The 72,089-nt window shown below is 35.2% G+C and overlaps 1 protein-coding gene across 1 annotated transcript; it reads left to right on the top strand.

Moving 5' to 3' along the window:
• Positions 1–52,641: 52,641 nt before the first annotated feature.
• LOC131077822 (clathrin heavy chain 1-like) lies at positions 52,642–70,699 on the top strand (the record flags this gene model as incomplete). Its single annotated transcript, XM_059212338.1, has 7 exons — positions 52,642–52,647; positions 52,752–52,811; positions 56,140–56,157; positions 69,593–69,685; positions 69,806–69,928; positions 70,043–70,153; positions 70,658–70,699. Coding segments are annotated over exons 1-7 (453 nt in total), but the record flags the coding sequence as incomplete, so codon positions are not given.
• Positions 70,700–72,089: the final 1,390 nt, after the last annotated feature.

The raw sequence follows: 72,089 nt of genomic DNA, 5'->3' as shown, positions 1-72,089 counted from the left end.
TAGGGTGCTCTTGCACCAAGAATGAAAGAGGGTAGATGAATTACATGCCACTTGGAAGAATTCAATATTTTGGTGGCTCAATTGGCATGTGTTAGTGTCAAGATGGATGGAGGAGAAATTCTAGATCTTGCTTTATTCTTTGCCTGATTTGTGGGATTCTCTTGTTATGGATACTGGTAATACTTCAATTGTTTTGAAGTTTGAAGATATGGTGGGTTCATTGCTTTGTGAAGAGATGCAAAAGAAGGTATCCATCAGTTCAAAGGAAACCCTAACTATTCATGGAAGACCTAAGGAAAAAGGAAAGAAGAAGGAGAATCATGATAAATTTAAGTCTAGAGGGAGATCCAAATCTCTTAGAAATTCCAAAGTCATTTGCTGGAATTGTGGTAAATCGAGACATTTTTGTAAGGATTGCAAAGAAGAAAAAAATAAGAAAAAGAAATTTGATTATGATTCTGAGTCCGAGAAGGAAGATGGTGATGTATTCATTGTAGCGTGGTTTTTCACACAGGTAATAATACATGATTAATTGAATTAAGTGCATCTTTTCATATTAATTCCAATAGAGATTGGTTTTTTGAATATGAAGAATTTAATGGAGGTAAGGCGTACTTGGGTGATTATTCTCATTTAGATATTGTTGGTCATGGTAAAGTTATAATTAGGTTTTCGATGGTAGAATAAAAAGGATTGGTGGTGTGATGCATATCCCTAAGCTAAACTAAAATTTATTATATGTGAGTGAACCAATAGATGTGGGTGTGCAGGTAGTCTTTTCTGATGCAGGATGTAAAATGGTTAGAGGTTTTATGGTGATTGATAGAGGTGCCAAATTTGGCACATTGTATAAGCTAGAAGCATACACTATTGAGTGTAATAATAATTTTCTAAAAAGTAAATGTATGGATACTTCATTGGAAGATGTGAGGGTTTCACCTTCAACAAAAGGTCATGGATTTTGGGTAACTAAGGGTGCTCTTTCTTCTAAAGAAAAGCTACCTATAGAGAAGACTATGTTATGACACCAAAGACTTGGCCAAATTGGAAAAAAGGGTGTAAGGACCTTGAAAAATAAAAACCTTGTTGAAGGTCTGAATGATTGTAATATTGACTTTGATTTCTATGAGTATTGCATATATAGAAAACAAAATTGAGTTTATCTTTACTTGAATTCTCATAAATCTTGTGGTGTGTTGGATCTTATTTATTTTGGTGTTTGGCCTTGTAGATGTTCCTTCCATTGGAAACTCCATATATTATGTTTCATTTATTGATGATTTTAGTAGGATATGGGTATATTTTCTAAAAAGTAAAAATGAACTTTTAATCGATTTAAATAATTTTTAAAGTAATTGTTGGGCTGTAGACTGGGAACAAAATAAAATGTTTAAGGACTAATAATGATGCTGAATGATTTTGATACATTTTGTATATACTGTGACATTAATAGACAAAAGACAATTATGTATTATCCACAATAGAATGGAGTTGCAAAAAGAATAAACAAGACATTGATAGAGAAGGCTAGGAGTATGTTGAGTGGTGCTTGTCTAAAATAAAAGTTTTGGGTTGAAGTTGTTGCCACTGCTTGCGACCTGGTTAATAGGTGTCCTATATCAACTTTTGGTTGCAAGGTATATGCACATTTGCCAAAGGAGAAGTAGATAGAGTTGGAGAACAAAGCTATGAAATGCATCTTCATTAGATATAGTTATGGTGTGAAAGGATACAAGCTTTTAGACCTTGTTGCACAAAAGGTAACACAAAGTAGAAGTATTATTTCTAGAGAAATGAAGCCTCCTTTTGTTAAATTACAGCCAGAGCAGACTAAATAGGAAGATGTGATTCAATTTCCTTCTATTCCTGAAAGAGTTGAATCGAGACCCCTAGATAGGCAAGAGGTTGAGGAGAGCTCATCTAGTTCTGAATTTTCAGAATAGGAGGAAGAACCTCCAACTCAACTTGTTCAAAAGTCTACAAGATATAGACAGCCACCTAAAAGGTATTCACTTGATGATTGGAGATGTATTTTTGCTTTGAATACTAATTTGGATGAACCTAGATCTATAGAAGAGGCATTAGGTATGAATAATGTAGAATCCCGAAGGATTGTTATTGAAGAAGAAATGTCAACTTTGAAAAAAAAGGATACATGGAATCTTGTACCAAAACATATTCTTGGGATGGAGATTAGAAGAGATTAAATTCAGTTTTACGGAGGTTCAACATGCAGAATTGTAGACCATTATATGTTCCTTTTATAGTTTGAACAAAATTATCTATTTTAGGTTGTCCTACATCTATATCAAAGATGGAAGACATGAGTAGAGTGCCTTATCATAAGGTTGTTGGAAGTTTGATGTATGCTATTGTCTACACTAGATGAGACATTGCCCAAGCATTGAGAGTTCTTTCTAGATATATGTCTAATCCTAATAGAATTCATTGAGATGCAGTTCAAAGAGTCTTCAGATATTTGAAGGGTACCTCAAATATTCTTTGTGTTATCATGGTAATTCGATACGAGACAAGATTTCCCTTGATATTCATTGTTATATGGATTTAGATTGGGTAGGTGATATTGATAGTAGAAGAACCACTAGTTCTTATGTGTTTACTTTATTTGGTGGTGCAATTAGTTGGATGAGTAAGCAGTAGGTTGGCATTTACATGAAGATTGCATTAATGATATGTTATGTTGTCATTGATGTCAATTGAATTGGTAATGGTATTTATGATATTGCTGATATTGTTGTTATTATTGATATTGGCTTGTAACCGGTAGGAAGCGCTTTGAGGAAGATGTTGTAAACCGGTATGTTAGTTTGTGAGTTGAATCGGTAAACCGGTGTATAAGGTTAAACCCTTTTCTATGCAATGTAACCGGTAAACCCTACCAGTTATTTTTTGTTAAACCCTAACCGATCAAGTTTGTTGGTTTAAGATCTAATGATGATCGGTAATGATGGCGACACATGTGATCATTGAATGAGGATAAGTTCAGATTGTTTTTGGCATGTTGTTTGTTTGTTTGATTGTTTAGAGAATGAGCAAAGTGGATTGCATCTAATGCATAGTGCGTGATGAGTTAGAAAGTCCGATGAAGCAGTAATCATAGAGTGGTTGGAATTTTCTTGAAGAATGTGAAAAGATTGTTATGATTTCTAACTGTCAAGATTGAACCTACTTGTTTGTAATCTCTATGAGAGAATTAGGTTTTTGTTGTGTTACCGACCTAATTGATTTGTATTTAAGGTCGATAAAGTTGTTTGTAAGAGTGTTGGCAAAGTGTTGGATGAAAACCAGTTGAGTGTGTGATTGCCTAACCAGAGAATGGATCTGCAGTTTGTGTAAAGGCGGATTGAAGCTTAAAAGGATCTGATCAAGCAAATGTAGTGTTATTCAGACAGATCAAGAAAACCTGTTATTTTCTAACAATTACAACATAATTGAAATCCCCTAACCAGGTAAGCTCTAACAAGATTGGTTACTTATTAAATCCTCTAACAAGGTGGTCCATTAGCTTGGATTCTCAAACCCTCTATTGAGGTTACTCCTAACAGGGTATTTTTCTTTTCATCAAGGCATTTTGTAAATCCCTTAACTGGGTGATTCCTATCAGAACTTATTGTTATGTTGAGATATGATTAAGCATTTTGATATTTACAAGATTGAAGTTGTTTACTGTTAAGTTTTTATAACAGTTAACCGGTTGATGTTGAGGATTGATCTTGATAAGTGAAAGTTTACTTTGTGAGTTTGAATTTGAGATTAGGAAGTTTGTGTTAGTTTTTTAGTATACTGATTCACCCCACCCCTCTCAGTATTCTACCGGATACTTATTCTTTCAGCATACCATCAGGTGATATTGATAGTAGAAGATCCACTAGTTCTTATGTGTTTACTTTATTTGGTGGTGCAATTAGTTGGATGAGTAAGTAGTAGGTTGCGGTTGCTTTGTCCACTATTGAAACAAAGTATATGGTAGCTACTCATAATTGTAAAGAAGCCATTTGGCTTAAGAGTTTGTATACAAATATTGGAATTAAACAAGGTGCAGTGACAGTCAAAGTATGATGTACCTAGCTAAGAACTTGATATTTCATATCTGAATATGCTTTTAGATTTGGTTGTGTGAGTTTTTTTGCATCAAATTTTTGGATGACACTTTGTGAGCCATCATCAGGATGATAGTAGAGAGCACAAGGACAAAATAGATAAAATTGCAGACCTGGGCACAATAAAAAGATGGGTGGGGAGAGAGAGAGGGTGTCAAGATAGGACAAGTGGCAGTTTAGGGTAGGGAGATAAAAATATAAAAAATTGAAAACTAAAAAAAGAAACCAACAAATTAAAAACACATCAATGAACAATACCATTAAAAAAAAGATATACCAAGGAACATAAAAACGAAACCAAAACAAAGAGAGCCCAAATAAATAGACCAAAATAATAATAATAATAATAAAATAATAAAATAAAATAAATAAATCAAATAACTAAAATATCAATAATACAAATTAAAAATAAGGTAAAGAAAGTAAGAGAAAAACCTAAATCAAGAGAATAATGCAAAGGCTACAAAAGAGACAAAAATGAAAAGGAATAAAAACTAATGAAAGAATAATTGTATGTTGTGTATTTATATACATGTATGTATTTATATTCTTTCATTAGTTTTTATCCTTTTCATTTTTGTCTCTTTTTTAGACTTTGCATTATTCTTTTGATTTAGGTTTTTCTCTTTACTTTCTTTACCTTATTTTTAATTTGTATTATTGATTTTTTAGTTATTTGATTTATTTATTTATTTTACTTTATTATTTTTAATTGAATTTTTATTTTTATATTATTTTTAGTCTATTTATTTGGGCTCTCTTTGTTTTGGTTTCATTTTTATGTTCCTTGGTATCTTTTTTTTTCATGGTATTGTTCATTGATGTGTTTTAAACTTTTTGGTTCCTTTTTTTTGTTTCCAAATTTTTATATTTTTATCTCCCTACCCTAAACTGTCACTTGTCCTATCCTGACAGCCTCTCTCTCTTTCTCCACTATCTTTTTATTGTGCCTGCAATTCTATCTATTCTCTCCTTGTGCTCTCTACCATCATCCAGATGATGGATCACAAAGTGTGATCCGAAACATTGATGCAAAAAAACTCACACAATGTATATTCAGATAGACTAGTGGATTGTGGAAATCTAATGACATTGATTGACATTTCATGTTCAGAACAAACACATAGATATTCAGTATCATTTTGTCAGAGATATAGTCAAAGATGGAAGGGCGAAGCTGGTTAAGTTAGAGACTTTGATGAATGTTGCAGATTCTTTAACTAAAGCTACGAGCACAAAGAAGTTTAGTTGTTGTTCAAAGTTTATGGGCCTTATGGCCCCGAATAGTTAATTTATGACATTTACATAAGGTTATTATTTATAGTAATTTTTGTTTGAGCACAACTTGGTTCAAAAATTTTCCCAAATCTTTGGATTGGTTAGATAAGCATGCTAATAAATTTTCATTGCAAGATCATTTCTAGATTTGAAGATATTAAAATTTTAGGCTTGTTCAAAAGTTGCTCTAGAAATTGGATCTCCTAAAATAAGAAATATAAAAATGAGTTGTTAAAAGGAGGTACATGTGTTGATGTGTGTTTTGACACATCATAAGGCATCTAGGATTGGAGATAAGATGGGTGCCACTTTATCGGGTGGTTTTAACCCATAGTTTTTTAATATTGTTTGAGGGTTTCATGCATTGTATCTCTTATATATGAGGTGCATAAGATAGAGGTTATGTGCAAGAGTCTTATAGCTATTACGTTACCTCTGAATTTGGTTGGTGATACTCCCTGTGAAGTTTTTCTTCCGAAAGAGTTTTCCCCATGTAAATCACTATGTTGTGGTATACATGTTATTTTATGTTTATTTTTATTAAGTTTATTTAACATTACCAATTCCTATGCTTAAAAATGATCTAAGAAGGATTTAAAACTTCACTCGGTACCATTTTAAGGTATTATGTACATTTTAAATCCTTGAATGCAAGGGACCACAAGTGCATTACAAAACCACTCAAATATCCTATTTACTATTTTTGCATTATAAACAAATGACTTTCAACTAAAAATAGAACTAGGTTCTGTAGTCACACAAATCTGTCCAGCTTAATTAAATAAATATTCGGTATTTATCTGATTAAAAATCCACTAGCTATCAGTTAATTAAATTAATATTTAATTAATTCATCTCCAAACATTCTCCTATTAATTAAATAAATTAATCAATTTATTTTAAATAATTCATTAAACCAAATTCCAATCAATTAAATAAATAAAATCTATTTATTTAATTAAATCCCCCTTTTCCTCTTTTAAATAAATTAAATAAAATATTTATTTAAATCATTATCCCCCCCCCACTTGCATTTTCCTACAAATGCAACTTGCACACATTTATTGAAATAAATGAATTTTTATTTTAATAAAATCTTATTTTTCCCTCACCCACCAAATCCACTTGCAAAATCTAATCCCCTTCTAGATTCTTCTAACCTCTTTCGAATTAGCCTAATCCATCCCTTAATTATTGTCACATTCCTAAGCAAAATGGAATCACTTCTCAAAGACTTCAAAAGTCTTTGAAAAGCATTTAATGCTTTGTGTGTTCAACAAATTAACCCCCAAAGTCTTCCAAGACCACTAATGGCTCTTACATGACCAATTATGGCTCTTACATAACCATTTATGGTTATTTCAAACTTGTCTCCCCAAACATTTATTGCTTTGACCATGTTTATCCCTTTTTACATTTGCACAAAAGTTTATCCATTGAATAAAAGCTTTATTCTTTGAATAAAGAGTTTATTCATTCAACTAACCTTGACTTTAACTCCCAAGGTCACATCAAGCATTTAATGCTTATTCCCTCTCCTCTCAACCTATCTCACATTGACACTTGTCATCCTGGGATTGGGTTGAAAGCCTTCACATGGAATGAAAATCATTCAATCTTGACCCTTGTTGAGATTACTCAATCTCAACCATCCATTGCTCCATTTTTTCTATAAATAGAGCCCATTTCTTCATAAACCATATCCTGAAAACTTGTATGCATTTAACCTATAGGCATTTTAGAGAGCATTTAGCATAGCAAACTAAAATCTTGTTATTTTGGTTAAAATAAATCATTTTAATATCATTTAGTATTTTAGTTTTTCATTTTACATTTGAAGCAAATACTAAAATCTCAATCCTCCATAAACATCCATAGTGCAAAAAACTGCTGAGAGCTACACTATTTTGAAACCTGGAGAGGAGAGGAACAAGGGAGAAAGAGCTAAGAGCATGCTAAGAGGCATTTGAAGATGTTTTATTATCTTTGTTTCATTTTTAAATATATTAGCATGATTTTAGTATCTCTTTTGATATGCCTATTTAGATTAGTTTTTGATTGACTAACACTAACGATTTCTTGTGTTGTTTGTCATTTGCTAACCTTGTCCATTTCGCAGTGCATCAGGTTCTATATTTTAACACTTGAAGATTAATTGAGATTTCTGGTAATGCACAATAAAATTGAAGAAAAATAGGTTAGAGAGTGATTTGGGATATATTACAAGGTACTCAATTATTTATCTAAGTTTTGACTAACATATCTTGCATAGTGTAATAGTCTCAAGTTATGTTTAGTTCTTAATATGTGATTAATCTTTGCTTTGTTAGTCAATTAGAATGTTAGATCATCCATAATTTTTCATCACCTCCATGGAAACATGTCCCAATAACATATGGGCAGATGCATTTTGCACAGGAAAAATGGAATGGAACAGCATTCAAATTTACCAAAAATTTACAATATTACCCAATACAACATATTGATATGGTGCAATCCATATGGCACAAAACTCTTACTGATCACTTTGGAAGAAAGGCCCAGCTATAGAAATTCAGGAAGAAACCAGGGATTTCCTTCCAAAAATTCATCGGAACTGTCAGTGATGTCTTCACACCACTCATTAGTCTGTTGAACTTCTAGTGGAATTCTTGGGGGCATGAAATTACCTATTTTCTCAGGTGATTGGAGGTTAATTATTCCCCTCAGACCTCCAACTGTGTCAGAATCTGTTACCTCAGATGGTGTAGGTATTTGGCACTCTACATTCTGTCCTCTGGCTCTCATATTTTGAAGCCACGCTGCTGCTGATGAAAGACACTCCCAGGCATTGCTGAAGGGATCTGCTGATGCTGCAAATGAGGCTACCAAATGTTCAGCAAGATGTTTTCCCTCTCTGTCACTTGGAATCCTGTAGTCATCGCTGAATCAGATCTAATGATTTCAATTCTTAAAATACATCTCTCAGTAGCTATTTTTTTCTAAAAGAGGTAAAACTTTGTTAAATACAAAAGAAAATTACAAAGCAAGAATGGTCAATGGCTCAACAAAGAACAATCAATTACACATTTCTATCCTCCACAACGAATTGTTATAACAAATGAGATGAATCCAAACGTAAATATCTCCTACCCGTAACATTTCATCCATTCATTTGTTCAGATGTCTATTTGACCAAACAATCCGGTACTCTATTTGCACTCCTTAGAAATGTTAAAAAAGAAAACAGATTCTAAAAATCTACTCAAAATTAAAATCTTTCGAATAACTTAGACTCAGCCGCTATTGCTATTGCTTTTTGAAAACAATTTTATTCCAGGTTTTTGAAACTTGTAAGTAAAACATGTTCAAGAAAGGCTGTCTCTAAAACGCAGACACAACTCTCTTATTTATTTCCAGATTTCCTTAATAAAATGAAGTATAAAAAGAAGAGTCCTCACATACCTTGGCATAAAGCTGCAACCAGGAATGCTTCTGTTACCTCCTATATATTGTGGTGGAAAGGGAGGTATATGCTCAAAGCCTGTCCCAATCCATTGATTAAAATCAAAGGTGAAATGTGGATGAACAGATTGAGGTTTTTGATGTGGAAATTTGAAGGCCTTGTGTGGAAACATACCCTTGGACATAGCCATATGTTCTTCTGTCATGACCTACAGAAGGGGTGTCCAACAGAAATAGAAATAGGCTGTCATTTTCCATTCATAAACCTATGAATTGAACAACTAAAGGTAATAAACACAATTTAAAGTTTCTCTTTGGATCTGAGATGCTTAAGCATCTTACCATAGAATGTCCCATTGCTAATGGTTTAAGAATTTCTACCCTGCTCACATTTAATGAGTCTAAGTAGGCTTTAACAACTGTATCACCAGCAGGACCCCTCTTCTTTTTGCATTTGTTGCACTGCATGAGTAAATTTTAAGGGTCAGGGTAATGCAAGTTATGGAAGATAAAGTGAAGATAAATGTATATCAGCCTTCAGGTCACAAACTACCTCTGTTCTTCGTGGATAATTCACATTATTACAATGGGAATCGTCACAAACCCAATTCCCATCTTCGAATGCACGAGGTTGTTTGCCTCTGGAAACACCATTTTTTTGATCAGCTGCTCCTTGCATCCTGTTAAGAAACGAGACTGAGAATTATGTTTGCATCAACATTCTTATACAAAACTGTAAATCCTCCAACTCATCCTAAGAATACAGAGATTTATAGTCCAATTTTTAGCAAGATGCAATACCATAAAATTAAATTATGCACACTTGAGTAATCCAAACCTTAAAGGATTCAAATTACTATGAATTTGAATGAACAGTTTTGAAGTCAGGACACATTTATGTAAGTTTAGAAATCTGAGCAAAAACTATATTTCCTTTAAATTTTTGGTTCCACGTTAAAAACATCACATAAATATATTCCAACAGAGCTACATAAGAGTCTGAACAATTACTGATATAGCAAAGAGACAGAAAACCACTTACAAGCCAAATATAAAACCTAAGAATGTGAATTATTAAATTCAGCTTTCACTTGTACTAAAATGAATCATCAAGAAACAAATTTCAAGAGCTTTCAAATCCTAAAAAGAGAGATGTTTTCCTCAAAAAAATTACATGAACATACAAGAAAGAAGAATGTTTATAATCCAAAGACAATGGATTGATTGTAAGAACCATAGTTGAACTACTCGCGATTCGGTTCGACTCACCAATTCCCGGAGAAAAAAACTCGGCGAAAACTTGGGAAAAACTCGGAAAAACTTGGCAAAAAACTCGGCAACGTAAAAACATGCTTAATTTTAATAAAAAATGCATTTTTTTTGCAAAATTTAATGAGAAGATGCATCCAATGAGTCAATAAATGATAACACAAAAGAAAGAAGCTGATTCTAAATATATTTAAATGCAAAGTGTCTACAAAATCGCATCACTGATTCTAAATATATTTAAATGCAAAGTGTCTACAAAATCGCATCCTTATGAGAAATGCTGATGGCTGGAAGCAAAATAGTAAATAGTTTTTGTAAAACCAAAAGTGAATACAACTTCCTCTTCCCAGCTCTAGCTAAAACTAGTTTCAAACTTTCATCATATTTGAAATTTCATCATTCATACTCATAGTTTCAAACTTTCAACTCTAAAATGTATAATACCAGGATTTCTTCAATGCTAATTATGTTGTTATATGGAGCCTAATCAGACTCGGAGGTTAAATTTTCCCTACTTCCATCAGCGCAGTTTCCCCCTATATTTTTGGACGGGGGTTTGGAGGTAGCACCCCCAAGTTGGGGTCAAGGGGCATCACCGAAGGATCCTGAAATTTGACTAAGTTTGGAAAATTGAAGAATCCTCCAAAAACTAGATTACTCTTGGAGGTCCGAAACCACTCTCAAACATCCTGACAGTATATATGGAATATAACTTAAAATATAAACTTATACTTAAATGTTATATTCCATATATGAATCTTGACGGAGAGACCAATTTTTTTCACATGTTTGGGCCTCTTTTTTTAGTCCAGCCGAGTTTTTAAAAGAAACTCGCCGAATTTTTGCAAGAAACTCGACGATTACTCGATGAGTTTTTTGTACTCGAGTGTGCCATCTATGGTAAGAACAAGAGAAATCTTAGATGGAGATCACAATGGTATAGTATCAATTAAAAAAGATGAATTTAACAGTTATTTGACTCTTGATGTGACTCTTAAGATTTGCATATAAATTATTTTTTTCTCTGAAAGTTGCCAAAAGGGTTATACAGGTAAGACAATTTGTCAGGTTACCCTCAAGCAAGACTTCAATTTGGTGTCCAAGACCCCTTATACAAGCTTTCCTCAAGGAAAGCATTTTTCCATTTGTCTTATATATTGAAAAACACCCCCATATTCAAACAAGGGATGCCTTTGCTATGTGAATACCTAAATTTAGGAGTTTGATAACAGATAGATTCAACTTTGTTTTCCAACAGAAATTGACCATAGTAACAATTTATTTTTTTGCCTAACTTCAAAATTCTGGAATAGCCGCCAACAGAATAATTAGCAAAACTGAATCAAAACTTATATATCTGTGAACTGTGTGCACCATACAAGGTGCTCCGATTGTCCTTTAGGGCACATGAAGAAACCAGAGGTCAGTTTGCCGAATTAGACTTCCCCTGTGGAAGCCTACATGATAGACTTTTATTTTTTCAATTTTACAACTGCCCAAAGCTTGTGCAAATTGCATATCATAGGTAAGGTACATGTTGCCACCATTATGGAAATAGTAATGAGTTCAAAGTTTTCCTTAATCATTCAAGTTTCCTTAATCATTCAACATATGTGATAAAACATCCTCTTTAAAAAAGCAGATCTTTATAACTTTCACTGTACCTACAGCCATGTATAACTGACCTGCTTGGATCTGAGATTACTTTACAGCATATGATACTACCCCAGGCACTTGACTGTGCTTAAACAAATTCATAGTAATAAAAGATACAAAAGAGAAAATTCATACTAATAAAAGATACAAAAGAGAAAATTCATACTAATTGAAAATATAAAAGATAAAAGCATGTGTTACCAGTAGTGGTTTGGATACTTGGCCATTTGGGATGATATTTCAGACACCAAGCAAGAATGAACAGGATACCAAAGGAGCAGCTGTAGGGTTTTCCTTATTGATCTATATTGTGTGTAACATACAATAATACTAAAATTGGGTGGAAGGAGGAGAGAAGGAGAAGAGAGGTGTGAGGGTCATTGAACATCAGAACACTCACACACCCTCTAACAGCAGCCATGGGAATGTGTTGATGCCTGTCTTATGTAAGATACCAATTCTCTGAACCGTTAGTGACAGTTAAAAACAATATCGTTATGCTTTGTAATTTGGCCAAGGTCTTGTTTTAAATTGAATATTTTACATAATTAGTTAAATCACGAATGCAATTCTTACAATCATTAACACATCAGGTAAACCGAACCAAAAGTCCGCAAGGCTATCCTAAATTGCACTCAGATGAAATGAACAACTTTTGGTGGCATGAAAAGAATCTTAGAATACTATGACTGACTTGTTGCCATTCGATGAATTAACTTCCCCAAACATCAAGTGGGTCAACACATCCTTCTTCAGAGTATCTCGTGCTTATCATAGGAAGTTCTCGTCAATCGAATTAGGTTCCAACCCAATAAAAACTAATCTTTGTATGGGTCAACACATCCTTCTTCAGAGTATCTCGTGCTTATCATAGGAAGTTCTCGTCAATCGAATTAGGTTCCAACCCAATAAAAACTAATCTTTGTATTTATTTTTCATATTTATTTATTCATAATTAAGGGGCTCTTATCACAACGTTTCAAATCGTTACATTTAATTTTGGTACTGTATTTAATTTTAATATTTAAATAATTGAATAATAACTAATCTAGATAAATGAATTGAGATTGATGTTTTTTTATTATTAAGTAAATGTGGGTTTTTGAAAGGATGAAAATTATTTTGCTTAAGCTATTAAAGTCATATTTATTCCCAAGATACAATAATAATGATCGACAACACAAAGGTAGTATACAAACAATAAAATAACAATAATCTATTTGTATCATAAAATTAAAAACAAGACCAATAACACAAAGTAGGCTACTATTAGCTACACAAAACACATGTAGCTAAGAAAGAAGATATAATCAACAACATGGCGACTTTAAGACAAATTACTCCAAGGAATGTTGAATTCTATCCACAGACCTATCTAGTGGACCTAATTAGGGATCACACCAAGCCAATGCAATCAAATTAGGAATGCCATAATTCATAGTCTCATTAGCATAGCCACCCTTAGAGCATTTAATGCAAGCAGGGCAAGTGCAAATTCCATCCATTGGTTGCTACATTTTTTTTTAATTTCACTTATTATTAGCTAAATTGACCAAGTGTTATCCATCTAGCTTTTGAGTACTAACCTAATAACTTTTTCATTCACCGTGGTCACAACAACTCTATCCCATCACTTATGTTTACACTATCACATTTCCTAGAAACCCCTTTTACTTTTTCATGATACCCCTACTCCCATTGTAATTTGGACTAGGGATAAGACTTTTCACATATGTCATTGGTGTGTGTATGTGCAAGTATGTGACGTCTATTAATTCTAATGCATTTATTATTGAATGTTATCTTTATTATTATCACCATGTTATTTGTTAAATTTTAGTAATAAATATACTTTTGACTAGCCTGAAGTAATTAATTGATTGGTGGACTTGTGTGAGAAAAATGGTTGATTATAGGTACCCTAGGTGTAAGGTCAGGTGGATTCTATGGTTTAGTGAAGAGGGGCAAATAAATTGTAATGTGGAATTCCAATGTCAATACTATGTTGGCAACTTACACCCAACCTAAGGTTCACATGATGATATTAAGTGTGTAGAGTATTGTCAAATGGTCCTTTACCTATAGTTTGAATGCCTAGGGGTTATCCAATTTGTGTTTGATCTTGTGATTAAATGCTTTAACCAATACATTAGTTTCCTACTCTACTAGTAAGATAAAGGCATGATGTTAACTCCTAATTGAATCCAAATAATTAAGCTAAAGCCCGTGATTAAGTCATTAGTAGATATGTTTATAGTCACAATACTGAAATATAAGCTAAATAAAAAATACAAACTAAAAAGAAGAGAAAACATGCAAATAAGCTTCAAGGAGGTGTGACCAAGGAGTCGACCTACAAGTGAAGCCATCAACGAGTTGCCTACTTTTTCCTATGGTTGGAGACAACCCAGAATTAAAATGGCATTGGACATGGGGAGGAAAGGAGGCCATGACACTATGAGGTATGGGGACCTCTTGAAGGAGGGACAAATTGAACTGTTGACCAAATGAAATGCTAGTAGAACAAAACCTTTGACCTCAATTAAAGTTGCTTTTGGAGGCTCATTTGGAAAAGAAAAACAAGGAATGAAAGAGGGACACAAAGGAATCTGGTGTTAGGACAAGATTTAGAGGAAAATTTTGAGAGAGGAAAGGCATGAGAGAAGAGGAAGGATAATTCACATTCTTGAGCATGCATAGAAAGCTAGAGGAACACCCTATCATGATTTTTTTTGTATTTTCCATGAATGCTTTTATTGTTTAAAGTTAAAAAAATATTCCTTGTTAGTAAATGCCTTCTTTTCATGATGCAAACCCTACAAAGTACCTAGTTGTTGGTTAAAGGAATATTAATCATCTAGTTACTTATCTCACCTTTTTAAACACATTTATTCACCTATGAAAGGATTAGGTCTACTAGCAACTCACAATCAACAAAAACAATATAAAATTTATAATTATTTCTACTTGTCAAATGAATAGTGCATAGTAGGTTCCCACTTTTGTACCCATTTCACTCCTTTCATCATAAAAAATTTCAACTTAGCAAGATAAAACAAACAAACAATTTTTGTTAGTGTAAATAGAGTCATTATCAAACTAGTTAGCTAATCACCTTTATAGTTAGTGACCTATTAACAGTTACCTTAATTTTACTTAGGCCTTTTCATGATTTTATCTTGCTTCATAGCTTTGAGACACGTGTCCTCATCACTTGAGACACCTATTGCATGTATACTTGCCACTTACTCACAAACTTGCCAAGCGAGCTTAGAAGTGTTGCACTTTTGGAGGGGTACTCAAAGTTTCAATTGTACCTTAGATTACCTCATCATTCTTGCCTATATATGCAAGGTTCTATGTACATGTTTTACACTCTTCATTTGTATATTGATAGACATACAATTGTGCTCATTGTTTCACTTGTGGAAGGTTATCAATTTACACTTTTAAATCAAAGCCATTAATGCACATTCCTCCTCGTATTGTGATTCCACACATAGCCCTATAATTGGAGCATAGTGGAGCCAAATGAGCACCACCAGTATGTCTGAAAGGTTTGGGAAACAAAGAAATACCTTTCATTTTATCAAATTTGGTAATTTTTTATTTTTCATTTTTTTTTATTTCCTACACATATATTGTATGGAAATGTTGAAAAAAGTAAGTTTTTAAAGAGGTTCAATTTACCCTTTTCCCATCTACCATTTTTGGTAGAGTTGGAAAAAGTTAAATTTTTAAATAGGGTCACTTTACCCTTTACCCATCTACCATATTTGGTAGACAATTGTTGTTGCAAAGATTTTGGCCTCATATCTGTCTCTTTTTGCAATAATGTGTTGTCTATTCAACCTCTTTGTAGGAATTTGTGGTGTTGGTGCATATTTCATAGATTTATTTTGTCTTTTTTGGTTCATGGCATTTGATTGGCCTATTGGGTGTCCCATAGCTTCTTCTAGCAAAACCCTTTCCAATAGGGCAAGGTTTTTAGTTTAAAGTCAATACTCTTGCATTCTTTTGTTTGACCTAGAGAAATTTGGTTTTTCATTGTTGTGTTCACTTGCCATTACACCATTTTGTTGGAAAAGTTGTGTTTTGCTACAAATTTTGGCTTATTTACCTATTTTGCAAGGTTTGAAACATTACTTTGTTTGATTGTGGCATTCACTTGTCTCTAAGTAGCAATGAGAGGATAGGCATATTCATTATGTATTTGGTGTTTGGCCTTGAGCAACATTCTTACTAGTGCTATACATTCCAAATTGTATCCCAAGCATTCTTTCAATCACACCCCCCATCTAGTTTAGACAAGTGCAACCACAAAGTCATTGTTTGTAGGGATCTTTTTCATTATGCAACAAAGAAGATATTTACCAATGTCCAACATCTAATTTTTTTATTTGTTTGGAACCAATATAACATTCAAAGTCATTCTAGTATGCTCTTTGGCATGGAACACAATAGAGTTGTTGCTTATTGTTTTTGACAAAGGAGAGAAGGCTTGGCCAAATTGTGAATTTGTTGTTCCTAGTCATCTCCCAATCATCCAGGCTTCACCCTCCACATAGATTAATCTTCCCTCTCCACAAGCCATTGCATCCACTAGTGCCTCAATGCTAGGACAAAACATCCACAATAAGTGACCAAAATTCAATGGGTTAAAACATTGACCACATCTCCCATAGAGCTAGTCTCCACATCCATACATCCTTGCCAAGTAGTTTTCACAACAGTTAAGCCAAAGGATCCTCCTTTTTGGAGAGTATTTTGGACGCCTCTAAGTGCCAAGGTTTACAAAGGTTTCTTAATGGTCAACATTGGATACTCACTATCCAACCATAGGTTACTCCTACTACCTTCCATAGGGCCCTTTGGGTCTTTACTAAGGCTTTAAACTTGTCACAATTAGCCTTAACTATCTATTAAATGTTTTTCATGAGCATTCCAAGTAATTATATATTTTTTAACTTTATTATAATTTAGCATATTCTATTAATAATTCTATGCTCCAACTAAAAGTGTTTACAAAGGGAGGACTTTTTCTTTTTTTTGCATAATTTGCAAATGGGGAGTCAAATTTTTTTAAGTGTGAATAGTTGTTGGGAAAGCTCTTTTTGTGAAAATTCCAATAATTAGTTGGAAGACTAGCTCTAATCTATCCAAAAGAATTTCTTTTTTTTTAGTGTAGATGTATTGAAATGTGCCATTTTCTATGGAAAATTAATTGTGTAATAATTTTTTTATTAGTAGCTCAAGATTGAGCATCATTTTTTGCAAAAGTAAATGTTTTCGCATTTCCCATGCATTGGATCTTATTGTATTGTAATTCACACTAAGTTATAAAGTGCTAAAATTTTGGGGTCAATATTCAGATTTAGTGTGTTATCATTAAAACGTGCTTGTGTTATGGCTTAGGTCGAGCCTAGGCTTAGTCACTACAAGGTCATAATGTGAAAGTATGTTATAATGTGATCACATTTTGAAGAAGAAAAAATTCCCTCTCTACTTATATCTCATGCTCACTTTTTTTATTACATAAAATATAACATTTGAACAATACTTTAAGTTATATTTCATGTATATATTGGTAGGATGTTTGATAGTGGTTTCAATTCTCTAGGAGTTATAATACAGATTCTATGTTTTAGAAGATCTTATCAATTTTTAGATAGGAAAATTTCAGTAATCAACAAGCTCCTACCATAATTCTCTCACTCTCTCTATCCCACTATATTTGTCTCTCTATCTCATTCTCTCCCCCAAGATCTAGATTGTATACTTTTTATGTAATGCCCACCAAAATACCCTAGAGAAATCAACCAACTAACATGCAAATAGAAATAATTTAATTTTTTTTTAAACATATACTATCGCAACATAATCAACTAACTACTCATATGCATTTAACATCCATCAACATGATAACAATCAATAATCATGAACATAATCACCAAACATGTTATGCAAACAGAATTAAAAGCAATACATCAATATCTTTCCCTAGGGTATCTCAACGTCATTACCTAATCTAAGCATATAGCATATCCTTACCATGAGCATTCCATCATAAGCATGATAACATATTACCTCCATAATCCAATGCATTCTATCTTCTAACATTGATTCTTTCCATGCATATACATATGATCCATTTCTATGCTTAAGTATGAAGACATCTATCTATTATGCATATTCCAACTTCCCCATTAGATTCATTTTAAAGCACCAATACCAAATGTTCCTAATCCCAACCACTTATTCATTTCTAACATCATAGTATATTACCAATACTAATTACCACATTATTAATTCATTCCTTTAACCATAATAGACATACATGCAACACTAAATGCATATCCATAGAACCAATTCCATTATTTCCATTACGAATCAATCACAAGATATAATAGGATACATCATTATGTTCCCTATTATCATCTACCATTTTACATGAATGCATTATCCATTACATCAAGGAGCATAGCTCTCAATTAAAAATATATATACATGCCATATGAATCATATACATCCATCTGCTTGATATAACCATCCACAAGATGAAGAGATAAGAGATCCACAACCACGTATGAGCATCCAACGAAGAACATTCCAAAGGAAGAAGGCATCAAACCACTTGACCATGTGGAACTAATTAGGAACTACCCCCCGTGCTAGGAGATGACAAAATATCCCACTCACACACTTGATCTAGGCTGACACCTAACATCCAAAGAGGTAAACAACTCCAAAATCACAAACATAAAACCATGGGACTACTAGAGGCAACTCAATGTCAAGGCATAAGGAACTAGGACCTACATGTAGGGAAGAGTTTCATCACATGCTATCACCAATATGGATATCCTAGGACTCAACCCGACATCCGTGATACACATGCGAAACTATCTCAACCTTTGAGGAAATCAAGGGAGTTTGGTTTTTTCGGTTACCAGATCTACCACCTCACTCCGGTCTCCAAGCCATGAGATGGTGCACCACAACACATTTCTTATCTTGCTTAGATGAGTTACTACTACCCAATGCGCCTAAGATTAATTATTGTTATCACTTGATAATTAAAATAAACCTCCAATGAGCTATCCAAACGGTCTAGACCCTGACTCCAAACAACAAGGAATCCTAGCAGTCTATTCCTTGTGACCTTGAAAAAATCATGGAAGCCCACTCTCCCTAATCATGCTCCTAGGCCTTAGGGTGAAACATGCATCAAAATAGCACCATAGCAACATCATGAAGGCTTAAAAATGACATAAAACAATCACATCTCTCAAAACATACAAAACATAATAGGATACATATGGCCATATACAAGGAAAGAACCTTCACCAAAGCAAAGCAAACAATGAACCAAAGCATAAACATGAGATTCAAGGATAATACAAATAAAATCCAATCCTCAAAAATGAGGCATAGACATCCCATTGGAGCAATTATAAACATTCCTCAATAGCAAGGCATTCTCCTTACCGCTGGAGCAAAACCACAAATATGCAATCCCCTCAATGGTAAGGTACAAAACATCTTATCAGAGCACAAAAACAACATGCAAGGACCAAGATGACATCATAATCACCTCTGAGGAACTCAATGCAATCACAAAATGCCTCTAGTAAAACCCCAAAATCAGGCAAATCAAACATAGTGACCAAAATGGTAAATCTCTGCACCCTGGAGCAGTTCAACGCTCTCAAAACTTAGATTAGCATTCACAGGAGCCATATTAACATTCCTGGTTATTATTTTAGCGTTTTGGGTCTTAGGAATGGAATTTTGGGTCAATTCCCCAACGTTTTGGGTTTTATAGCCAAAAATGAAGGGAAAAGGTGCCAAATAGGTGGCAAACTTGCCTAGAAATGCATGGGAACTCACATGCGACCAAGGGACACTCCCAAAAGGTGTAGGAGGATGAAAATAAGGCTAAAAAAACATTAAATTTAAATCACCAAGTCAAACAACAAGATTAACCACAGACTGCTCGGAATTTCTCCCTACTCACCTTGCAAACCAGGGAGATGAAATAGAGCACAATGAAGCATAAGAAAACAATTAAGAAGCACCCTAAAGGCCAATAAGACCACAATGAAGGGGAATCTCAAATCATTAATAGAGAATACAAACATACAAACACTCCTGACAACTCACTATATTCGGACTTTACAATAGAACTCACACACATATTTAAATTGCATTAATCATTTCCCAAACCCAAGAATGAATCTTAACAATTAAAATTATTGCCCACAAACAATCTTTCAATCAAGCATAATGTAGACACAGAGAACAAATCCTTCCAGAAATTAAAAAATTGCAAAAGGACAGACCCTCCAACTTGGATCTAGAGGTGATGGAAAAGATGATCAAAGAAGAGAAAGTAGTCCAATCCACTCTGGCAATCCAATTCCAAGCTCAATCAATCAGAAATCCAAAATCCTCAATCAAAAATTTGCAGAGATGCCAACTCTCTACAACGCACAGAGAAGTCACTAAATAAAAATTAAAGCCAAAACTATGGAAAACTACTGGCCAGTCAGAAAATTCCCAAAAATATTATCTCATACCTACCTCGCATAGTTTGATGCATATAATATAAAAATAATATTTAATTAACTAACCAATAAAATCACCCAATCGTAAAATATGGTAGGTATCACAAATAATTATTTAATCAACCCAAGAGGGTAAAAAAGCAAATACTAATATAAACAACCAATCATAAATTAAATCATGGGCACAATTAATATGAGGCCCAATAAATAAAATAACCAAAGGCTATTTAAATAAATACTCCAAATTAATATTGAATCCTTAATGGATAATAATTTCAAAAAGCCCAAATAATAAATAATAAATATCTAATGATATAAAATCACTTATCAAATATAAACCAATATTGCTCTTTCAATAATATTAAATATTAATACCAACTATTTATTTATTTTATTATTATAAACCATGTAAACTCATCAATTTAATTTAACATTATTAAACTATATAAATCAATTAATTAATTAATAATTAAATCAATCAATAATTGTTAGAGTAAAGGTATTAGTTTACTGTTGGCATTCTACACTCTTATGAGAATGAAGGTGTTGTGATTGATGGCAACCTTCTTGCACTCATCTGGTAAAGCCACTGGCAGGCACCGACACCGGCATGGACATCTACATACACCGACAGACACTTCACCAGTAGCAGCAACAATGCATACTGGCACCCACAGAGAAACCGACAGAGGCACATGTACATATTAGATAGTGAAACCAATAATCACTGAGAAACCCAAACCATTGCTAGTTGAAATGCAAACTTAGATTGATCCACCGGAGGATAAAACAAGCAAAATGGTTACTAATGTTGGAAGCACTAAGGTAATCAAGATAGTTGGTCAGACATCTGGTACTTCATTAAGTGAATTCAGGCCTACTACTGTGACAGAAGTACTCCTGGACTCTATCAAGAAGATAACTGATTGTAATGCATTCGCTTACAAAGCAATTGATGACACAATACCAATACTTAAGTTGATTGCACCAAAATGTAATATAGATCATGTAAAGGATTCTTTAGGTCAATTGGACACATTGTCCAAATTCATTACCGACAATGTAATAACAATTGATAAGGTAAATGAGGACACATTCAAAGAGAAAATTGAGAAGGAAAAGGAAAAATACTTTGAGGATACAATAAAAAAGTGCACAGAACACATAAATACACTTTTACTGGCTCTTAATACTACAATTTTGGAATATAAGAAGTTGTACAGAGAAACATGCAAGCCACATCTGTTGACAAAGGACATAGAAAAGGAAATAATCAGAGTACAAAAGGAGATAGATGACATAGCTGATAACATAATTGGTTCATCCAAACCTATATCAATTATTGAACAAGAAATAACAGGTTTTGAGTAAAAGTTGGAAAATTTTGAGAAAGAGAAGGCAAGGATTAAGGCTAATGCCAAAGAGCTTAAATATAAACTTGGTCCTAAATTGGACAACCTTATCTCTCTGAGGAATGAGATCTCTAAGGCATTACTTCAAGGAGAAATATCACCGGAAGAGCATATGCATCATCTCACTTGCACGATCCAACTGACTCAGGCAACCTTGAACAACAGCAACAGATTCATGCAAAGTTTAAATTTGGTTTTGGCAGACATATTTCAGATTGTAACCAACCAGTTACAAACTTTGAGGTGAAATTTTTGCACTCGTTTGACAATTTTGACAACCTTTGTCATTGATGTCAAAGGGGGAGTAGTGGACAGAGAAAAATGTTTAATCAAAGGAGATCATCTGCTCAAGGGGAGCACATATTTTTGGTAACTTTTTGGACTTCACTTTTTGGAAATAGCTTTTGGATTTTTCTCATGAGTGTTGCCATCAATGCCAAAGGGGGAGATTGTTGGCATTCTACACTCTTATGAGAATGATGGTGTTGACATTGATGGCAACCTTTTGGCAACCATCTGGCAACCTTTTGGCACTCATCTGGTAAAGCCACCGGCACCGGCATAGACATCTACATACACCGACAGACACTTCACTGACAATGACAACAATGCATATCGACACCCCAGCTGACAGGGAATTAACTTTTTTTTATTGTGTTTAATTGTAATTATCTTTTGTAAAGCTAACAAGGCATATTGTAAAAGACTCATATATATGTATGAGATCTTATAGGTCATTTGTGTAAGAGAAGAGTAAAAAAATATGTATAAGGTGATATAAGTGACAATGAAGGTTTTGGTTATTGTATGAGCTTAAACCGGTACTGAACCTTGCATACTTGATGCTACTTTGAAGCAGTACATTGTATTGGATTTCATAATCCACTTTTGTAGTCAGTGTGACTCTTATTGAGCAATGAGCTCTAGGCAGTTGGCCTTCCTACATGTGCAGGCCCCTCATTGTAAGTAATATTTATTCATTGGCCAGTGAGTGAATATTGTGGGTCACAAATCCCACCGAGGTTTTTCCCACACCGGGTTTCCTCGTTAAACATCTTGTGTTATGGTGTGTTTTCTATGTTGTCTTTATTGTTCTTGTTTACTGCATTAATTCTTATTTACCGGTACACTGTTTTGGAATGCAAAGTTCTTAATAAGATTAAATATTCCGTTAACCGGTTAGATACCAATTCACCCCCCCCCCCCCCCCCCCCCCCGCCTCTTAGTATCTTTGGGACTATCATTAGTCCTAACATTTACTTGATTAATTAAATCATATTGATTTAATAATTAAGTCACCTGTTCTCTATTTTAGTTAAGCTAAATTTAGGAAGCTAAACTTAGGAATATTATTAATGATTAATTGCTTTTAGGGTTTTCTGTTTTAGGTTTGATCTCCTTTTATAAGGATTGATCCCTTTTGTAATTCATTAATCTGATTATCATTTATTGCAATTATTTTGCTCTAGGTTTTCAAAGTAATCTTTGTGTTTTGTGAATTTTCCATTGTTGTGACAAGTTATTTGCATACAACTTTTTCATGGTATCAGATCCATTGTTGGTTTTTTTGTCTCCATTCTTCTCTTGTGATAGGTTTTCTTTCATACAAGTGATCTTGGGTTGTGAGAAGTTGGATTTCTACTTGTCATACCTCTCCCTTGTCATCATTATGGGGGGGGGGGTTCTACTATTGGTGCTAATGCTTCCTTGGTTTCGTATTGGAGTGAGCTATGTATTCAGTATTTGTTCCTATGTATTAGGTGGATGCAACGACCAGTTACCCATGCATTTCGGTGAGATGGAATACTTACCATATGGACACTCTTGCATTCCTATTTATGGAGGCGACCTTTCATTTTTTCGTTTGATAAGTTCTTCAGACTGGTGCCATCTATATCTTCGGATTCCAGATGTTTTGCCTATGTTTGCCATCTGATTTGGATTCGAGTAGTGTCATTGAGGGCACTCATGCAGATTCATGTCTTCTTTATCCTAATCATCTTTTGTTTCAGAGGAGGTTTTTATTTCGGCATCATAGCAGTCATTCGATGACAATGTTTGCAGCTTCTTCATGCTTGTCTTTTGTTCCTATCTTTTGGAATATTCTTGTTTGGAGGCTTCTTAGTCCTTCACTTGAGCTTTCATCTCTTCTTGGAGAGGATTTTTATTCCCACAGGGTTTTATCCTTTTTCTCCACTTTACAAATATTTCATTGTACTTGGGTACCTCATCAAGCCTTGCTGTCGAGACCCATTTTGGCTTTCATGCATCTAGTCCTTAGTTGTTTTTTAGCTTCTCTCTAACTTCATCTTAAGGGGGGTGTTAGAGTAAAGGTATTAGTTTACTTAATTAATTAAATCATATTGATTTAATAATTAAGTCACCTTTTCTCTATTTCACTTAAGTTAAATTTAGGAAGCTAAACTTAGGAATATTAATAATTAATTATTAATTGCTTTTAGGGTTTTCCCTTTTTAGGTTTGATCTCCTTTTATAAGGATTGATCCCTTTTGTAATTCATTATCTGATTATTATTATTGCATTCTTTTGACATTTTGAGCTTTCATTATAAGAACTAATGATTTTGTAAACACGTTGAGATAAAGTGCCTTTGTATTGCACATGTATTACATAATCTTGCACACCAGTTTTGTGCCTTATTGTACTCGCACTATGATATAAAGGGCCATGGGGGTTTGATGTTTTCCTTTGTTTGCCTTCATACCTTTCTCATGCGTGTGTGCCTTGGTTTGCACACTCTTTGTATTTGCTTGTACTTTCATGTTTGCACGGTCAGATGTTCTTGGTTCTTCTTCATGCACTACATTATGGCTTTCAGATTCAGTGTACTTGTCATACCTCTCCCTTGTCATCATTATGGGGGGGTTTCTACTGTTGGTGCTAATGCTTCCTTGGTTTCACATTGGAGTGAGCTATAATACCTCTCCCTTGTCATCATATTGGACATAATATTGTATTGCTAATGCTAATGCTTCCTTGGTTTCATATTGGAGTGAGCTATAATACCTCTCCCTTGTCATCATATTGGACATAATATTGTATTGCTAATGCTAATGCTTCCTTGGTTTTGTATTGGACATAATATTGTATTGCAGTCGTGGACTGCAGTCGGCGATATTCCCACCCCCACCCTTGTCCGCCACTTATTTCCGGACCAATCGTCGGGTTTTCTTTTTTGGCGGCTGCCTGCCCTTCGCTTCTCCAGCTCCACCAAACTTTTACAACCCTCGTGATTTTCAGGCCCCTGTACAAGTTTTTTCGGGCTGCCAACCCTCGTGCTCAGTCGTCGCCAACTGATCTTTCTGGTTAGGGGTATTTTTCCAGGTAGCAAATTTTTTTCCGATGACTTCTTTTTTTCTTCCAGCAGGGGGGATTTTTTTAGGCATCAGATTTTTTTTCGGCGATGTTTCTGATGGACGGTTTTTTTTCAGCAGAAGGGGAAAATTCTTAGAATAGTCTATTGATGTCAACATGATGTCATGTTGACATTAGTAGTACAAACATCAATGAATGACCCCCTTTGAAGCCTCTTTGTGCCCTAAAAGAGGTGTTTTTTTCATTTGGCCATAACTTGGGCATACGATATCTTTTTTTGGCAAACGAGATATCGTCAGAAAGCTGGTTTTGTCTACTTCCCAGATTTGTAGGTTTCATCACTTGGTTTTATTGCTGGTACATTATACAACCATTTGAAGTCAGTGGTACTCTTTTCAATCTCAAGCTCATAACTTTTTGCCAGTTTCTCCATTTTTTGCGATTCTAGCAGCGTTGGGACGGTGTTTCAGAACTCTTTGTAGCCATCGATGCACTTTTTCCATATTTTACTCTAGGTACATTTTATTCAGTTTTTTGTGTTTTCACACTCTGGTGAATTACTTGGACATATGAGCTCATGGAAACTTTTGGTTTGTTTGGGATGACTCTTTTTTGGTTGTTCTTTATATATTTTCAATCTTATGTCTTTTTTTGACATTTTGAGCTTTCATTGTAAGCACTTATGATTTTGTAAGTTCACACTAAGATAAAGTGCCTCTATATTGCACATGTATTATGGGATATTGCACTTCAGTTTTGTGTCTTATTGTACTTGCACTATGATATAAAGTGCTATGGGGGATTGATGTTTGCCTTTATTTGCCTTCATATCTTTCTCATGCGTGTGTGCCTTGGTTTGCACACCCTTTTTATTTGCTTGTACTTTCATGTCTGCACAGTCAGATGTTCTTAGTTGTTCTTCATGCACTACATTATGGCTTTCAGATTCATTGCACTTGTCATACCTCTCCCTTTTCAACACTATGGGGGGGTTTCTACTGTTGGTGCTAATGCTTCCTTGGTTTTGCATTGGAGTGAGCTATGTATTAAGTATTTGTTCCTATGTACTAAGCGGATGCAGTAGTTGGTTACCCATGCATTTTGGTGAGATGGAATACTTACCATATGGAGACTCTTGCATTCCTATTTTCAGAGGCGACCTTCCATTTTTTCATTTGATCAGTTCTTTAGACTATTGGTACTTGTGCCTTTTGTATCTTCGGATTTCAGATATTTTGCCTGTGTTTGCCATTTGATTCAGATTTGAGTAGTTTCATTGAGGGCACTCATGCATATTCATGTCTTCTTGATCATGATCATCTTTTGTTTCAGAGGAGGTTCTTATTTAAGCATCATAACATTCATTCGATGACAGTGTTTGCAACTTCTTCATGCTTAAGTGATTATTCATGCTCGTCTTTTGTTCCTATATTTTGGAATATTCTTGTCTAGATGATTCTTAGTCCTTCACTTGAGCTTTCATCCCTTCTTGGAGAGGAGTTTTGTTCCCATAGGGTTTTACCCTTTTTCTCCATTTTACAGAGATTTCATTGTACTTGGGTACCTCATCAGGCCTTGTTGGCGGGACCCATTTTTTGGCTTTCATGCATCTAGTCCTTATTTGTTTTTTAGCTTCTCACTATCTTCATCTTAAGGGGGGGTGTTAGAGTAAAAGTATTAGTTTTCTTGATTAATTAAATCATATTGATTTAATAATTAAGTCACCTTTTCTCTATTTTAGTTAAGCTAAATTTAGGAAGCTAAACTTAGGAATATTAATAATTAATTTATTATTAATTATTAATTGCTTTTAGGGTTTTCCTTTTTAGGTTTGGTCTCCTTTTATAAGGATTAATCCCTTTTGTAATTCATTAATCTAATTATCATTTATTTAAATTCTTTTGCTCTAGGTTTTCAAAGCAATCTTTGTGTTTTGTGAATCTTCCATTGTTGTGACAGGTTATTTGCATACATGGATTCACTGGGTTTCATGAGGTTGTATTCTACAACTTTTTTAATAATCATAACACCCAACGCAATATAATAAAGGATAACTCAAGAGATCACTCAATGCTAAACAACACCTCTCACCAAGACACTAAACTAACAAGGGTAATCAGCTTAAACCTAGATTATAGAATGGGTTATCATGTCATCTTCGATCAACTTGCCATTGAGTGAAGACACACTCAAACCTGTGAAGCCGGGTGGAGTTGATGTCTGGTACCTGCAACCCTGTCACCACCACCACAAGTACAACAACATATTCAATAAAATAGGCAGACAAGTGAAGGGGAATCACAACATCATATTGTGCTCACGAATGAGTGGTATGATATCTTCTCTATCACAACTATGAGAGAAGACACTCACAATCAACATACACTATAAGAATCATTATCGTATCTTGAAATAGGGTTAGTACATCATAAAGTACTATCATATCACTATAATAAAAGTATGAACCACACATAAAATGAGTACATAGAGATCATCAAATAAGAATCTACCATCATAATAGTCCACACAATAACCCACAATATCATCATCCACATGAAATCGTAATGCCAAGTGCATATAAAATATGTCTATCATCCATAATCAAATCATGAGTAAAACCATAAAAACCTCTCTAAAACACCACAAGATAGTCTACACTACATCAAAATAGTCTATCAATGCACAAAAAAGAAAGGTAAATCGGGGAGGGGCACTACATTTTAGACAGTCAAATTTCAGTGATCTCTCTCTGTTTGTCTCATGAAATCTCATGACCTATCTCTCTCCCTATCACTCTCCTCTCCCCTCTCTCTAGCTCTCTTTATTTCACTCTTTTCTCTCTCACCCAAGCTATAGACCTATCTGTCTCACATTAATCACTCTCTACTCTCTATCTACCCTCTCCCTCTCTCTACCTACCTCACACACACTATCTCCTCTATATCTCTCCTCTCTCTCCCTACCTACCTCTCTATCTCTACTTATCTCTATCTCCCACCTCCCTCTCTATATACCTCCTCCTCACACCCTCCTACCTCTATTTTTCTACATACCTCTCCCTCTCTCCCTCATTCCCTCTCACCCTTCCCTTTCTACATATTTTATTTCCCATCTCTCTCTCTCTCTCTCTCTCTCTCTCTCTCTCTCTCTCTCTCTCTCTCTCTCTCTCTCTCTCTCTCTCTCTCTCTCTCTCTCTCTCTCTCTCTCTCTCTCTCTCTCTCTCTCTCTCTCTCTCTCTCTCTCTCTCTCTCTCTCTCTCTCCAAGTTCTGTTTATTCATTTGCTACAAAAGAATAACATTGAAAATTGGATGAGCCACTTCATTCCCAACCTTTGGGAGGGACTTCAACAATTTGTCAAATGCTTATCGATTTTTCTTTTTTGGCTAGGTCACCCATAAACATGTAAAGCAATAAATGGTAGTTAGAAAAGGAAGCAACTTTGGTAATCTTGTCAATGGATTTGTTTAATTTCTCCCGTTGTTGGTTAGTTTAGATTAGCTACTTTTTTTTCTTCAAAAAGTGCTATTGCGCACCCTACATTCTCCTTAAGGGAATGTATGTTCAAGTTTTCTATTCCTCCAAGTGCAACTTGCACATGTTTGTTGCATCCCCTCTTTTTTTTAAGGTAGGCCTTTTTTTGCGGCTTCCCCTTTCATGAATCTATGATCAATGGACAACTAAGGCTACTGGATTTCAATGTTTAGAAGGAAAACATATCATAGGGGCTGCCAAAATGTTGGGATTTTTTATTAGTGTGGAATACATTTTACTTATTATTTAATAAGTAATAGTCCCTATGTATTTCTACACATGAATTTAAGCCATTTTAGGTAGGTTGTGTGACAATTTGGTGAGTTGGTCAAACTCATCCAAGAAACATGTTGCCACTTCTTTGCCAATTGATGCATGTTACTTGTCACCACTTATTGAGTCTTGGGATCAACTCTAATTCAAGCCTATCACTCTACCTATGTCTACACACATTATTCATTATCAATTGAATCCATAATTGATACTAGCAAAACACTTAGTAGATCCTAGTTCTAACATGGTATTAGAGCCAAACTAAGATTGTTTGTTGGTTTGATCTGAGGCATTTGATGTATAAAGACATTAAAATTTTTCTACAGAGATTATAGCCTATTTGGTCTATTTGTGTAGAATATTTTATTTACAATAAATTGCAGACAACATTTGGCCTCTCAACCTCTTTGCAAAAAAGTCTGGCCATTTGGCCTCTTTTGTTGCAATAAATTTGGCCAATTTTGGCCTCTTGGCCGAGTTTATTAGCCATTTTGGCATATTCTGGTGTTTGTTTCATTGTTGTCTATGGCACACATCTCAGTTTGGTGAAAATAGATTCTTTTGGAACAAGTTCTCTGCTCATGTTTTGAATCTTGGTGGTGGTTTTCTTGCCACAAAGAAAGGCTCTCTTACCAAACTACAGTGTCATATTTTGAAGTTTTTTAGCTCCCACAAACCTAGTCACTTTTGTTGTATTGCATTCATTATTTGTAAATTTATTTTATGAGAAGAATGTTATAAGAGTAGGAAGGCACATATATGTACGTCTTTCCTCTATCAGACATATTGCAAAATTGAGCCATGATAGAAGTTACTATATTCATTTGAATTTACCTTCCAAGCAGCTTAGTGCATAGTCTCAACACTAGACTATTCTTAGTAGTATGGTTTGTGATAAGTAAATTTATTATTTATACCGTACTATACACAACTTGTGTGTAGGCAGGGCGACAACAAAATCTTTAATGTGCGTATTATTCTTTTATAAACAAATATCGAAAAAGTTTATCAGAAGTATAAAATTTCAAAGGTTGTGATTAAAAAGGTCAAAGATGCATCATAGTTTTTTGATAACACAAACATCAAATCAAAGAACAAAGAATATCATTGTTGTTGTTGTACCTCTCTAATGTTCTTCCAAAGGAAGTAACAAAGGAAGCAACATCAACTTTTTTTTAGTCCTTTTTTTGGCTAAATTTAGCCCTCCACCAAATTTAACAGTTTATCACTATAACTAGCAAAGGCAACAAGGAATCTAAAGGGAATCTTTGAAGGAATATTCTAGCAAGAATATATTTTGGCAAAGACATTTTTTCTCATGAAAGGGAATATTTTGAGAATATTTTGTTGACATCAACAATTGACTTTTGACCCGGTTTTCCCTCTTTGCCCTAAAAAGTTCTAGTTGGTTTTTTGCATGTAACTTTGTCATCTTGAGTCAAAATTGGCCAAACCATATATCATCAAAAATCTAGTTCCGATGCCAATCTTCTTGTGGTGGTGATTTTATTAGACCTTGCACTAATTTTTTGTACCGAGCCTCCAAAGTCAGCCTTCAGTTTTGTGCTTCCAAGGCCATTTCTTGCACATCCAGACTTTAAAAACCAAATATTGTCAAAAATCTCTTAGAGTCCTCTATTTAGATCTCAGGTTCTTTTCTAAAGATTTTTCATCAAGTACTCAGAGATCTCAATCTTGTTCCTTTTTGGGTTCTTTCTTAGAAAACGTGCAAATCAATTTTTTTTGGTTATTCTACTGATTTTTTTGGCATTAAGACGATATATAATGTGACATATGTACTTTTTTATAATTATCATAGATCCAATTCATATTGCTCGTCTTACTCTATTTAACTAACCCAGTTGGAAAAAACAAATGGAGATTCACTTGAAGCACTAAGGGTTATACAAAGTGACCATGGGTACAAAAGTTGAGCTTGAAACCATTGTTGAGAAGAGAAAGTTGTACAATAGATGTGATGAGGTTTTTGGGACATTATGCATGTCTATGTCTCTAGATCTTCACTTTCATGTTGAGTCTTTCACCACACCCAATCAAATCTATACTATATTAGAGTCCTTGCTTGGGAAGCAAGATGCATTCATGGGATTTCGATTGGAAAATGAGATTGTCGACTTGAATTTAAATGATTTTGACAAAATCCATGACTTCTTCACCAAACTTACGTCTCTCAAATTGTAGTTGAAGCAATGCAAAACTAAGAAGGATGACTCTCAGTTGATTCTCTCTATCCTTGCCAAGCTTGGTCCAGATTATTCAATTTCTGTTTCTATATTTTATGCCACCAAAGATGCTCTTAGTATTCATTACACCTTGCCTTCATTTGATGAGTTTTCTTCTCAACTCACTCGAGAGAATACCATGTTGGTTTAGATGGGTAGGTTGAAGTCTTCCAAATCCCAAGCTCTTGTTGCTTCTCAGGGCACCAAAGATTAGAAGGTTTCACAAAACAAAGGCAAGTAACAAAAACACAAGGATTTCAAGTCACATGAGCAACCCAAGGACACAATCACATGATACTTTAGATTCTTCTTCCTCTTCTAAGAGGTCATCATCAAAGAAGGATAAGTCAAAGTGTGCATATTTCACTAAGCCAGGACATAATGGGCATCAATATTATGCAAAGAATATTGATGAGCTAATGCATCTTCTATAGAAGCACAATATTCAACCGTATTCATCTAGTAAATCTTGTTATACCACTTTAAGATCTAGACATTAAAGGTTTTATTCATCAGCATGTGGTGAAAACAAGATGAAGGGCCATGCTCTCTTTGCATCCACACATCAATCCTCTAAGTGGCTTTGTGATTCAGAAGCCTCACATCATATGGCATCATTAGAGGGTATGCTCTCTTCTTGATGTAGTCAAGGTAGGGAGATCCAATTAAGGACATCCCTGCCTTGCAGCCTAAACACAAACACCATGCAAGATATCCCAGTAACTGGTAACACAACACAGATAAAGAAGAAAGAGAAACTGGTAACACCAAAGAATACACAACTGATAAAAAGTATGAACAATTCTTATAATAGTTTGAAGAATTACATATGCCACATGCTGGACTGCAACCTAGGATTACAAAACACTCTTACAACTTATATCTATGATCCACAGATCATCCTCTCAACAAATCATGAACCGGTAACAACTTCCACCATTTTGCACTTATTCGAACCTTAGCCCTACCGGCTTTAGTCCTATCGGACCAGAATCCAACTGGTATCTACATCTTCACTCGATCTCTAACCTCTATCCTCTATCTTCTATTTTCTATCTTGAAATAAATCACTAAACTTTCCCTTTATACCATCCGCAAATAATATTAACTCGATCAAGTCATCCTAAGACCATTTGATTCATAATGAAATGTGTAAACAATAACATGTCAGCTCAAATCACTAAGAACATCACAAAAGGCATAAAACATCACGTGGTTCTCCAAGAACATCAGATAAGGCACAAGAAACATAACTCAATGATCTGCAAGTCATGGGAATCAACCACAACCCAATTCAACTTTTCTCAACACTCTGCAAGACTAACTGGTAAAAACACATCAACACCAAGCCAATACCGGAATCGATATCTCAAACATGATAAAGACAACAAACTCAAGGTGATAAATCAAAACCCACAACACTAAACTCTCAAACATGAAGAAATGCCATGATCTCCAAGTAATTTCATAGTTAACTGCTCTAACCGGTTTGAATTGCTCCGGTGCTCCCGCATCACACTCTTAGGGTTAATTGAAAAGTGAGTCCCATCACTTGGTCTAGTTCGATGATCGGTCAGTAGGTACTTGCAAGTGCCTCAAAGATTTGGTGATCTGACTACGACTTTCGGTCCACGACAATCTACCGGTCCACCTGCAGCCTGCCTCAATCAGTGATCAGTTCAAGTCTCCACTTACTAACTACCTCAAGCTCAAGCTCTAGGATCAACGGTCTACCTGCAAGCCTTTCTCTGCCTCACGTTCGGTGATCTAAACAAGTCCAACCAATCAGTGCATAACCAGGTCTTCCTCCAACAATAGGTTCACAAACTAGCTCTGATACCATTTGATGCAGTCAAGGTAGGCAGATCCAATGAAGGGCATCCCCTCCTTGCAGCCTAAACACAAACACCATGCAAGATATATCGGTAACTGATAACACAACATAGATAAAGTAGAAAGAACAAGTTCTAACACCATATAATACACAACCGGTAAACAATATGAACAATTTTATTATAACAGTTTGAAGAATTACATATGCCACATGCTGGACCGCAATCCAAGATTACAAAACACTCTTACAACTTAGATCTATGATCCACAGATCATCAACTGGTAACAACTTCCATTGTTCTGCACTGATCCAGACCTCAACCCTACCAACTTCAATCCTACCATACTAGAATCCAACCAATATCTACATCTTCATTTTATATCTAACCTTTGTCCTCTATCTTTTGTATTCTATCCTAAAATGAATCACTAAAATTTCCCTTTATACCGACCGCAAATAATAATAACTCGATCAAGTCGGCCTAATACCAACCGATTCATAATGAAACGTGTAAACAATAACATGTTAGCTCAAATCACTAAGAACATCATAAAAGGCATAAAACATCCCCTGGTTCTTCGGGAACACAGAACAAGGCACAAGAAACATAACTCAACAATCCGCAAGTCATGGGAATCAACCGCAACCCAATTTAACTTTGCTCAACACTCTGCAAGACTAACTGGTAAGAACAAATCAACACCGGGCCAATACCAAAATCGATATCTCACCGGAATTAAATCCAAATGCCATGAACCTCGAACATGATAAAGACAAGGAACTCAAGGTGATAAATCAAAATCCACAATGCTAAACTCTCAAACATGAAGAAATGCCACAATATCCAAGTAATTTCACAGTTAAGTTCTCTAACCGGTTTGAACTACTCCGGTGCTCCTGCATCACTTCTTTTGAGCATCATGCATTTCCATAGATTTTTGATAGGTAATAACACTTACATGAATGTTACTAGGAGTGGTTATATTGAGGTTAATGGTGGCACATTCAATAATGTTCCTTGTGTCCCTACATTATCTTCCAATCTCCTTTCCATTTATAAAATTACTCATAGAAACTTCTACATGATATTAGAGCTTCTGTGTCAACTTCCTATTTGCATGATTAAGGGATCCAACCCAGGATGAATTTTTCGTGCACTTTGGGATCAAATGGAGGTTATCATCATGTCCACAATGTCAAAAATCCTAAGATCAATGATCATTTTATCAAAATACGAGCATTTGAAAAATCAAGTCAATTTGGTTGGGGGCACAAAAATCAAGGCAAAATCCAAGGGTAGCTAACATATCTACCGTTAGGCATGTAGTTTCATTAATTGGTCCAACCTCTCATGCATCGAGAGTGGATCAAAAATATGAGGAGAGATTTGGTCACTTGAAACTATGTGTGCTCCAATCATCCACAATGGTTCATGAGACTTGTTTTGATCCTCCACCTCTTGCTTATTCAGAGATCAATTCAGTTCAATAGGTTGGTTATTCCCTTCCAGATTCAATAGAGTGGGATGAGTACTTGCTAGATATTATAATATTATTTAATACATCACACACTCTAGACATTGGGGACATGATTGAGGATATTCTATTACTCCTTGATGGTAGTTTGAGAATTTTCGTCATCCCATCTTTAGTGCCTTTAGAGGTTGTTCATTAGGTATCTTAATGATTGTTTGTATTTGCTTTAATTGATCTGGCATATCATGATTTAGATAGATGGACAATTGAGAAATATTCAATGGTACACATCATGATACATCTACTTCCATATCCTTTCATGGAGTTTCCTATCCCATGGCGACTTGATTTGTTTCTTCCTAAAGGGAGGAACATGGTTTGCCGCTCTCGAATCTTCATCAACATTCATCCTCCAACCTTCTTCTTTGATATTGAAGCTTCTCTCCTATGGGGGGGATACATTGTCTCTACATTTCTCTATTATGGGGGGAATCTTTATTGTACTTATGTGATAGATTCAGTACTTGGGGAGATATCTTGAGTCCTTCATACTTGTCACACATACTTTATTTTTCATTTCTTTTTCTCTTTTTTTCTCCCACTGAATTTTTCCCCTTTTCCCCATTTGTGAGAGTTGCATTACATTGGTTTGCACATGAGTTCCTAACCATGCCTAGTTGTTGGAACTCATTCATGCATGCATTTTGCATTCACCATTAGCTCTTTATCTTATCCCCAAGTTAATATTTAGGGGGGGTGTTGGAGTAATTAGGGCATTTATCTAATTATTTATTAATTATGTCCATTACTTGTTACTTAGTCTAAACTTACACCTGCTTTTTTCATCTAGAGTTTGTTCAATTTAGCTCCTAATTTGCATTACTTCAATTCTCCTAATTTAGCATGTTAGGTTTTTTCATCTAGGGTTTCATTCATATTTTTATAAGGATTCATTCATTCATTTTAACTATATCTCCAATCATTCTTTATACAATAATACATATTTCTCTGGTTCTTATAAAGCATACAATCTTTGCTTGATCTCTATTGTGTGATAGGTGTTTTGCTTGTAGATGAATCTTGGCTCCTGTGGTCAATCATCATTTTCTATAATCTCCACACGGGCATCTTTGTAGGAGGCCTTATCCTTCTCTTTCTCTCTTTTAGAGCGGAGTTTTGTTCCCATATGGCTTTATCCCTTTTGTCTATTCATGAGAGATCTTTATTTATACATGGGTACCTAGCATGGCTAGTAGCTAGGACTCATCATCATTGCTTTCATTCTTGCCTAAATGGCACTTAAGGGGGTGTTAGTGTAAAATATATTTGACTTGTTATTTAATAAGTAATTATCCTTATGTATTTCTATAGATGGCTTTAAGCCACCCTAGGTAGGTTATGTGGAAATTTAGAGATTGGAAGACAATGCAGGGACACAAGGAACATTATTGAATGTGCCACCAATATCATGTAGAAGTTTCTATGAGTGTCGGGATCACTCTACCTATTCAGGATTATAGCCAATCACTTTTCTATTGAGCTTCTGTGTCACATTCAATAATTCAACCCAATCACTTTATAAATGTGACACAGAAGCTCTAATATCAGGATTGAGCTTCTGTGTCACATTCAATAATTCAACCCAATCACTTTTCTATTGAGTGTCAGGATTGACTTCTAATTCAACCCAATCACTCTACCTATTTGTACTCACATTATTCTTTGTCAACTAACTCCAAACTTGATACTAGAAAAATGCTTAGTAGATCCCAGTTGTAACATTTTTATGCCCCTATGGTTCATCATTAAGAATCGGTCTAAGAATACTTCAAATGAATTGGTAAGGTGGAAACTTCCTTATTAGAGTGTGTGGTATTTTGGTTTACATATCCATAAATTTTCGGTTCAACCTCCTCAAGACAAGGTCCCATGTGATTTGCCAAAGTTGTAGAAAAAATCTACATTTTTGTGGGTTTATGTTGAAGGCATTGATAGAAACTGTGAAAATATTACTACAAAATGGGAGATTCACTTTTCATGTAGGCATTTTTTTTTATATCGGGTGGCTTTTATGTTATTTTCAGCCAACTAAAGTTCTTTTTCAAAGTGGTACACATGTCATTTTGGTGTGTATTCTCTTCCCTAAGGATGCTTGGCCTTCCTTCAAGTAATGCCTGTGAGCCATGTGGTGGCTTCATGTGCCATTAGAAAAGGTAAAAAGAAAAAGGGCTTTTGAACGTAATTCATTCAGCAACATACCACTTGTCACAAGGGTGCGAGTTCTGGGAGACTTTCATGCATTACAAAATTTAAAGTTGTGCCATTGGTCAAAGTAGCCAAAGAGACCTAGAATTTAGGCAATCTAGATTCATCCAAAGGTGATGGAACGAGTAGATATAAGAAAAATAAAAAATTAATTTCTTTTTTAATATTTTCCATGTTTTAGTAATTTGCATTTTTGGAGGCCTTTGAAAGATAAATTGGGGTCAAAATTGTTGTTAGTCCCTTAAATAGAGTAGCCTAAGGCATTGGATTTAAGGAACTAAAATTAGAGCCCTCAAAGATCTTTTTGATGATGTATGTGATTTCAAATTTTGAGTACTGATAAAAAACTTACGACCCCACCAAGTTGGGATAATGAGGCCACCACAATGTCCATGTGACATCATGGTGCTTGTTTTGAGATAGGATGTTTTATTTCAGTTTCCAAGTTGGGCCATTGGTTGCATTGGGTGGGACTAGAAAGCAAAATTTATATGAGAAAAGAAAAGGGGGCCAGACTTGTATCATTGCAACGCTCCTCCTGAGCAAAAGAGAAACCAAAGCTTTTTGAGGCTATGCCATAATTTTAAGTTGCAACCATTGTCTTTGTGTTGATGCCGCATCCTACAAGTGTGAACAACATTCAAATAAATAGTTACAATAACCTCATAATGGATGAGCACACTGAGGGTGTCAACGATATTTTGGTTACTAGTTATCAATGTTGTACTGAGTGGAGTAGAGGCTGTATATTTTGTTATCCTTCTTTTGTAAGGGTGGTTCATAATTTACAGTTCTAGAGTTAGTAGTTTTTAGGATAGAATACAATAGAAGAATTTAAATTCTAGCAAGCCTTAGTGGGTGCTTCTTGTAGAAGGATTTGAATATTTTTCTATGTCCCAATATGACCAAGTTGTATTTTGTTCTCTTTCCAACATGAAGAGTCTGTGGTATTTTATAGTGCTCAATCATTTGGAGTTATTAGTTCCTTCCTGCGGGAACTATAGCGAAGGCTTCAGCGGTAAACAATGATTAATCTTTCCCCTTTCACCTAATCAACATGCCAGAAAACTTTGCATAGTTTTATTTTCAATTATGTGCTATCAAGAAGTTGCTCATTTTTTAGTGGAAATTTTTGTACAGTGTATTTTGGCAATCTCTTATTCATATTGCACAAAGTTGGCAAAGGCATTCAAAGTTATTCACAGGTTCCCATAAGAGAGAACACACAATTAACAAAGACATGCAAACCTTGGAGCTTTCGTTTCTAAAAATTGTAGCGCAAATTGTCAGGAGGAAGATGTGTGACCTGCATGCAATATAGAACACATGCATTGTCTATGTTTCAACATTTTTCATTATAGTTATTACATCCCTCAAAATTCCTTTGAGATGCACCATTTTTAGTGGGGCAACGACACCTCTGAGACAGAGTAAGAAACTGAGAATATGGTTTGCATTGTTTTCAATAAATAGAGTGTTTGTTGGAATAAAATTATCAATGTGGTTAATTATTTTGGTGTCGGCATCCACTTCTTATGGCAGAGAAGAAGATGAATGGAAGGCAACCTCTACAACTTTGTACAAATATTTTGATGCCCTCGGCACCATGGGTAAAAAACATGAACACCCTTTTTTTGGTATTTAGTGCATTTTTTGTCTGGTTTGCGCATTTAGGGTTTAACTCATGCCATATTAAGGGTTTTTTCTGGTTTTCAAGATGTTTGAGTTTCAGTAGCCCTGCTGAGATTTCTTGTTTCATTTTTTCTTTTAGAAGCTTTGTGCGAATGATAGGATTCCATGTCTTCGCTAGTTTGAATTTTTATTTTAGACGTTTTGGGTTCATGGCAGGGTTCCATGTCCTTGTTATTAAATAGAATGTGTCAATGAAGAATTTTGTTTCTCTGCTGAATGATTTTCGATGAATATTTTTTGTGTTATGAGAATCACACTTTCTTTGATCAGGCTATGGATGCTAGTAACTCCAATGTGTGCATCTCTTACTCCTCTCATCCTATACTTTTTAATCAAACTATGCAAAATTTTCTAGTGGACATCTAATCCAAGACTCTCAAAATTGGAGGTTTTGCTAGTGATGAAATTAACTATATTTGTAAGTTTTATGTGATTTTTCAGAAAAATGTTTGAAAGTTTAACTATTATAAGACCAGTTATTACTTTTTCAGAGTGATTTGCAGTTCACACACTTTACTTAATTTGAGTTAATAGCTCATCAATCTTCAAAGTAGTTCATAGTTCACATTCTAGTTCTACCCTACAACCACAACTCACATTTAAGCTAGGCGATTGAAATTTCAGGCAAATTAAGTAAGCTACAGTCTCATTAAAATACAAACCTTGTTTGTAATAGTATAGTATACCACAACATGATTGTGGTGTTTTGAAAGGAATGATATAGTCAATCATGCTTGAAGAACACAATCAATTATAGTCCAAATTCAAGAGAGTAATTAAATTAAATACATATTAAAGTGTTAGTCTTTGTATCTACAGGGGTCATGAGAGGGCATGAATAACATATTGCATAACTTAAATTTTAAGTTGAAAAGCACTTTCTTGAGTAGGAAGTCTTGATGCTTGGTCGCATTCTAGGAGGAATTGCTACATCTCTTCTATTTTCAACTTTCGGGTCATGGCTTGTTGCTGAACATTTCAAGGTCATATCTAATTGTATTTGATTAGAAATTCAGGACAATCTAGCTCTTTTCTAACAATGCATAACAAAGCATGGTTAGTTAGGTGATTTCATAACTATTAGATCTGCAAGAATCAACTAGGGTTGTGTTATTATTTTCTTATTACTGAAGCTTTTTTCTTTTTTGCAGAGGGGTTTTGATCAATAATGGTTGTCATTGAGATTCTTAAAGGCAATATTCTTGGGCAATGGTCTAGTAGCCATTATGTATGGGCTCCTTTCTAACACCCTTGCATACACTCTAGGCTTTGGTCCAATTTCTCTATTTGATGTTGTTGCATGCTTCCTAGTTATAGGTATGGCTATTATCTTTTGTACTTGATCATAAAACTATGGAGATCCCTTAGAAAGCAAGGATTTACTCACATAGTTCAAGGGTGATGCTTTGGCCATTGCTTCAAGTAAGTTGTTAGGCATATGTTAATATGTAAATATCATACTTTTATGAAATCTCTGTAGAATAAACTAAAACATGTAAACCTTTTTCTCTAACGAGTTTTAATGGTTTGCAGGATTAGATGACACAAGATTGCACTTCTAGGAGCTATCACTAATACATTTGGCCTCAAATTATGATGAAGGTTTCTTACGGACAAGGCATTTTGTGATCAAATTTGATTTTTTTTTTTAAATGGCTGATAGCGTCGAAATGCTGACGACAATGTCAACAACATTTTCTGATGAAGCCCATCTAGTCAGAATTTCGACGACCATAAACATTATTTAAAAAAAAAAAAGGGCGAGTTCATTTGAAAACCACACGCGACAGATTGAACTCTCAACTTCCTCTGCCTCTGCCAATTCCTTTGTTTCTTGTGGCTCTTCCTCTGCAAATTGGGTTGTCTAGTAGGTGATATCGAAGTATTGATTCTGTAGTTTGGAGGGTTTTGAACTATTGGAGATGGTGAAATTCCTATAGATTTTTGCATGCCTGTAAATTCATGTGGACTTGCAAGTTGTGTGTTTGAATTATGTCAAGTTGGTTGCAGACAAGTTCATTTCAGAGTGAGTGTCTCATAAATTTGAGCTTGTCATCCTATCTGTATGTTCTCATTTATCTGTTTTTCTTTACTTTCCTAATGTTGCAGTTCCTAGTTATTTAAAAGTCTTCCAATTATCGATTATGTTAGATAAAGGCTAAAAGTATTGTATAAAAATTAAAAAATAAGTAAACCCTATTTACTACATCAGAATCAATCTGCTTGCTTGCTTGTAAATGAATGTTTTCCATCTGCTTGCTTGTAAATGAATGTTTATAAAGTAGTGATTGTATGAATTATAAATATGATTCCTTAATGAAACTTGTTTTGGAAATACTTGATTCAAATATATAAAATCAATAAAAGACCAGTGTCTTGATTGTTTACTAGTTTCATATCATTTCAAATGAAAAATCCTACGTTTAACCTTAGAGACAGTTTTAATAACTTGTTAATGTAATAAGACTATCATCTCAAAGGCTTCCATATGAATTGCAATTAAAATGTGACATCTAGTTAGTCTTACTAAATTTAACTTTACTTTGAAAGACCAATAAGACAATTCAAACTTTGCCAACCAATCCTTCAAACTAATATTCAAACTAAAAATTAATCTTAATTACAACAACATAAGATTGCACAATGAAATAACCTATGTAAATAGATTTATCCAAGGAAATGATAAATCCATTGAAAAGATAGATACCATCGTGAATGAGTAACACTTGAATCTTTATATTGAAAATAAAATACTTAAACCAGTTGATTTTAGTGCATATCCTCCATCAACTTGGTACTTCCAGACAACGAGTTCATAAGAAAATGCATAGATATTGTCTTGATAAAAAATACTATAAACTTGTGATATCTCTCTCTCCTAAAAGATCCTCCACATATAGATGAGGATTCGGTTTGAAAAATGAAAGGGCATACCCTTTCATTAAAGTAAAATTAACAAAAAACTAACTACCTAAAAACTTCCCTAACAAACTAAAACTATGAAATACAAAGTCACATCTTTAAACATCTTTTGATATCTATGACTGGTCTCCAAGCATCTGATCGCACTTTTGAATGTTCTTCAAATATCCCTCTGATTTGTAGGTATCTACATCATAGATAATATCTCTAACTATAATCTCCAAAGTGATGAAGTTTTCCATCTGCTCGTTTGTCTCTGTCATGTCAAGTACATTAGACCAAGCAATGTTAAGGGAAGCATTGGGAAGACTTTGGCACTCCACAATCCATTTATCCTTATCCTTAATCTGTCCATTTTGATCTTCAATTTTTGGAAAACCATGTTGTACTATTTCCTTACATTCATTAAATTCATTTTGCAATTTTGTGTCAAAGTCTTCATGCTTTTTCAATTGCTTTTCTATTCCTTTAATGACTTCAACATCTGTATTGGCCATTGTCTTATCATTCAATAGAGTTCCCAGTCTGTTATAAATCCGGTTGTAAGATATTGCATTATCCATATTCTTTTGATAAACAACCGAGAAATCTTTAAGGAAACTTTCCAATTTTTAAAATCTCTTAGTCAATAAAATAGAGGCCATGTCAGCCCTCACACTCTGTATTTTCCTTTTCAACTTTTTTATTTTCCAGTTGCACTTCCTCACATTTCATTTTCCACTGAGACCCATCATGGATTTGTGGCACGGGTTGTCCTCCTCTTTTTAGCAATTCTTCATATAATCCCTTGTATTGATCTCTTTCTTTGATCACTTTGACCAATTGTGCTTTATTAAATTTTGAAATATCAATACCCATATCAATAGTAACAATGGGATCTACTTCACCAACTTTCAATTTCATCATGTGACCAAAGGCTTTATCCACATCAATGATTTTTGGCCTCTTATTTGGAGGGTAAAGAGCCCATAAAAGAGCCTCTTCATTCTGGTCAAATCTAGAGCCGACATACACATCATTTACCCCCTGAATATCCAATTTAAAATCCTTATTCTTAGAATGTAACATGCTATCAAAAATAAATGATGCACTCATGTCCCATCCTGGAAAGATGATGATTCCTGCTTCACTAAGAAGTTGTCTTCCCCTTTGAGGGGTTATAGTGGTCAATTTAAAACCAATTTCTTCTTTTCATTTCCCCAACAATTCTGATTCTTTTTTGGGGGTTACATTTGGGATAGAGTCTCTTAGTTTTTTCCCTTTGAAATTATATAAAAAAGATTTAAATTATTTTGACTTAATAAAACCATCATCAGACACAAAGGCAAAATACTCATCGTATCTTGCATCACTATAGATGTTTAGCCTGGCAACGATTTTCTCTTGCAAGTCTGGCTCTTCTGTCATGTCTGGTGCTTGATGCCTAGATACCACCTCAACTTCTTCAGACTCACCTTCACTCTCATCTTCTTCAGTTTCTATTTCTTGCACTCTCTTTTTCTTTTCTTCCAATTTCTTGTTTAATTCATCAATGGTCGTATGGGCTTCTTCCTCTTCCATGTTTCTAAACATGTCCTCTTCTTCCAAGTAAACATGAATATAATCTCCCAGGTTTTTACTTTTCTTGCAATTGTGAATATATCCCTCAGGGTCATAATTGACCCTAGCAACATATTTGAACAAATTGTATTCTTCAATCAATTTCCTATCAATGGCTTCATAAGCCTTTGTTGATACAATGGTAAAATACCCAATACTAAGAGTCCTAGGCATGAAAGTCTGTTTATGCATACCTCCAAAATGTTTGGCATTCAAAACACTTAACTGTCTCACAATCTCCAAATGAGAAATTCTGTCTGGTACAAGTTTTGACAACAGATATGGGGTTCCTTTGAAACCATAAATCCCGAAGCAAATAAAATCCTTGCAAACAAAACAATCACCCTAGTTGTGATTGACAATGTACCTCTTTCATAAAAAACAATGGGTCTAAGAAATTTTTTAACTTAAGTGGAAATAGATCCTTCACATAGGACACCATACATCTGGTATAATGGCTTTACTATTAGCTCTTCAAACTTGATGTAGTTTGATTTCACATATCATGAATCCCAAACTGATGTTCACATCTGTACTAGTTGTTCTTTACCTACTCTATCCATTGTGTTCAATTTTAAATTCATTGGCCACATACCCCTAAATATTCCATAAAATAAAATAAAATGCATTAACAACGAGTAAAACTTGAAAGTGGTCTCCCTATTATCTCTGAGGTTCAAGAAACCTTCATGTAATTTTTCTACAACATAAGTAGCATAATCAAAGGGTCTTGGCTCATACATGTGTACATTTTCTGCTAGAACTAGCGGCCCAATATTAGCTACATTAGGGACCTCTATACCTCCAACCTGTCTGCATGACATATAGGTGTACTATAAGTAGTGTCTAAAAATGTCCATGTTGAATGGGGGACCATCCTCTTCAGTTAGAATGCCCTTCTGAACCCCATGGAAAGTTAAGTTCCACCCTTTATAAGTAGTATCCATTGTAACAAATTCCTGCTCTAGTTCTTCAAATGACAAGGGTACATCAGGGTTAGGGTCTAAGCTAAAAACTTCAACTATGGTGCCACGAATAAATATGATAAACACTTCTCCAGTTGGAAACTAAATGCATCTCTTCACATAATTGTAATTTTTGACCAAGACTTCCATCAATATGATATTTACAAAAACATTTGGAACAACTAGTTTACCTAAGTTGGTTATCCACAGGTTACAAATTGGCACTTCTCTGTCCTTTCTCAGAAAATGAAACAAGAAGAGTTCATAACCTCTCACCTTTTCCCACACATCTCCAACCCCTTTAATCCCGTCCTCAAGCTGGTCTTTTCTAGGCAAATGATGTTTCGACCTCCTTGATTTCGGGCCTGGGGACTGCAATTGATCAATGATATCTTGATTCAGTTTCCATGTAGGAGGGACTTGCATTGTTTTGGATTTTTTATACGTGGACTCAGAGCCCTTAGCGCTCCTCTTTCTTCTTGATGAACTTGAAACCTCCATGATGTGTGACGAATTGTGAGAAATAATTCTCACCTTAGGTGTTTTTTACTAAGACACAACCTGCATTTGGTTCTTAATTTGCCTCGTGTGAGCCATCAATCTACTCAATTGCACACATTAAATACAGGTTGCTTTGGTTTCAGTTTTGAATTGTATTTTTAATGACTCATCGGTATATGCTTTCTTGACAAATTACTCCCTTGGTGCCTTCGACAATATTTCATTCCTTAAGTCACTTTGTTTTTTATCGGTGTGTGTCTTCCCGAGCCCTCCATCAGGTATCAGCATAACCTTGAACAACCTCTGCCGATAGTTACTTTTTCCGTGATGAATCTCTAGCTCTATTGTTTCCATCGGGCATCGGGATAGCTTGAAATGTTACACCCCGATCTCTTTAAGTTGTACCAATGACTAAGGCTTCTCTTCCTATCGGTGTAAGTCTTACCGATAGCCTTATCGACTATTGGAAAGAGAACAATTCGCATGTTCTGATAGCGAAAGTCACACCAATGATACTTTAGTAATAACTCGATCGGTGTATATCCTCTTGATGTGTCTATCAAGTGTTGGGATAACTCCTATCCCCTCTTAGCAATAGTTAATCACTTCTCGATGACCTTTGGATTTGCTAGGTTGCTTTCTTCGGGGTAGACTACATTGATGGTTTGATTTGCAAACTTGTGGAGTTCTAATGGACTTCTTCCATTTCTCTTCCACTTCTAGACATCCATACTCTTTTGTTTCTTAAATAAAATGGAGAACTAAATGGTACTTAGATTAAGAAGGTACATACTCATCATGAGTAATGAAAAATAAACAATCTTGTCAAGCCTGAAATCAATGTCTAAGGCTAACTAAGCCATTTTGTCAAAAGTTGTCAAATAGTCCTATTCAGGTCTTGATTGTTCAAATAATGTAAATGTACCCATGGAAGGGTAATAAAGGTTAATATGTTGTTTTGAGTCCATTCTAAGGTGTTCAAAGTATCTAAGTAATGTTTAGTGGTCATTCATGTCAAAAGGCAAAAGTTGTAATGCAACAATGCATAAAATGTTGTCAAATTGTACATTTCAGTCTTAGGGGAAGTTGGAACAATTATAGAACCATGAGAGGCTATAAAATCCATCATTTGTTCAGATTAAGTGTGTGTGACAGAGTTGGAGGAAAGTCTTGTAAGGCTAGATCAAATAAAGCCTCTGACTGTCACTTAATTCTACAGGGTTGTGACAGTTACAAAGTTGTATATCAGTTTGAAAGTAAAACTTCCATGTAATTGTTTGTTGGATAAATAGGAAGGAATTGTGTTTCTATAATGTATGTATTGGAAAATGTTTTTGATGAAGATTCAATGAGAAAATTGATATTTTGTTCAATACTTTTAACTGATGTTTTTTACAGTCATGATTATTTGTTGCTTTAGATGTTTTTCTTAATAAGATTTGGATTGAATCCGGCCCTAATAACCTATTTGAGGTTGTAGAATGAAGAGTTATCCTTAATTCAAGATATGTTTGAAGGTCATCCATGGATTATAAAGAAATTTTTAATGGTTTTTGTCAAAATTATCATAAAACCCTTGTTGACAGGGTTGCAACAAACGAATTGATTATAACTCTTAATGTAACTGCTCAAGTTTCTTCATATTTTGGATTCTAATACTCAATTCAATTCTCTTTCATATGAAGTTGGTTTCATGTTGACTTATTCATAAATTCATCATTCCTAAGTTGATTCTATTAGATGACACAATAAAAAGGTTTCTCTTTTTTTAAAACTCAAATATTTTTCATCAACTTGTCAAAATCAAGCTTCTTTTTAAGCCAAGAAAACTATCTAAATAAAATAGTCTTCATAATTAAAGAGGGTCTAAGTTTAAGTACCATTTCAACTTCTATATAACTAGTTCTAAGAAGACTTTCGTACTTGTGATATCCTTTTGCATAGTTTGTGAAGGTTACACACCGAAGTTTCGATAGCTCGACTTTATTGCGTGTGAAGAAAGACCGTGTGAGAAAATATCAAAAAAGAACAAAATAAGGAGACAATTGCTAGATTTTGGTCTAACTTGAAAAGAAAAGGTGATGGAAAATGTTATTGTCCCTGCAAAATTTGTAAGCGCTTAAAGACTAGAAGACTTCTAATCAAAACAACTAAGAAACATTGTAGGCAACATGGTCACATTGAAGGGGGACATGAATATCATCCATTGGTAAGTTGTTCTTTATATAGGTTCAACAATTTATATACATAAGAAATCACTTCATGATGAGATCATGATCATGGTTTACTTATGTTGATCATCTTTATATAGGTCGAGCTCCTCAGAGCACATGATATGGACCAACACAACTTGGAGAATATGTTTTTCAAAGTGGAGGAACATGGAGGTGTGAATATCAAAGCTGAAGATAATGATCCCATGGAAGATGACGATCATGCGCCATAAAACACAATTGAAGATGATGGTATAAATACATTGATCCATGACACATTTAGTACTGGTGCAACCGATCATGATGATCAAGATGACTTTGATGTTGTTCATGATTTACCTATACTTGAGAAGGCATACGAGCCCCTTTATGAAGACTCCCAACCAACTCTTCTCTCTCTTGTATTGTTGTTGGTGAACTTTGAGGTTATGAATGCTTTATCAAACATAACAATCTCACGTATGTTAAGGTATGTCGTATATGTCATTATAGTTAATAAAGGGTGAATCATGTACCATTAATATTCTTTATATTAACAAACTGATATTTTGTAGATTGATAGGTGAGTTTTTGTTACCACCTTCAAATATTCTACCTCGCTCACACCGAGAATTATCTTCCATTCTGAAAGATATTGGAATGGAGTATCGAGCAATAGATGCTTGTCCCAATGATCATATTATATATCATAAACAACATGAATTTGCAATAGAATTCCCTAAATGTTATAGCAGTAGATATCGAACAAATCAAATAACAAAAAAGATGTCTTGCAAGGTTCTTTGTTATACTCCCATTATTCCATGTATGCAATGATTATTTAGGTGCACTAGCTTGGCACAATTTATGGATTACCATGCACACAATAGATGTCAAGATGACATTATTTGAATGCCTATAGATTATTCAACATTTATGGACATAGAGGGAAAGTGGCCACACTTTAAAGAAGAACCTCGTAATCTCAAGCTTTCATTGGCAGCGGATGATGCCAATCCATTTGGAGAGATGAGATATGTTTACTCGATGTGGCTAGTTTTTGTTATCAACAATAATATTCCTCCATGGATGTCAATAAAGAGGGAGCACATAATGTTGGTGATGATTGTTCTAGGTATTTTATCATTTAATAGTCATCTACATTTTATTATAAATATTGCAGTAAAATGGTTATAATAATTATGTAATGTTTTTGTTCATTCAACTAGGTAAGTACCAATTTAAAGATATGAATGTGTATATTGAGCCTCTTATCGACAAGTTATTGGAGTTATGGAATGGTGTCACTATGTATGACGTCCCTAGACCAATAGGACAAAGACAATTTCAATTCCATGCAATGCTTGTATGGACAATACATGATACCCCAGGGCTAACACATTTTTGTGGTATGTTATAGTGTTCAAGTTGCACATTATAATTATAATTATAAAAATTAACATATTTAATCCAATTATACATTATCTTGTAGGTCTTCAAACAAAGGGAAAATTTGCATGTCCATTTTGTGGTCCAAAGATGAAATCCCGTCATTCAAAAAGTTTAGGAAAGTAGGTGTTTGATGAGTATAGGCACTTCCTCCACATAAATCATAAGTATAGAAATACTGAAAAACATCTTTTCAATGGGAATGAAGAGACTACATCAAAGCCACGAAGAATGACACCTTGCCTATGGAAGTTGGCATATAATAGAATTAATCGTCAAGGTAATATCATTCCATCTAATGGTTTATGTTTGGAATTTGTATTTTTCTATTGTGTTTTGTTTACTGATGATGTAATTGATGATCACGAAGGTCGTCAAGGCATTAATGACCACCTTCCAAAGAGACTAAAAAGTTATCTGAGACAATTTAGTAGGTTACCCTACTATGAGCAGCTACAAATTGTTCGTTTGTTTGATACTATGCATATTGGAAATAATATAATAGAGACATTATGGAAAATATTGGAGCGAAGGTGTGACAAAGAAAAAATTTTCAAAATTTGTAGTGACATTCAGGAATCTAATCATGCAATGAAAAATGTCATTCAATCAAATAGAAATGGAGACAAAATTAATATAAGTGCCCTTCCTTGGTTATTAACGGACCAACAAAGCAATGCTATAAAAGAAGTCATATGAAAAATCCGATTTCCCATAGGATTTGCTGCGAACATAAACAATCTCATATCAAAGAAAAGTGAATTTGGGTCAGGGAAACACATAATTGGCATACCTTCATTAACGTAATTCATGTTCTCGTGTATTTACTAAATATTTGTATACTACGTATGCAATTTTCATTGTATTATGTTAGAAAACAATGAAAAGATCATTTGATAATTGTTGCAGTACGTTCTACCTCTATCTCTCCCATACAACTTTGACAATAATGTCAAGCAAGTCATATATGATCTTGGAAAATACATGAGGTAAGTAGTGATCTTTGTTCAATTTGTTGTATAGATAATATATTTGTGATTTGTTTTATTTATTGTGTAATATATTGTATATTATTTTTTAAAGTCTCGTTTATATATTTTTGCGTCTTGAATCTCTTCTAGGTGGTTGTCATCTAAAGAAATCCATAAAGAAGATATAAAATATTGGAAGAGAAAAATTCCTCATTTAATGCGTGAAATGCAAAAACTAAAAGTGTCTACCTTCAACTTTTTTCAATGCACAAGAACACTATCTCATACACCAAGTTGAGGAGATTGAATTGTGTGGACCTGTACACACTAGGTCAATGTGGATGGTTGAGAGACACTTGAAATTTTTGAGGGCTTTGGTTTGACAAAGAACACATCCTGGGGGGTCTATCATGGAGGGATATATGGTATACCGGACTATGGTGTACATTGTTGAATATATTCCTAAGTTTGCAACAGAGATCCACGTAGATCGCATTTGGGATCCCAACCCCATTAACAAATTCAAAGGAGAGTACAAGTAGATTGATGAAAGTGAGCGGTAATTATAAGATGTTATTGTAGGTAATTAATTCTTAATCTTCTAAATAAATCGGTTCTAAGTTGTCTATTAATTATTTGTACAGTTGGTCAGGAGTGGGATGCGCTACATTTGTATGGTGCAAACAATCTTGATTGGATGATGGTGTGGATTGAATGATGTCAACGTCCTGGTCGCACATTAACATGGGAAGGTGTGGCTTCATTGGTTAAAGAAGCTCATCGTAATGGAGATTCCAATGTTACGCAAAGGGAAATTTATTTAGCATATGGTTTAAGGGATAAATAGGTATGTATAATTTTATTAATCACTCGTATGTTTATCAACTCACGATGCAATAATTTTAACATGTTAGACATATTGTAGGTCAAACACCACAAGGCTATGTGCTGCAATGGTCATAAATTTTGCATCAAAAAGTTCGATGACACGAAGAAAACTTGTGATTCTGGGATAACGTCAATCTTTGAGGTGACCAATATTTCATCTAGAAATGACATACATCCTCAAGAGTCTCAAAATTGATACTATGGCATTTTGGATGATATACTTGAGTGTGACTTTAATTCCTTCAAATTAGTTATGTTTGTCATCAAATGGTACAGGCTACGATTGAATAAAAATGATCCTGATAGAACTGTTATTGAACATGATAATGGATTTACAATGGTTAATACAAGGTCATTTGAGTCGATTGGGGATGAGCCCTATGTTCTTCCAAGACAATGTGAGAAAGTATTTTACTTAGAGGTTCCACATAAATAGGTTGGTCATTTGTTGTTAGACATGATCCAAGAGGAAGGCCGATAAAGTATACTGAGATGGAAGAATAAGATACTGAAGAAGTAGAAGATGATGATGATGATGATGATGATGATGATGATGATGATGATGATGATGACGATGATGACGATGATGATGATGATGATGATGCTATTGTTGTTGTTGATGATGATGATGGTGATGGTGATGGTGATGGTGATGGTGATGGTGATGTTGATGGTGATGGTGATGGTGATGGTGATGGTGATGGTGATGGTGATGTTGATGGTGATGGTGATGGTGATGGTGATGGTGATGGTGATGGTGATGATGCTGACGATGATGCTGACAATGACGCTGACAATGACACTAATGATGACGATGACGATGATGATGATGATGATGATGATGATGATGATGATGATGATGATGATGATGATGATGATGATGATGATGATTATCATGATGGTCATGATGATGAGTTGGATGAAGAAGAAGATCAATGACATGAATGAAATGTATGACATTTTTTGAACTTTGTGTTTACTTATGGAATTTGGACTATTTATTAGCTATGTGATGGATGGTGATTTAAAATACACATGTAATGGATTACATGTTTATGATGACACATTTGACATTTTTGAACTTTGTGTTTATTTATGGAATGTGGACTATTTATTAGCTATGTGATGGATGGTGATTTATGATACATATGTGACAGATTACATGTTTATGATGATACATATGTGATGCCTATGATGCTCAATTACATATGTGATGCTTATGATGCTCATGATACATATATATTTATTATTTATCAAATTACAAATGTAATGCTTATGATGCTCAATTTTTGGTGTTGATTTCATTTATATATTTTGTGTGATGCTGCCACCCTTGGTGTAAACAGGTAATTGACTATAGACATCGTCAACCCTTTAGTTGAGGATCCTGCACAATTTACATAAAGTAAATGTAAGGAATAAAAAAATATACAATGATTATGATGATTGCATATTGTTCATGTTATGTACTATGTAATTTTTAGTATATGTATCATGTAATTTTTAGCTAACATAATATAATTGAATTACATATGTAGGAACCTAAACCCCTTTGATGAGGATCCTGCACAATCTCATGGATCGACATGTATAAGTCAATACACCCTATAGACATAGTTTATTTTTAAAAAATTACTAGGAAAACAAACTTCCTCAGTTCTTCAAACATCGATTTTTGTGTTAACGAGAGGATATATCACATAGCACCTTCGTCGTTACATGGTTTGGGCCTATTTTCTATGGACAACATAAAGGTCTGTTACAACAAAGTTGCTAAATTGATGGAGTATAAATCTATTGTTACTTCAGGATTTGATTGTGTGACTTTATTTGCATCAACTTTTTGGATCACACTCTATGATCCTTCATCAGGATGTTTAGAGTATGTCAGAACTTGTTACAATTACAAAAATTGGATGCAGATTGTTCGATATAAAAAAAGTATGTGTAGGTATGCACTGTCAACAAATTATATACAGCAGAAAGATAATGATCAAAGTAAATGAGTGGTTGTATATATTGATGGATGGCTAAAAGCAACAGGGAATATTGCAGGTTTTATAAATAGTATGCAACTTGGGTCAACTAATAAGCAACACAATTGCATATTTGAGGTGCCCGAGGGAAATTGTGTATTTGTATGTGCGATAAAATCAATAAGTGCAGGGGAATAGTTGCTAATCAATTACAATTTGAATTTTATAGATACAAACAAAGTTACTAACATGGGGGTGGTATGTACTATATACTATTTAAATCAACCTCCAATTAATGACTCCAGTATACCATCTTATTATTAAGTTTTTTTTGCTAAGTCTATTGGTTTCATTTCGCTAACATGTTTATATTTTTTCTTTGTCACGGGAAGACCTGGATCCGTCACATAGCATAGACAGGGATGTAGGTCCTAACACTTCTACCGAGCAAGTAAACCTCATTGTAATTGTTCAAATTAGATAGAAGCAAACTATTACATTATTATGTTATTTTCTTGAGTGTTTTGGAGTAATTTGGATAGTGTTAATAATATTCTTGTCATAGATGGATGTTCAAGGAAAGGGAAAGGAACCTCCCTTACATGAGCACCTTAGCACAATATTAAGCGACGAGGACTACACAATTTCCACAAACCCTATAGAAGTGATAAAAAAGTCTATCACAAAAATTAATAAAGAGATTGTTTCTTTGGTATGCACGACCCCTCAGATTGATGAGATAAAAGATAGGCTGAATCAATTGATGCAAGCAACAAAAAACATGCGAGTAAGTAGTAATGAAAGCTTTAATTATAACAAAAGTTTAATGATGGTTCATATTGTATACTCTTTTATGTCACTAACTAAAATATGTAAATGTTGTTTTTACAGAATTTCATGTGTGATCATCAACCTGGTGGACATGATCAGGGTATTGCAGGTGATGACGATGTTCTATACATTAAAACTACTCCTTCTTTGGACTTGTGAACTTGCTTTTTTAATGCTAGTGTTATTTACACGGGCCTTTCCTTGTTTATACTATTTCTCTCTCTTTAGAATGAATAATAATAAGTTTTGTGTGTATATATGATTGTAATAATAGTTTATTAAACTGTTAGTAAAGTTTTTAGTTGTGCAATTAGAAGTTCTCATTTGATCTAATCTGATCACTTGTATTTTAATTTACTATTATTAAATTATATTTCAAAGAAGGGACATTACAAAGACCAATAAGACAGTGTGAAGTTTGACAACATGAGATAGCACATTGAAGCAATATAAATAAATAGATTCCATGGACTATCTTTTGTAAGGACTATACTAGTTTCTCACTTACACTGCCCTCTTGTCACAAATTTACATACCTTTGTCCTACATCAAAACCTACCTTCCTTATTCTCCTTCATATTGTTCTATCATTTAGATTAGCATTGAACACTTAATAAAGGTTCATATTTCTTTACAACTCTTAATAAAGGTTCATCCTTGTTTGCAATTCTTGTAGTTTTCATATATTTAATGTATTATTCTTCAGATGTTGCTAATGTTCCTGTGGAAAGGCTGCCTCATTCAAGGTTATTTCTGATTGCAATGTCAGCAATAGGCAGCATGCAAACATCCTCTACTGCTCGTCATGTTGACCCGCCCACTATTGGTAGATCCCTCTTTTGCTCTCTCTTTTGTTATGTGTTTATTTCCCTTAAGTGTTCTTTCTTGGGGGCATTTCATAGTGGATTCATTTTCTGCAGCAGGAGATGCACATGAGGATGTGCCAGAGGTGAATACTAGTGATACCATACCATCATTTCCTGGATCTTCCTGTATTGCTAGTACGGGAACATTGCAAATCACATTGGTGGTGAGTGACGAAGAATTGATTCCCTTGAAGATACATAAGGTTCCAGGTACTTTAAAATTATTACTATATATAGTGTAATTGTAAATTACTTACTGATCACTTGTTTTGGACTAATTATCCCATGATTTTTTGCAGGAAATGATATTTTTTATAAAAATCTTAATGACATTGCACTACAGAGGTTTGGGCCCATTATACGTAAAAGGTGGAACATCATATGTGAACTAACCCTAATCCACTATTTTTATTTCACATAATTTCTAGAATAGTTTTCCCTTGATCCATTTCTTGAACTATATTAAAGGTAGCTTCAATTCATTTTTGAATCTAATAGGTTTATTTTTGCTTAAAAGGTGGAATGACCAAGAAAATAGGTTAAAAGATGAACTCACAAACTGTATGGTTGAGTTGTTCAGAAATGACACATTCGACAAAACCAAGCTCCTTGAAAAAGCTGGCACATATCTAAAGTATGTTAGGGACTAGTACAAGACACATTTAGAGAAGAACGTAAAGTACGAGCGTCCCCCCATGATTCCAGAGAGGGAGTGGAAGGACTTGATTTTGGATGCGAAGGACATAATTGAAAGGAAAAAAGGAAATCCACCACTAAACACCAAAAGAAGATATGTGATACTATTAAGAATGTAATTATGTACTAATTACTCTTTATATTTATATAATCTAATCTATTTCAAACTTTTCATAGACTGAGTGACATGTCAAAGGCAACAAAGGCAAGACAAGAAAAGCACGGGCAACACAAACTCGACTCTGATGGTTATATGAAACTTGCTGCATGAATTGTAAGAATCCGTAAATGAAATATCACATCAAAATGTTTATAAATTGCAAATATTTTTTTTTAATCAAACAATACAAGCAAAATTCATGATACTAAGCAAAAATGTAGGGCTCTGAATTCAATAGAGCGCCCACAGAAGATGACAAGAGAATTGCCTACCAGCAAGGCTATACAGCCATGGTTGAATGGCTACGAGAATTGAGTGGGCAAACACGAGATTCTGGTGCATCCGTCACAAGGTAAATAAGCTATATGAAAATAATTTCAAATTGAATACCTTACCAATAATCTATTTGATGTTAAGTTCCAACATAAAGTGAATTTATTTGTTTTAATTAAGCAATCAATTATAACAATGCATATGACATTGGAATGCAGCCTGATAATCATGGAACACAACCTCCACATGAAGGTCCAAATGTGCATCCTAGTAGTGGAGGTATTCATTTTCTATTCAATTTTTTTTATGTAATTATTAATACAACTAGACATCTTAAATTGTAATTGGTGTAGAAATTAAAGTAACCTTTTTTGTTAATATTTTAGAGCATGTAGTTGGTGGTGACCAAGTGGAGTATGATCCGGGTAGACAACATCAGGAACGTGATGTTCCCCAGTCAGGTAAAGAGGACCACTGCTATTCCTTTAAACATATTTAATTGCAATTGGTGTATTGATTAATGTAACCTTTCATATTTCAACTCCAGAGGATCTAGAGGGTGTTCAACATGTTGAGGTTGAGGCTAGACAAAATGATTTCGAAGATGATGTGGCCCCATCAGGTAAAGAACGCCAAGATTATGTTCTTTAAATTAATGAAATACTTGTAACAAAAATAAAAAATGATTGGACTTTAACCCATTTCTTTGTTTTTGTAGAGGACCCCGCTTTGCATCGGTGTCCTCGTCCTCAGAAGAGGACTAGGCATACATCAAGATCATGAGCAGAGGGTAGAACAACTGAAGATGGGGGAAGTGATGAAGAAAATGATGGTCCACCTAGAATTTTCATAGCTTCAAAAAAATAAAAAAAATGATTGTAATTTACATTATTTGATAATGGTTGATTTTTATGTGTTAATGAATGCAATTATGTGCTAATGAATGTTCATGAATTATATGTGTTAATTAATATTGATGAATGTCGCGTGTTAATGGGTGTTAATGAATGTTATGTGTTATTGAATGTTATGTGATAATGAATGAATGTTATATTTTATTAATGGATGAAAAAATGAATGAATGTTAGATGTTAACAGGGAATTTAGAGTGATGTTAGGGGGGAGGGGCCAAATGAGCTTCCACCTTCACGTGGTTGGCCTTGTTAAGCAGAGAATATTAAACTATTCTCAAAACCAAGCGAAGCTCAATAAGATAACACACTTTTCAATATTTCATTATGTTGCATAGTTAATATTATTGAATAATGTATATTGAATCTTAATTGTAGGGTCCAACAGAGCCAACACGAACAACAACACCACACGTACGTGGTTTATTTTTTAATTTTTTTTTTCATGATAATCTAGGAAGGTTCATCTGTAGTGTTATGTGTAACTGTGAAGGTGAGAAATTTATATTTTTTGTGATTCTGACATTTATTTTTTGTTCCAGGTGGATGACTTGGAAGAGGTCAGTGATTATTATCAAAACAGGGGTCACTTTGATGAACTCATATCCGTGTTTGTGATGAGCAACAACACTGGAATGAAATTACATATTTATATATTCAAGATGATGAATATGATAATTTTGCCACTACTATCATGAACCATTCTCTAGCGGCACGAGATCATATGCAATTAAAAGATGTTGTAGTTAAAGTGGCCAATGTTGAATTGTACTACAAAGTTGCACACTTTTATTTGCAATAACATTTAGATCTTATTAATGACCTCTTGAATGTCCTTTCCCTTAGGGTAGACCACACACGAGTGGTTGACATCATGTGTAAGGTATGGCTCTAAACTCTTTTATTTTGTTACTGTTTTTAGGATTACCGAGATGTCTTTCACTTGGGTATTAAGTTTTTCTAGATGTAGACCATGGAGACACTTTTAATAACTTGTTTTCAAAACAAGACCATCACATCAAAATCATCTATATGGATTATAACTGAAATATAAAATGCAGTTAGTCTTATTGAGTTTTAACTTTGCTCTGAAAGACCAATAAGACAATTTGAAACTTGCCAACCAACCTTTCAAATTGATGCTCAAACTAGAAATTATTCTCAATCACAATAGCATAAGATATCACATTGACGCAATCTAATAAAATAGATTTATCACATGGAACTAATCAGTCAATTGAAAAGCATATACCATTTAGAACAAAGAACACTTGAAATTTATATTAAAAATAGATAATCAAACCAGTTGATTTCAATATGTATCATCCATCAACTTTGATATTTCTAGAAAACAAACTGCATAAGTGTTGTATAAAATTGTCTTGATAAGATCATAAAACTTGAGTTATCTCCCCCACTTGTTCTAAAAGACCCTCCATTTATAGATGAGGATTCATTTTGAAAGTGAAAGGGAATACCCTTTCATTAAAACTAAAACTAACAAAAACTAACTAAAAACTAACTTCCTAAAAACTGTCTTTACAATATGAACATATTATAAAAACATAGAAAAACATGACTTTGGGCTCCAACTTAGACATCAGGTCTGGTCTCCCAGCATCTTACCGTACTTCTGGATATTCTCCAAGTACTTCTCTGACTTATATGTGTTTGCATCATGGATGATATCCCTGACAATGACTTCCAGTGTGACAACATTTTCCATCTGTTTCATAGTCTCTTTCAATTCAATTCCATCAATTTGGGCAATATCAAGGGCGACATTAAGAAGACTACAACATTTTGAGATCCATACATCTTTATCCTTTATCTCACCCTTCTGATCAGTTAACTATGGGAAACCATGCTAAACAATGTCTTTGCATTCATCATATTTAAATTATAATTGTTCATCAAATTTATTGTGTTTAGCCAGCAACCTCTTTATTTTTTCAATTTCTTCTAATTCTGCTTTGGCCATTTTTTTATCATGCAACCTTGTTCCCAATCTGTTGGAAATTCTGTTGTGTGAAACTACATTGTCCATGTTCTTTTGAAACACTATCCAGAGTTCTTTCAGAAAGCCTTGTAAAACCTCAAATCTTTTAGTTAGTAATAGAGTAGTAGTATTTGCCCTCACACTTTGCATCTGTTTTAATATCCTTTTATTTTCTTGTTGCAACTCCTCGCATTTTTTCTTCCATTGAGAGCTATCTAGAGTAAGAACCATTGGCACCTATTGCCCACTTCTCCTTAGCGTTTCTTCATACAATGCCTTGTACTGGTTCCTCTCCCTCACTACTCTGACCATCTGTGCTTTATTGAATTTTAAAATATCCACTCTGATATCAGCAGAAACAATTGGATCAATTTCAACAACTTTTATTTTCATCATATGGCCAAAGGCCTTGTCAACATCAATGATCTTTGGTATCTTGTGGGGAGGGTACAAAGCCCATAACCTCAAATATTCCTCATCCTGATCAAATCTTGAACCAATAAATACATCATTTACACCTTGTATATCCAATTTGAATTCCTTGTTTTCTGAATGCAATACACTGTCAAAGATAAAAGAAGCATTGAGGTCCCATCCGGGAAATAAAATCACCCCAGCCTCTATAAGCAGTTGCCTCCCCTTTTGAGGGGTCATTGTGGTTATCTCTGCATCAATTTCCTCTTTTAATTTATTAACAACTCAACCTCATTATTAGGCGTTATGTTGGGAATAGAGTCCCTTAATTTACAAAATGTTTTAAATTCTTTGGAATGAATAAAAACATCATCAACAACAAAAGAAAAAAACTCTTCTAACCAAGAGTCAACATGAAATTCTAATGTTGTCTCTATTTTTCCTTGCATGTCTGGCACTTGCCATCTAGAGACAACTGCATTCTCATCAGATTCGCTTTCTGCCTCCTCCTCCTTGATTTCAATTTCCTCGAGTATTCATCTCTTTTTCTATCAGTTCATTATTCAGTTGATCAATTACCTCTTTGGCCTCTGCATCCTCCATGTTCCTGAAGATATCTTTAGTCTCAAGACTGACATGCAGATAACCTCCCAAGTTTTGGCTCTTCTTGCAAGACTGAATGTATCCTTCAGGATCATAGTTTTTCCTGGCATAATGCTCATACAAATTGTATTCTTCTATCAGCTTCTTATCAATTATTTCATAAGCTTTGGTTGACACTATGGTGAAATCACCAAAACTTAGTGTCCTAGGTAGGAAGGCCTGCTTACACATATCTGCAAAATGTTTAGCATTGAACACACTCAATTTCCTCACAATCTCTAGATAAGCTATTATGTCTGATACTAGTTTTGGTAGCATGTAGGGGCTCCCCTCAAATCCATAGACTCTAAAACATGTAAAATCCTTATTCACAAACCAGTCCCCCAGTTATGATCAACAATGTGTCTTTCATGATAATCCATGGGTCTTAGGAACCTCTTGATCTCGTCAGAGATAGACCTTCACATGAAATCCCATACATTCAGTACAATGGCATCATACTAAGTTCTTCAAACTTAATATAGTTGGACCTCATATATCAAGAATTCCAAAGAGATGTCCACAATTGGACGGGTTGCTCCTCACCTTCCCTATTCTTGGTATTTTATTTTAGGCCCTCAGGCCAAAAATCCTTTACATATCCATAAAATAACACTAGATGCATCAATAGTGAATAAATTTTGAAATTGAGATGAGTATCATTCCTAAGGTTTAAAAATCCTTCGTCCAACCTCTCCACTAGATATATTGCATAGTCAAAAGGCCTAGTTCATACATTTGTATATCAGAGGCTAACACCAGCGGCCCAGTGCTTGCCAGATCAGGCACCTCCACCCCTCCTACTTTCCCACACGACATATATGTGTACTACAAATAGTGTCTGAACAAATCAATGTTGAATGGTGGCTCATCCTCCTCTATTAATTTTTCTGCCTGCCTCTTGTGAATGGAAATTTTCCAGCCAGTATATGTAGTGTCCATTATGAGGTATTCTTCCTCCAACTCCCCAAAGGAAAAGGGCTTATCGAGACTGGGGTCTAAATTGAAAACCTCATTTATGGTACCCACTAGAAATCTAATAAATGCTTCCCCATTTGGGAGTTGAATGCACCTCTTCACCGAATTATAATTCCTCGCCAAAAGCTCTAGCAATTTTATATTTACAAAAACATTGGGGACTGTCAGCTTACCTAAATTTGTCATCCAAGGATTGCAAAGCGGCATCTCCTTGCTCCTTCTCAAATAGTGAAATGTAAATAGTTCATGTCCCCTTACCTTGGTCCAGACATCTCTGACCTCTCTATACTTGTCTTCTAATTGGTCTCTCCCTGACAGGTGCTGCTTCGACCTTCTGGATTTTGGGCCGGGTGCCTGCATTTGGTCTATCATGTCTTGGTTTAACTTCCTGACTGGAGGCACCTCTTCAGTTTTTCCTTTCTTCACCTTAGAGTCAGGGCTCTTGGATGCCCTCTTCTCTCTTGTTGAACTCGAAGCTTCTATTTCTGCAATTACAATCCTCTACTTTATTTTTCAAAGGCGCAATGTGTTCTATCTATGTATTCTTCTTTCACCAATGCAATATTTAGACAAGGCAATTTCTAGTTCAGCCGTATTCTTTTGCAATAATGAACTTCTCATAAAATTTACCTCATGCGAACCATAGATGCATCTAATGCAAGTATTAAAAAGAAGAATTTTAAAAATTTTGGTTTTCAATTCTGATATGACAATGGCTCGTCGGCATATGTCTCCCCAATGAATATTTCCCTTTTGACGCTCTCTGAACAACCCTTTATCTGCTTTGACATCTTACTTTCTCTTATCGGGATACCCTAAGCCAATGACTCCTTTTCCTCCTCATCAGTATATCTCAAACCGATATTCTCATCAGGTGTCAGGTGAGCTCATTTGGCATTATTGCAATAGGCATTGTTTCCCCGATGGACTTCACCATCGACATAGATCTTCCTGATGCAACTGACTTTATCACCATGAGTCTTCCCGATAGTGTCTTCGATCTGCTCAATCACTCCGCTCCTTCATCGGGTATCGGGGTAATTCGAAATAAAACATACCGATAAGCAAAGTCTTCCCGATAGAGTATGTTCCATCAGTATATGTTTCACCAATGATTTCTTCGGGCGTCGAGGTGGATCAAAGTAACACATACCGATTGCTTTGGCTATACCGATGCAACTAGCTTCATCGCCATGAGTCTTCCTGATAGTATCTTCACTCTACTCAATTAGTCTACTCCTTCATCGGGTATCAAGGTAATCCGAAATGAAACATACCAATAAGAAAAGTCTTCCCGATAGCGTATGTTCCATTGGTATATGTTTCACCGATGATTTCTTCGAGCGTTGGGGTGGCTCAAAGTAACACATACTGATCACTTTGGCTATATCGATGCAACCAACTTCATCACCATGAGTCTTTTTGATAATTTCTTTGCTTTTCTCAATCACTCTGCTCCTTCATCGGGTATCGGGGTAATCCAAAATGAAACATACCGATAAGCAAAGTCTTCCCGATAGAGTATGGTCCATCGGTATATGTTTCACCGATGATTTCTTCGAGCGTCAGGTGGCTCAAACTAACACATACCGATCACTTTGGATATACCGATGCAACCAACTTCATCACCATGAGTCTTCCCGATAGTGTCTTCGCTCCGCTCAATCAATCTGCTCCTTCATCGGGTATCGGGGTAATCCGAAATGAAACATATCGATAAGCAAAGTCTTTCTGATAGAGTATGTTCCATCGGTATATGTTTCACTGATGATTTCTTCGGGCATCGGGGTGGCTTAAAGTAACACATACCAATCACTTTGGCTATACCGATGGACTCTTCTTTTCTCCACTCTTATCGGTATAAGTCTTACCGATACCCTCATCGGCTATCGGCAAGACAATTCTCTAGTGCTACCACTAGTGTTTACTATGCCGATGGGTCATATCAGTATATTTTTTGTCGATGCATCAATTCTCCTCAACTTTTCTCCTTGATCGGTATAACTTCTACCGATGAGTACAACTCTGGCTTGCTACGCTCTCTCATCGATATATGGTATCTGGTGCAAGAGCACCTAGGCCCTAGCTTTCTTATTTTGCAAATTTTGGCTTGTACTGACCCTAGCCAAGTCAGTGGTGAATAAGGACTCCAGGAGGGTCCAAGAGTGAGAATTTAGTGTCAACATAGGCCTAGGTTGAGTTCATTTTACTTAGGTTTGCATTTTTGTGTAAATAGTATGTTTGAGTAGGTTTTTGGCCTTTTTGTTGGTCAAAGGTGTCAAAAGTTGGTAAAAGAATTTGAGAGGGATAAATAGGTTTTAGGAATGTTTTAAATGCCATATGTGATGATTTAGAACAGGTCTCATGAGTTGGAGAGGCCAAAAGTGGAAAAAACACAAAATTGCAAAAAGTTGTCATGACAATTTTTGTCCTGAAATTGGTCCAACGTTGAAGCTAGGGATTTCTCAATGACATGGAAGGATTCCACACATGGGAAGGATATAAAAAACCTCTCTTACACATTTACCAAGGGTGTACTTGGATTTTGGAAGCAATAATCAAAATACAAGATTTTGGACTGCACTTTTCATTGTTTTTGTCAATTTTTGCATTCTTTGAAGGTTTAATGGATTGAATCCATGAATACAATGATGGATTAAGGTTTAGTAGTGTTTTTTAGGGTAGGATATTCATTTCAATATTTTTATTTATCATTTACTACTGTTTTGGTGATTTGATTCACAAGTAGCCAGTTTTGGCTTGTAATTAGCAGTTTTTGCTAAAATGGGTGCCCCATAAAATCCCACTGTGTGTTCATCACAAAATTTTGGTACATGGTAGGAAACCCATTTTATAGTGTACATATGAAAGGAGAAGGTCTAAAAGTGTCATTTGATATTTTTAACATCTTACCCTAGGCGAGCCCAGGAGCAACTCGGCTAGAGTTAGCAAGATGAAAAGTTAGCACAAAGTGCAGAGGTGAATGTAAATAAAATTTCCAAGATTTTGGGAAGTTGTAATAGGTTAGTACAGGTCTTCTTGTGTAGGAGGAATCCTCAAGAGTTCCATTTGAAGTTCCAAAGACAAGATTTACTTGTTGCTGCCAGTCAAGTGCCTAAAAGCCCTTGAAATTCTTATTTTGGGGTTTTTGTATACAAAGAAGGGTTGGAACTTAAAACAACTGAAATAATTTGGGGTTGAGTGAATCTTTGAAGAAAATCCATTTTATTTTGGGGGTCCTTTGGATCTTTTTAGCCCAAGACCTCAAAAACCGATTCTAGGAGGCCTAATTGGGCTCTTTCCCTTGTAGCCTTTTCTAGACCAATTTTTGAAATCGGTAAGAAACCTTTGGACAAAAAACCACAAATGGACCTTGAAACCATCTAAAAAAATGATAGAAGAACCCTCTACACCTCTGCAACATCTCAAGACCATTAGAGGGCAATTTGATGAGTTTAAGCCAAGAAGCCATCTTTGAGCATATGGGAAACATAGCAAATTGGTAGGGTTCCTAGCAAGGACACTTGAAGAAAACACCTTGGAGTGAGTAAGAGAAAGACCTAGAAGAGATTGAGAAGGAATTGTAGGTCTAGAAAGTAACTAGGCTTGGTGAGTTGGTGAAATTGAGCAACATCAACTTAGTGAAGTGTTGAGCAAGCTAGGTGAACCCTGTCAAATTGGTTTCAGAGCCTACAAGATTTGGGCTAGTAAGGTTGATGTCCTTGTTGTCAAGAGAGTCAATTGGAGAAAACATGGTGACCAATGCTGAATTGTCAATGAAAGTGGAAGATTAGGAGGAAGAGAACAGGCTCCTGAAGGAAAAGTTGGAAAGATTGGAGAGTAAGCTTGGTCATATTGAGACCAAGGTAGAAGAAGTGTATGTAAAAGTGGAAGGAGTAGAAGGAAAGGGTAAAGAAGTGGTAGAGATAGAAAAGATACCTAAACCTGATCCTATCTTAGGGAAATAACCTTTCTTGAAGGCATTGAAGGCCTTGAGTGGCAAGTCACTGGAAGGATTGCCATTATTCACTAGCAAGATGGACGTAGAAGTGGTCCTAGAATGGATAGAAGGTATGGAGAACCACTTTGAGTGTGAATGAATAACTAAAGCCCAAAGAGTTAGGGTAGCCAAGTCTAGGATGAGGGGCGCTGCTCTCACATGGTGGCAGTTTGTACAAGATGAGAGACAGAAAATGGGCAAAGAACCCATCTCTTCTTGGAAAGGGATGTTAGTTAAAATCAAAGAAGTCTATCTCCCTAATGACTCTGAAGTGAAAATTCATAGGAAGAGGCAAAACTTAAGGCAGAAAGATCTTGATGTCAGTAGCTACACCGAAGAGTTTCACAAACTTAGCTTTAGATCTCATGCGGTAGAAGAGGAGAGTCTCAAGGTTGCTAGGTACCTAAATGGCCTACAGTGGAACATCCAAGAAGAAATCAATTTGATGAGCCCAAAAATAGTCCATCAAAATTTTCAACTTGCCCTTAAGGTGGAGGAAAAACTGAAAAAAGACATGACTCAAGCAACAATAGGGGCAGAGGTAGAGGAAAAGACAATAGAGGCCATAGGGGAGGCTTTGGAGGAAGAAGTTCTGAACAAATAACACAAGGAGATTCAAAACTCACTAAGTAGCAAGATAGTGGCAGCAGTAGAGGAGGATACAATAGAGAAAGGGGATCAAGTAGTGGTTCTAGATGAAGATCTAGTGGCCAAGGTAGAGGTTCCTCATACTTTGCAACAATGAAGTGTTACCATTGTAACCAACTTAGTCATCCAGCATATAGGTGTCCAGAGAAGGGATTATCATCACATGGTGGTGAGAGAAGAGTGAGTTATCTTCAAGAAGAGTCTTCAAGCAACAAGACATCAGAAGCTGCCTTAGAGTCAGAGGTAGGTGACAACTTGATGATAAGAAGAACCTTGATCAAGGAACCAGTCAATGAAGAACCAAGTCAAAGAAGGTCCTTATTTGGGATCAAATGCAAAATAATGGACAAGGTATGCAAAGTAATCATTAATTTAGGATCCATAGATAACATAGTGTCAGAAGAGGCAGTGAGTAAGCTCAGATTGCAAAGAATTCCTCACAACAATCCTTATAGAGTCACTTGGTTGAACAAAGGCCAACATGTTCTGGTTAATGAGTAAGCATGGGTGGATTTCACCATTGGAAGGTATAAGAATAAGGTACTATGTGATGTCCTACCCATGGATGCATGCCATCTTCTATTAGGAAGACCATGTCAATTTGATAGACAAGCTATCCATGATGGAGACAAGAATGCATACTCATTTAAGAAAGATGGAGTCACATTCAAGATTCAATCTATCCTTGAGGAAGGTGAAAAAAGGGCAGCAGGTCCTAATGTCCTTTTGGTGAGTGAAAAGAAGTTCTTGAAGACAATTGAGGAAGGTGAAGGTGTAGAATTTGCACTAGTGATGAAGCCTAAAGAGGAAGACAAGAAAGAGCAAAAAGTTCTACCAAAAGAAGTGCAAGATTTGTTCAAGAAATTCAAAGGTATAGTAAGTGAAGGACAACCAGCCACCTTACCTCCAAAAAGAACCATAAGCCATCAAATAGAATTCATTCCTGGAGCATCCTTGCCTAATAAAGCAGCCTATAAAATGACTACTCAACAAAACATTGAAATTGCCAAGCAAATCCAAGAGCCTAATTAGGAAGAGTATTAGCCCTTGTGTTGTCCCTACTGTGTTGGCACCAAAAAAAGGTGGTACTTGGAGGTTGTGTACTGATTCTAGAGCCATAAATAGGATCACCATCAGATATAGGTTCCCTATTCCTATAATAGAAGACCTAATGGATTTTTTAGGGGAAGGCAAGTACTTTACCAAGATTGACCTTAAGAGTGGCTATCATCAAATTAGAATTAAGGAGGGTGATGATTGGAAGACTGCATTTAAGACTACTAAAGGTCTTTATGAGTGGCTTGTAATGCCATTTGGCTTATCCAATGCTCCAAGCACCTTCATGAGACTCATGAATGAGGTGATGAAGGACTTCATAGGTAAATTTGTGGTAGTATATCTTGATGATATTCTTATTTTCAGTAGGATAGAGCAACACATATTAGTCATTTGCAAGATGTATTACAAAGATTATATGATGAAAAGCTAACCATGAATTTGGAGAAATGTGAGTTTGTTAAGAAGGAGTTGGTTTACCTTGGTTTTGTGTTATCTCAAGGAAACCTCAAGATGGATCCCCACAAAGTTAAAGCCATTGTAAATTGGCCCACTCCTAGATCAGCAACAGAGGTGAGAAGCTTCCATGGACTAGCTCAGTACTACAGGAAGTTCATTAGGCAATTCAGTGCTATATGTGCCCCAATGATAGACACCATTAGAGGTGGTATGAAGGCCAAGTTTCAGTGGAATGAAGCAGCAAACAAAGGTTTTGAAACCTTGAAGGAGAAGATAGCAACTCAACTAGTGCTAGTGTTGCCTAGTTTTGAGAAACTTTTCATTGTGGAGTGTGATTCAAGCAATATTGTAGTAGGTGTTGTCCTAAGCCAAGAAGGAAGACCAGTAGCCTTCCATAGTGAGAAGCTAAGTGATGCCAGGAGGAAATACTCCTCTTATGACCTTGAGTTGTATGCTTTAGTGCAAGCATTGAGAAAATGGAGACACTATCTCTTACCCAAAGAATTTGTGGTGTATACAGATAACCAAGTATTGAGTTTTCTGAATTTCCAAGACAAACTCAGTCACAAACACATGAAATAGGTGGAGTATATGCACACCTATACATTCAACATTAAGTACATGAAAGGGCAACAAAACTGGGCAGTTGATGCACTAAGTAGGAGGCTCTTGACAGTCCAAGAAATCTAGTTGAGAAGCATAGGTGTGGATAGTTTTAAAGATTTGTATGCAGAGGATGAAGACTTCTGAATTGCCTATCAAGTATGCAAGGAGTATCAAAATTATTTCCATAGTGAATACTCAGATTTCACTTTACAAAATCAGCTATTGTTCAAAGGTGGACAACTTTGTGTGCCTAAAGGCTCAATGAGGGAAAATATTATACAAGAGAAACACAATGGCAGCCTTAGTGGTCATTTTGGAGTCAATAAGACTCAAGAGTTGGTTCAGAGATTCTATTATTGGCCAAGGATGAATCAAGATGTGAAAAGGTATGTGGAGACTTGCATAGTTGCCAAAAAGCTAAGGATACTTCAACAAATGCCGATTTGTATCAACCTCTTCCCATACCAAGTAGACCTTAGGAATGCATTAGCATGGATTTTGTGGTAGGTTTGCCAAAGACAAAGCAAGGATATGACAACATTTATGTCATTGTGGACAAATTTAGCAAGATGGCTCATTTTGTGCCTTGTAAGACCACTCATGATGCCTGCCACATAGCTCAGTTGTTCTTTAAGGAAATAGCAAGGATACATGGTTTACCATTGAGTATAGTTTCAGATAGAGACTCCAAATTTATGAGTCATTTTTGGAAAACATTATGGCAAAAGCTTGGCACAAATCTCTCTTTTGGATCAGCCTACCACCCTCAAACAGATGGGCAGATCGAGGTGGTGAATAGAAGTTTGGGAAACTTATTGAGGTGCCTTACCAAGGAGTATGGGCAGACATGGGATCAAGTACTTGCTCAATCTGAATATGCATACAATGACACCATAAATAGGACTACCGACAAAAGCCCTTTTGAAGTAGTCTATGGTGTGCACCCAAGAGGCATTTTTGAGTTGAGGGATTTAGGAAGTGTAGTAATTAGAAGTGGATATGCAGAGGACTTTTCTCAGTCCATGAAGGAAGTCCATGAATCAGTTAGGCAAGCTTTGAAGGAGAACACAAGCAAAATCAAACAAAAAGTTGATGAAAAGAGGAGAAATCTACAATTTCAAGTGGGAGATCTTGTTATGGTGCACTTGAACAAAGCAAGGCTACAACAAGGAGTACCAGAAAAGCTACAAATGAGAAGGATAGGTGCATGTGCCATTCTAGCCAAGTATGGTGAAAATGCATACAAGGTGGATCTACCTAGTGACATAGGCTTGTCACCGGTTTTTAACATAATAGACTTGGTTGCATACAAGGGGCCAATCCAAGGTGTAGAATGTAGTCACTCAGAGGTTTCAGATGATACACATAACCTTCAGTTACCAGCCAAGCCTAATCCTAAGGCCGAGAAGGTGTTAAGTTCAAGAATTGCCAAGAAGACTCGGCATCAAGCCTATTGGGAGAACCTCATTAAATGGAAGGGTATGGATGATGCTAAGGTTACATGGGTGATTGAGTCAGAGTTTCAAAACCTTGGGATTAATCTAACACTGATTCATCAAGAGGTGACATGATCTCTTTTTGTTAGGGAGAATGGTGCAGGAGCACCTAGGCCCTAGCTTTCTTATTTTATAAATTTTGGCTTGTACTAACCCTATCCAAGTTAGTGTTGAATAAGGACTCCAGGAGGGTCCAAGAGTGAGTATTTAGTGTCAATGTAGGCCTAGGTTGAGTTCATTTTACTTAGATTTGCATTTTTGTGTAAATAGTGTGTTTGAGTAGGTTTTTGGCCTTTTTGTTGGTCAAAGGTGTCAAAAGTTGGTAAAAGAAATTGAGAGGGATAAATAGGTTTTAGGAATGTTTGAAATTCCATATGTGGTGATTTAGAACAGGTCTCATGAGTTGGAGAGGCCAAAAGTGGAAAAACAACAAAGTTGCAAAAAGTTGTCATGACAATTTTTGTCTTGAAATTGGTCCAACGTTGAAGCTAGGGCTTTCTCAATGCCATGGAAGGATTCCACACATGGGAAGGATATAAAAAACCTATCTTACATGTTTACCAAGGTTGGTGTACTTGGATTTTGGAAGCAATAATCAAAATACAAGATTTTGGACTGCACTTTTCATTGTTTTTGTCAATTTTTGCATTCTTTGAAGGTTTAATGGATTGAATCCATGAATCCAATGATGGATTGAGGTTTAGTAGTGTGTTTCAAGGTAGGCTATTCATTTTAAAGATTTTTATTTAGCATTTACTACTATTTTGGTGATTTGATTCACAAGTAGCCAGTTTTGGCTTGTAATTAGCAGTTTTTGCTAAAATGGGTGCCCCATAAAATCCCACTGTGTGTTCATCATGAAATTTTGGGAAATGGTAGGAAACCAATTTTAAAGTGTACATATGAAAGGAGAAGGTCTGAAAGTGTCATTTGATATTTTTAACATCTTGCCCTAGGCAAGCCCAGGAGCAACTCGGCTAGAGTTGGCAAGATGAAAAGTTAGCACAAAGTGCAGAGGTGAATGTAAATGACATTCCCAAGCCTTTGGGAAGTTTTAATAGGTTATTATAGGTCTTCTTGTGCAGGATTAATCCTCAAGAGTTCCATTTGAATTTCCAAAGACAAGATTTACTTGCTGCTGGCAGTCAAGTGCCTAGAAGCCCTTGAAATTCTCATTTTGGGGTTTTTGTATGCAAAGAAGGGTTGGAAGCTTAAAACCAATGAAATAATTTGGGGTTGAGTGAATATTTGAAGAAAATATATTTTATTTTGGGGGTCCTTTGGATCATTTTAGCCCAAGACCTCAAAAATCTGTTCTAGGAGGCCTAATTGGGCTCTTTCCCTTGTAGCCTTTTCTAGACCAATTTTTGAAATCGATAAGAAACCTTTGGATAGAAAACCATAAATGGACCTTGAAACCATCTAAAAACATGAGAGAAGAACCCTCTACACCTCTGCAACATCTCAATACCATTAGAGGGCAGTTTGATGAGTTTGAGCCAAGAAGCCATCTTTGAGCATATGGGAAACATAGCAAATTGGTAGGGTTCCTAGCAAGGACACTTGAAGAAAAAACCTTGGAGTGAGTAAGAGAAATCCATAGAAGAGATTGAGAAGGACTTTTAGGTCTAGAAAGCAACGAGTCCTAGTGAGTTGGTAAAATTGAGCAACATCAACTTAGTGAATTGTTGAGCAAGCTAGGTGAACCCTTTCAGTATCCCGATGCCTCCTCACCTCAATCGAGTGATCGTGAACTTGCAAAGGAATTGCTGGTGTATTTTGTGGAACATGTATACAATTGGTAAAACATATAGTTGGTTGTTCTCTCTCATAGGGTAAAGTATATTTTGAATTTTCATTTTGGATTGGGGCATTGAAATGGGGCTTACTTTTGCAATTTGGAACTGCAGGGTAAGAAAGAATGCTTTGCTTCATGCTTGTCCATATGCTATGAATTGATCAGATCAGATGTGGCTTTAGAACTTTCCTGGATGAATAATATGATTGAATTTGTGTTTCCATACCCACTTCAGGTTCTTGATATACTCTGATGATTCTGTGAATATTTTAAATCTCTTTAATAAACATTTTAAATCTTCTAGATACACCATTAAATAGCCAATATTCAAAAAATTTCTTTTTCAAATTTCATTCGAGAATACACGAGAAAAGTTGATGAGCTTGTTAAGGACAAGTTAGAGGTTGACCAAGAAGAGAAATCCAAGGAGAAAGAAGAGAAAGATCTTGTTGCTCAACAGGTATGCATTTTTCTTAATTGAGCCTCAAGGAGCACTTGTTCTACTCTATTGACAGTTTTTAAAAATTCAAATAAATGCGCCTATTTTGTTTACAAAATATAGCATTTTAAGAGCATAATTAAGGAAATTATAGAAAACAGTATTTTTAAGAGCATAATTAAGAAAATTATAGAAAAAGAGCATTTTTCAAGAAATTATAGAAAAATTATGTGCTAACATATTGCACTGTCTAAAAAGGATAATCTTTACAAGGATGCAATGGAAACTAGTTCTCAATCGGGTGATCATGAACTTGCAGAGGAATTGCTGGTGCATTTTATGGAATAGGTATTTTGTGGAACAAATTAGAGGCTATCCAAGAAGAGAAATCAAAGGAGAAAGAAGAGAAAGATCTTGTTGCTCAACAGGTATTCATTTTGCTTAATTGAGCCTCAAGGAGCACTTGTTCTACTCTACTGACGGTTTTTAAAAATTCAAATAAATATGTGCCTATTTTGTTTACAGAATATGTATGCTCAGCTTCTTCCCCTTGCTTTGCCAGCACCTCCAGTAGCATTTTAAGAGCATAATTAAGGAAATTATAGAAAATAGCATTTTTAAGAGCACAATTAAGGAAATTATAGAAAAATTATGTTCTAACATATTTCACTCTCTAAAAAGGATAATCTTTACAAGGATGCAATGGAAACTAGTTCTCAATCGGGTGACCGTGAACTTGTAGAGGAATTGCTGGTGTATTTTGTGGAATAGGTATACAATTTGTAAAACATATAGTTGGTTGTTCTCTCTCATAGGATAAATTATATTTTGAATTTTCATTTTGGATTGGGGCATTGAAATGGGGCTTACTTTTGCATTTGGAACTGTAGGGCAAGAAAGAATGCTTTGCGCCATGCTTGTTCATATGCTATGACTTGATCAGACCAGATGTGGCTTTGGAACTTGCCTGGATGAATAATATGATTGACTATGTTTCCATACCTACTTCAGGTTCTTAATATACTTTGATGATTCTGTGAATATTTTAAGTTTCTCTTTAATAAATATTTTAAATCTTCTGCAGAAATAAAGATGTGCCTATTTTGTTTACAAAATATGTATGCTTAGCTTCTTCCCCTTTGCTTTGCCAATGCCTAGCATGGGAGTGGGTATGGGAGGTTTCTTTCAACCAAGTATTGCTTTCAGCCAGGTATGAGTGGGATGGGAATGCCTCCCATGCCAGTTTATGGTATGCCACCTATGGGTGGCTATTGATGGGATTGAAGAGCTTAACATGGGACACAATTCTTCAATCATACATGGTTTTTTTAGGTTGGTCTTCGAGTCGAAAGATTATATTGTCAAATTGTTTTTATTGTCGTTTGGTTGGTTGATACAAAATAATGAATCTTTAGTATTATCATATTGGTCAATCAGTTCAAATGTTTCCATCCACCAAGCATGCAACGCATGAACCATCACTTGGTTGGTTGATACAAAATAATGAATCTTTGGTATTATCGTATTGGTTAATAAGTGCAAACCTTTCCATCCACCAAGCATTTGACGAGGATGATATATGTTCGACAGCATCCTCCTCGGATAAGTAGTGAGGGAGCGTTAGAATTCTGACACCCAGCCAATTTATTCCAACAACTTATCAAGTTTTGTCGACAACTAAGCAGTGAGGGGGCATCAGAATTCTGATGCCCACCCAATTTATTCTGATGACTTATCGAGTTTTGCCGATGGGGAAGCATTCAAGGGGTGTTGGAATTTCAACGCCCACCCAATTTGATTCCAACACCCAGACCATCGCACATACAACATCGTCATCAGTGCAGATGCCCTCGTTTCCATCAAAATTCTGATGGCTAAATAGTGACGAGGTCATCTGAGTTCAGGCACCTGAACTGTCGCACATACAACATCCTCGTTGGTGCAGATGCACTCGTTG

Source organism: Cryptomeria japonica, chromosome 10 (genome assembly GCF_030272615.1).
Source record: "Cryptomeria japonica chromosome 10, Sugi_1.0, whole genome shotgun sequence".
Classification (NCBI taxonomy): domain Eukaryota; kingdom Viridiplantae; phylum Streptophyta; class Pinopsida; order Cupressales; family Cupressaceae; genus Cryptomeria; species Cryptomeria japonica.
The sequence above is the reverse complement of the archived record's forward strand: the minus strand, read 5'-3'. Positions and strand labels throughout refer to the sequence as shown.